This window comes from Bos indicus, chromosome 19 (genome assembly GCF_029378745.1).
Source record: "Bos indicus isolate NIAB-ARS_2022 breed Sahiwal x Tharparkar chromosome 19, NIAB-ARS_B.indTharparkar_mat_pri_1.0, whole genome shotgun sequence".
NCBI classification, from domain to species: domain Eukaryota; kingdom Metazoa; phylum Chordata; class Mammalia; order Artiodactyla; family Bovidae; genus Bos; species Bos indicus.
In genome coordinates this window covers 33,450,895-33,522,983 of record NC_091778.1, presented here as the reverse complement: position 1 = coordinate 33,522,983, position 72,089 = coordinate 33,450,895, and the positions used below count along the sequence as shown (strand labels likewise).

At 47.1% G+C, this 72,089-nt stretch overlaps 1 protein-coding gene across 1 annotated transcript; it reads right to left on the bottom strand.

The window, feature by feature from the left end:
* Window positions 1–28,283: 28,283 nt before the first annotated feature.
* Window positions 28,284–71,797, bottom strand: LOC109574448 (heparan sulfate glucosamine 3-O-sulfotransferase 3B1). The gene is made up of 2 exons (XM_019982471.2): window positions 70,843–71,797; window positions 28,284–32,122 (listed from the first exon to the last, which is right to left on the bottom strand). The coding sequence occupies exons 1-2, from the start codon at window positions 71,388–71,390 to the stop codon at window positions 31,504–31,506; spliced, it is 1,167 nt and encodes a 388-aa protein (XP_019838030.2). The 5' UTR covers window positions 71,391–71,797; the 3' UTR covers window positions 28,284–31,503.
* Between the last annotated feature and the right edge of the window lie 292 nt (window positions 71,798–72,089).

The window sequence follows — 72,089 nt, the reverse complement described above, 5'->3', positions numbered from 1 at the left end:
ACCCACCTACATGCTTTATTGATAGTTAACTCTCAGTTTTCTTACAAGGAGGAAATAATCCTAAAATACAGATTTGATAGGAGTTATTTTTACCCACCTCTTCTCCCTTCCCCCTAAAATTCATAATTTGGCTGGAGAGATAGACTGGAGAGGGTTTTTCTTTCTTTCTTTTCCCAATTTGGTGTGGCTATTTTCTTCCACAATCAAAAAGCATTCCTATGATGTATAACATGCTATTGAATGTTGCTAAGATGAGTTGTTTTTAATAAAAGGCTCTACTTCCAATTGTAGGGTCCCACACAATGAAAAAGCCGACTCTGGCCTGTTTGTCAGATCATCCTGAGATGCTTATTATTGATATCTAACCTCTGCAGGGGGCTCAGTGGTAAAGAATCTGCCTGCCAGTGTAGGAGACACAGGAGATGCAAGTTTGATCTCTGGATCGGGAAGATCCCTTGGAGTAGGAAATGGCAACCCACTCCAGTATTCTTGCCTGGAAAATTCCAGAAGGACAGAAGGAACAGAAGGAGCCTGGTGGGCTACAGTCCATTGGGTTGCAAAGAGTCAGCCACTGAGCACGCACACACTACTACCCCTAACCCCTGTCAAATGGCATGGTTTTGTATTACTCCTGGTAATAGCTTGTGCCTACATTTTAAGGAAATGAACCAAGAGTTTCTTGGGCAATGAGCTTAGGAGCATAGACCCATAAAATAAGGACAACAAACACATACATGACTGTTTTTACAGGGCTGAGTGAAGGCCTCTAGAGAGCCTAGACTCTTTGAAAGACTATGCTGTCCCCCATCTCTTTGTGATTCAAAACACAATAAAAAACAATAATAAACTGCACTTACTGCTATTATTATTGAGGCAGATTGTTTGCATTGCCTGGGCTTTCTTGGGATTAAATGGCACACTTTGGAAGCCCAAGTCATGGCTTTGGCCACCCAGGTGCTAAACCGAGGCCCCTCCAACACAGCATGTACACGGGTCTGTGGTTTCTGCCACCAAGAAGCCTCCTCAAATGGAGCAATTGATCCAGTGTTTCAATCATCTCACGTGACTAATTGGATCGACCATTTTAATGGAATTGTCTCATCCATCCAAACAGTCAGTCAATTAAATCTAGCATCAGTTTAACTGATCTCCCCACCTCCCCGGCCCCTTCCTCCATGGAACAGACCCAATATCTGAACACAGGGAATTCACAGGTTGTTTTCACGTCATGTACACATGGCCTTAATGACGGAACTGGACCCGTGCCACCGCTGAGTTCATCGACTACACAACAATCACTTCCTGATACGTGGCCCCTCCCTGCCACCTTCTTTCAAACAAAATAACATCAGCTCAGTATCTATTGGTACAGCTGTCAAAGAGCTCTTGGCTTGAGCCTTCCAGGTTCTGAAATGTCTTCATACAAGTTCTGCCAAGATATACTTTAGAGGGTAGACACCTACCTACTCCGTGAATTATAGCTCCTACAAGCACTTACATGCATATCTGAGTTTGGCAATGTGACGATACCGTCCAGAAAATTCACAGCACTTTCAAGTAGAAATATGCCAGCCTGTTTCTCCCATAAACATATTTGCCCAAGTCCTCATTTTTTATTCCCAAACTGTGGTCACCTAGGTACAGACAGCATCCAAGTCTTTGGTGCTTTAATTGTCCCTTCCTGGGCACATATGAGGTCCCAAATGCCCATTAAAGGGGATTATAGAGCTGTCATAAAGGGTTGGAGTGTGTAAATTGATACAACTTCTACAGTGGGCAGTAGAGCAAAATCTTTCAGAATCGCAAACACATACATGCTTTGTTCACGAAGTTCACTTCTCAGAATTTGTCCTACAGATACACACACTCTCCGATTTATGGCATCACCTAGTCACTGTAGCTTTGTTCAACCAGCAGAAGATTGGAAATTACCTAAATGTCTGGTAAAATATGTTATTGTAAATGTGTACAATATTCAGTCATAGCAAACATGGAAACTTTTTATGCATAGATATGGAACTGCCTCCCAGATATAACATGAATGTTTCAAAAGTCAAAGTGAGGGACTTTCCTGACGTTCCAGTGAGTAAGAGTCCATGCTTTCAATGAAAGAGGGCACAGGTTTGATCCCTGATCAGGGGACTAGATCCCACATGTTTCAAGGTGCTGCCCCCACAAAAAAATTTTTTTTTCTGCACACACTTTCCCTCTTTCCTTGTTTTTAGGGTCAGTCTGTACACACTGTCAGATCATATAACCATGGAGAGTGCCGTCCTGTGCCCTTTTTAACTCCCCTTTAATCTTAGTTCCACAGTAACTTGATGTTGAAAGCTCTGCACTAGCCCTGATGCCACTGCCTCTGACTGTTTCAGTTCTAAGTGCTCATCTTCTAGAACATTCCTCAGTAAGGGATTGTCTTAAAGATGCTCTGCCTTTCCCTCCAGCATAAAACCTTGTGGTCAAAAGCTGATAATAACTGAATTCTTTTCCTGAGTCCCTGGTTGCTTTTACCTCTCATCCAAAAGCTTTATTTTTTTAATTCAAAGCCTTTGCTCAAATATGTGTCTGTGTTGGTCATTCCGGGTTGATACTCTCAAAGACACGGTGAATTTCAATGTGTAGTTTCTAATCTTGTCGTATTTCAGAAATGTTCTCTTGCTTTATAGTTCCTGCTGCTGCTGCTAAGTCGCTTCAGTCGTGTCCGACTCTGTGCGACCCCGTAGATGGCAGCGCACGAGGCTCCCCCGTCCCTGGGAGCCTCCAGGCAAGAACACTGGAGTGGGTTGCCATTTCCTTCTCCAATGCATGAAAGTGAAAAGTCAAAGTGAAGTTGCTGAGTCTTGTCTGACTCTTAGCAACCCCATGGACTGCGGCCCACCAGGCTCCTCTGTCCATGGGATTTTCCAGGCAAGGGTGCTGGAGTGGGGAGCACATCACATTGCTTGTTTCTCTGGAGACTCACGTTATCCTGAGGTCAGACGCCATGGCTGCACAGCTTGGGTTTCACACCTCCAAACACAGCTCCTTCTCTCTCTCTCCTTCTCTCTCTATTTTTCTCTTTCTCTCTCTCTTCCAGGCGCTTACTGACTACAACCCTCACTTTCCATTTTCCTCCCTCCCTGCTCTGTCTTTACTTGATGGCTTTTTTTTTTCTTTTCCCTAAAAAGACCATACACTCCTTAATAACTAAGCCATCATCTTTTCCATCTTTTCTGTAGCCCCAAAACTGTCTCCACACTGCTCTGAGCTCCCTGCAGATAGCCATCAAATATTCTTGTAATCAAATCAAATAACCTCTTTGCCACCAACTAGCTCTTGGTGGACAGTAATCATCTACTTCTTTCAGTGAAGGAGGGGTTGTGATAGAGATCTGAAAGCAGAAAATGCCTTCAAATTTTCAATAGGTGTTTGGGAGTCATATGACCAGCTGCCCCCTCTTTGTGGGTCTTGCCTAATCTGCTGTCAGAATCCTGGTTGGAAAGCATAGACTTCTCCCGCTGGGTTTGATTGTTTGGTTGAAAAAGTAGTGCATAGCTTCATATATCATTATTAACAAGGAAGAAAGGCCATTAAAATTTTTACTTACACTCGCTGGATTTGTGGTCACTTTTTGCCTCTCTTATACACTTAACTTTGTTTAATAACATTGTTCTCAGAACGGATTCTATTTTTCATAATGTGAGTCATTTTTGTGTACTATATTGAAAAAGGTCCCTTATTTTGTCTTTGACTAATATTGTGTTAGTGTACCCCAGATAATTAAAATAGTATTCAAAGTCTTGTTTTTCATCTATTAGATTTAAACAGTTTTTTTAATCTTTTCTCATTCATAATCAAATTAGATTATTTTTATCATCCTTTTCCAAAATCACTTATAAGCAAAACAGTTTTCAAATGTTTTTGCTGGCAGGGCCCCATCCAAAATATTTTGAAAAAACATTTATTAAAAAAACTTTTATTGCACGTTTACATAATCACAAAAATATCACTTCCAGTTCTTTATATTTTATGAACATTTGTAAATAAAATGGTTATGTCGTTCAAAAAGTTTTTTCTTCAATAGGTCAATCTAACACTCAGCAGTCTAAAGACTCTTGAGAGTCCCTTGAACTGTAAGATCAAACCAGCCCATCCTAAAGGATATCAACGCTGAATATTCATTGGAAGGACTCACGCTGAAGCTGAAGCTCCAATACTTTGGCCACCTGATGCAAAGAGCTGACTCATTGGAAAAGACCCTGATGCTGGGAAAGACTGAGGGCAAAAGGAGAAGGGGGCAGCAGAGGATGAGATGGTTAGATGGCATCACTGACTCAATGGACATGAATCTGAACAAACTCCTAGGAGATAGTGGAGGATGGAGGAGCCTGGAGTGCTGCAGTCCATGGGCGTCACAGAGCGCTGGACACGACTTAGAGACTGAAAAACAGCCACCACAATTTTTTTAGATTGCACATATGTGAATATTTTTCCTTACGTGTCTGACTGACTCCCTTCAGTATGACGATCTCTGGGTCCATCCATGCTGCTGTAGACCTTGCTGATGGCTTAAACTGGCTTGAATGAAGAACTGGAACACCACCGACACAGGGCTTTGGTGCGAGAATGCTTGTACTACACCTGAACTTCCACAAAGATAAGCCAACTCTGCAACATTCCACCGTATACTGCCTCAGAAAAAGATCAGTAGGTCCAGACTAGTCTTCGGAATGAGCCATCGTTCTGGTCTAGAGGACGGATAAAGACAACTAGTTCCCAGTGATCTGGATCTTCCCGGTCCAGGATGGATGTGAAATCTTCCTTGTTTCAGAAATGGCAAGAGAATATGTGCCTGAAAAGCTAGTTTTGTTGCTTGAATCCATAGACATCTGGGGCTTCCCTGGTGGCTCAGTGGTAAAGAATCTGCCTGCCAGTGTGGGAGATGCAGGTTCGATCCCTGATTTGAGAGGATCCCACATTCCATGGAGCAACTAAGTCACAACTATCAAGCCCACAATGACTGAGCCTGTACCCCAGAGCCCGGGAGCCACAAGAACTGAAGCTCATGTGCCCTGCGGCTGTTCTCCCCACAAGAGAAGCCACCGCAATGAGAAGCCTGTGCATCACAGCTAGAGAGTAGCCCCCGCTCGCTGCAACTAGAAAAAAGCCCTGTGCAGCAATGAAGACCCAGCACAGCCAAAAATAAATACATAAATAAATGAATTTCAAAATAAACCAATAGACATTCAAGGAAGCCTCATCAACAGTAACACTGGGCCATTTCTTCTAAAAGTGCATTTAGAGAAATGATTCTTCTCAAGAGCAAGAACTCTGTTTATATTTTCCCTCTTCTGAGCAAATTTACTCAGGAACATGGAAATCCTGATGCTATCCACGTGCAAACACTCTGAAATCCAACCATCCTGATGCTATCAGACAGAGGCTTATAAAAAGAGTTTATCAAAGTCAGGGGGTCAATTAAGGTGAGTGAAAGAAGCCCGGGCCCCAAAAGACAAATACTGATGATTCCACTTGTATAAGGGACATGGTGTAGTCAGATTCATAGACACAGAAGGTAGGACAGTGAGGGCTAGGGGCTGGCGGAGGGGAGTGAGGAATTATTGTTTAACGGTAGAGATTCAGTTGAAGAAGATGGAAAGTTCTGGAGATGGATGGTGAAAGTTGTATGACAGTGTAGACGCTTTTAATATCACTGATTTATATACTTTAAAATGGTTAAAATGGTCCAGTCTATGTTTTATATATATATATATATGTATATATATATATATATATATATATTACCACAAAAACTCGAATTGTGGTGCAAAGACTCTTGAGAGTCCCTTGGACAGCAAGGAGATCAAACCAGTCAATCCTAAAGGAAATCAACCCTAAATATTCATTGGAAGGACTGATACTGAAGCTGAAGTTCCAATGCTTTGGCCACCTGAGGCAAAGAGCTGACTCACTGGAAAAGACCCTGATGCTGGGAAAGATTGAAGGCAAAAGGAGAAGGGGGCAGCAGAGGATGAGATGGTTAGATAGCATCACTGATTCAATAGGCATGAATTTCAGCAAACTCTGGGAGATACCAAAGGACAGAGGAGCTTGGCATGCTATAGTCCGTGGGGTTGCATAGAGCTGGACACAATAGCGATGGAACAACAAGGGACTTTAAAAAAAACAGTGAACCACAAGGAACTCGCAAAGAGCTGGACATGACTGAGCAGCTGAACAACAACAGCACAATGAATTCCATTCTATCTCTGCAAACGCTGAATGCAATCCAATATTCAAGCCTGAAAATGTAGAGGAAGGTGGTTTGGGCTTAATTTTCTTCCATGTGGCTGAACTCAGTTCCTCTGATCCAGAACCTTACTCCTCAACCAGACCCCAGGTATCATGGTGAGTGGAGGCGCAGGACTGTGGCCTGTGTGTGTGAGTGGGTGTGTGAAGGGACTGGGTGAATTTACGCAACTGAGCAGAGTGGAGGTAAACACAGGGCCAAGGAGACTACACTGCAGGTCAGAGGTCATAGAACAGCATTGGGCAACAGAGATTTCTCCTACAGTAGAGACAACTTTTTGGAGCACAATTAGACAAAATGCGTTTTTATTTTTAAAACTTGAAGATCTCATATCTACCACCTCCACTTAGAAGAATTTATAGTCAGGAAGAAAATGTAAGTATATATCCAACACTTTAGGCACAAGAACGGTTTGTTGTCGTTCAGTCATTAAGTCGTGTCTGACCCTTTGCAATCCTATGGACCGCAGCATGCCAGGCTCCTCTGTCCTCCACTATTTCCCAGAATTTGCTCAAACTCATGTCCATTGAGTCAGTGATGCTCTCTATCTCATCCTCTGCCACCCACTTCTCCTCCTGCCCTCAATTTTTCTCAGCATCAGGGTCTTTTCCAATGAGTCAGCTCTTTGCATTATGTGGCCAAAGCATTGGGGCTTCAGCTTCAGCATCAGTCCTTCTAATGAATATTTAGGGTTGATTTCCTTTAGGAAAGGGAAAAGTGAAAGTGAAAGTCACTCAGTTGTGTCTGAGTCTTTGCGACCCCATGGACGATACAGTCCAAGAATTCTCCAGGGCAGAATACTGGAGTGGGTAGCTGTTTCCTTCTCCAGGAGATCTTTCCAACCCAGGGATTGAACGCAGGCCTCCCTCATTGCAAATTCTTTACCAACAGAGCCACCAGGGAAATCTATCCTTTGACAGATTTGACCTCCTGGTCTTTGATAATTTTCAAGAGTGGTTTTGAACCCCAAAGAATCACATAGCAAATGCTCAACAAATACTTGTTGGTGACCCTCCCCTCTTCACCCCTTGTTGAGAACTGAGTAAAAAGCCAGGAATCCTAGGTCTCCACGCTGATGAGCAGAGTACATCTAGTGGGACACCTGCAGGGTGGTTCTCGCAGCCTGGTCCCCTCCCCAGGCACCAGTCAGAAGCCTGCTGTGTCCCGCTGCCCATCAAACACACAGTTTCTCTGCTCATAACAACCATTTGCCAAAAGCGTCATCAAACAACTAACTGCACATTAATTGAGCTTCCGAAAAGAATGTGCCCCGGGGTGCGTTTAACGGAAACCTTACACACTAAGGTAACACGATTCTGTAAAACACAAACCAACACTGTCAGAAGGCTGCTAGCCCACCGATTAACAAACTCACCAAGCAGATACGTGTGATTCCATGGCTGTACACTGAGTCCTTCTCAGATTGCTTTATCCAGATTTTTGCTGTCTTGGTTGTTGTAATGCTTACTGTGTAAGCCATATAATCCCGAATTTGTACAAAGGGGTGATTAATACTAAAAAAATACCCGCATTACTTGAGACACATTTCTGAGGTTTACAAGAAAAACTATCCACATAGATGGGCTGGAGTCAGGGCTGTCTGAGGAAGGGCATTCTTGCCTCTTTGGATCAACGAAATTGATGGAATGATGGTTAGGGGAGTAAGAGATGAGGACATTCTTGGGTGGTTCTCGTCTGCCTCTGTGAGTGGGACGCTGAGTTTTCTCAATGGCTAAGCACACCCACTTGGGTTTTGTAGCATTCACCCTGGGAGCTCCTCCACGTCCCGCGGCATCCACCATGACCATGAGCACTGCCTGGAACAACTCCTACCGCCCTCACCCTGATCTGCCCCTGCCATCGGTCTCTGCCTGGCCTCTGGGAGTGCCCCCAGCCAGAGTGAAGGTGAGGCAGGGATATAATGGCTCCTGCTGGTGCTGCTGCTAAGTCACTTCAGTCGTGTCCGACTCTGTGTGACCCCATAGACGGCAGCCCACCAGGCTCCCCCATCCCTGGGATTCTCCAGGCAAGAACACTGGAGTGGGTTGCCATTTCCTTCTCCAAAGCATGAAAGTGAAAAGTGAAAGGGAAGTTGCTCAGTCATGTCTGACTCTTCGTGACCCCATGGACTTCAGCCTACCAGGCTCCTCCATCCATGGGATTTTCCAGGCAAGAGTACTGGAGTGGGGTGCCAATGGCTCCTGGGAACCACTCAACCCCTGGCTGAGAAGACTTACGGGTAAATAGCTCTGTTCTCCTTCCTCTTGGGTGGGGCAACTCTGGAGTTTCCTCTGTAATGTCTCCTGGGGATCCCCAGAGGCACTGAGCTTAGGTACTCACTGTGAGAATTGCTCAATAATGAATGCATTTTTTAAATTTTACTTTTAACTGAAGGATAATTGCTTTACAATGTAGTGGTAGTGTCTGCTGTACATCAACGTGAATCAATCATAATATCTATCTATCTACTTATCTATCTATCTATCTATACATCCCCTCCCTCCTGAGCTTCCCCCCGAATCCTCATCCCACCCCTCTAGGTCATCACAAAGCTCCGAGCTGAGCTCCCTGTGCTAGACAGCAGGTTCCCACTAGCTGTTTGTTTTACACATGCAGTGGATATATGCCAACTCTACTCTCTCAATTTGTCCCACCCTCTCCTTCCCCGGCTGTGTCGACAAGCCATTTGAGCACTGGTTTCCTTCCACGTCTCTGTCACCCTCCTCCCTGCTGATGTGTCTTAGGATCACCTCCCAAATAAACTACTTACACAAAATCTTCACCTGAGGACAGCTTCTGAGAAACCCAAACTAGGACTCGATTTAAAGAAGCACATGTCATAGAGAACAACTTGTGGTTGCCAAGGGGAGAGGGGTTGTGTTGGAAGTTTGGGATCAGCAGATACAAACTATTATAAATAGAATGGATAAACAATAAGGGCCTACCGTGTTGCACAGTGAACTATATTCAGTATCCTGTGATAAGCCATCATGGAAAAGAACATGAAAAAGAACGTATATATGTGTTTAACTGAATCACTTTGCTGCACAGCAGAAATGGACACAACATTGTAAATCAACTATGTTGCTGTTGTTTAGCTGCTAGGTTGTGTCTGACTCTTTTATGACCCCATGGACTATAGCCGGCCATGCGCCTCTGTCCATGCGATTCTCCAGGCAAGAATACTGGAGTGGATCACCATGCCCTCCCCCAGGGGATCTTCCTGACCCAGGGATCGATCCTGCATCCTCTCCTGCATTGCAGGCGAGTTCTTTACCAGCGCCCCACCTGGGAAGCCTGTAAATCAACCATACTTGACAAATATGTGTTTAAAAGAAGCACATGTCAAAAGTAGAGTCTTAAGTTATTATTTTTTTTTCTCTCCGTGGTTCCCCTTATAACTGGTGGAACATAGCTGAGCATCTCTCCTGCACTGAGACCCCAGGTCCAGGCATCCCACATGATCTCTCAGGGAGACAAGAAGAACAAAGCTCATCCTTTCCCCGACCCACCTCAGCACCCTGCTCTGCCCCACGCTCCCCCCTGCCAGCTGCTTTCAGTTGTCTGCACCTACAGGGTCCCCAGGCAGATGTGGGGGAGAACGGGTTCTCACCAGGGTGGAGCGGGACGAAGCACAGCTGGGACCGCCGGCAGGGGCCTCTGCCAGGAGCCTCCCCCCCGGGGTGACTGTGTGCCCGCCTGCCGGACTCTGCAGCCCTGCTTCTCTGCAGTGACCCCGGGTTTCCATGAGCCTCCCCTCCCAACCCGCTGTGTATCCTTGATCTCAGTTTGCTTTTCTGGCCCCTGACCCCTCTGTCGGCCCAAACTTCAAGTGTTATCAAGCTCTTTTGTCCTCATCTCCGCTCTGTCCTGACCGCCTGAACCGGCCGTCATCACCACACAAGCACAGAAGGAGGGGGCAGTTCATGTGGTCAATTGAGTGGTTAAGAAGAAAAGAGGTTGCTTTTATTTCTTTTTTAAAAAAGCAAGTAACTTGTTTAACTTGCATTGATCAACCATTTGACCTAATCGACTCATCGGTTCTGACGGTCAACCCGATAGAATTGGGTAAACAAATGGGGAAAAGCCAAGAGTTCAAGGCCTCCCATCCTTCCTTCCTTCTGATCTGAGAGTGAGGAAAATCGCTACCAAAGAAGTGGAGACTCCAAGCTCGTGTTGTCAATAGACCTTCTTTATTTCATGAAACAGTCGTGTTTGAGGACACATAGCTTCATCTTCTCTGGGGTTTTAAAAACATTTTGTAAATCTCTTCTAGAAAAATAAAAGCAAATTTCTCCCAAAGGCATCCATGCTTTGGGTGGTATGTTAGGTCTTAAAATGATCTCACTGAGCAGATAAGTAGGTCATCCTGAAACCACCTGGAAAGTCTTGGTTTTAAAAAAATCGTCAAAGGAAAACATAACAACAGTGGAGGGGACAAAGCGGAGGGAAAGTCCAGAATTCCATCAGCCACGCACATACATGCACATAGGTATGCGCTTTCCCTGTAGACTCCCAAATAAGGCTATGCATCAGTCACCTAAAAAAACGGGGACTTATTTCCCCAAACAGAAAAATAGAAATACTTTAAAATATATTTAATATATTAAGAAAACACACATCTTGGTGTTTTATCTGTTGGGCTACAGCTAAGGCAGTGTTTTTCATTCTTTCATTTCCCAGCATCATTTAATAAATTCGTAAATGGCAACCTACTTACTTCAGTATACTTTGCTGGGAAATCCCATGGACAGAGGAGCCTGGCGGGCCACCGTTCATGGGGTCAAAAATGAGTCGGACACAACTTAGTGACTAAAACCAACAATAACATCCCATTTACAGTGAAAATAAAAGCATCTAAAAGCTCTGAATACATAAGCAAATTGATTATTTTGACAAAACAGATTCATCAACATAATTGAAGATGTGAGTAATTTTTTAAAAAAATTATTTCCACGTTTCAATTTTTCTGGAAAGTAATTTGACAAAATTCAAAAAAACTTTAAAAATACTTATTCTGGGGAATTCTCTGGTGGTCCAGTGGTTAGGATTTCCTGATTCCACCTCAGGGGGCAGTGTTGCAGTGTTGACTATAATACAAACCTGGAAGCAACTTACATTCCAACATTAGAATTAGACATAAGAGCAAATTATGATATATTTATGCTATAGAATATCATCAAAATTATCACAGTGAAAAAACAGTAATAATGCTCAACTGCTGCTGCTGCTGCTAAGTCGATTCAGTCTTGTCCGACCCTGTGCAACCCCATAGACGGTAGCCCACCAGGCCTCCCTGTCCCTGGGATTCTCCAGGCAAGAACACTGGAGTGGGTTGCCATTTCCTTCTCCAATGTATGAAAGTGAAAAGTGAAAGTGAAGTCACTCAGTCGTGTCCGACTCTAGCAACCCCATGGACTGCAGCCTACCAGGCTCCTCCGTCCATGGGATTTTCTAGGCAAAAGTACTGGAGTGGGGTGACATTGCCTTCTCCAATAATGCTCAAAAGTAATGTTAAATAAAATAGGATGTAAAACTGCATAGTTGGTGTAATTTCAACTAACTTATGAGCAAGATACACACACACATGTGATGTCATTCACCGCTGACCCACCGATGATGTTCACAGGGACAGAAGTCTGGAAATTTTGTGTTTCCCCAATTTTACAGAGAATAGAACTTTTCTAATAAAATGAGCCCTACCCATGGGTTGGTTGGTGAGACTCATTCACTCAGTACTTGATTCCATTACGCACTTCTGTGGTTTTAGAACTCAACATGCAATGAATTTTCAGGAATATCTGAGGATAAGGGAAACCAAATATTCAATCAATGACTCAATGACTTAGCAAATACATATGAATAAAAAGGACTGGAGGAAAAAAAAAGGATTGGAGGGAAATTACCCTTAAACAACACATTTTTCTTAGGGGTGATATTATGTACATATATATATATAGAGAGAGAACATATATATAATCATTAGTAGCCAAGGAATTAATGCTTTTGAACTGTGGTGTTGGATGAGACTCTTGAGGGTCCCTTGGACTGCAAGGAGATCCAACCAGTCAATTCTAAAGGTAATCAGTCCTGAATATTCATTGATAGGACTGATGCTGAAGCTGAAGCTTCAGTATTTTGGCCACCTGATGGGAAGAACTGACTTACTAAAAAAGACTGATGCTGTGAAAGACGGAAGGCAGGAGGAGAAGGGGATGACAGAGGATGAGATGGTTGGATGGCATCACCAACTTGATGGACATGAGTTTGAGCAAGCTCTGGAAGTTGGTGATGGACAGGGAAGGCTGGCATGCTGCAGTCCATGGGGTCAAAGAGTCAGACACGACTGAGCAACTGAACTGATTATTATGATAATAAATATTATATAAAATCACTACTATTATTTTATGTTCTCCTGCATTGCAGGCAGATTCTTTACTGTCTGAGCCACCAGGGAAGTCCCTTACAGTAAATATATGTACTATATATACATACATACATATATATAGGGCTTCCCTAGTGGCTCAGATGGAGAAGGCAATGGCAACCCATCCCAGTACTCTTGCTTGGAAAATCCCATGGACAGAGGAGCCTGGTAGGCTGCAGTCCATGGGGTCGATGAGGGTCGGACACGACTGAGCGACTTCACTTTCACTTTTCACTTTCATGCATTGGAGAAGGAAATGACAACCCACTCCAGTGTTCTTGCCTGGAGAATTCCAGGGACAGGGGAGCCTGATGAGCTGCCATCTATGGGGTCACACAGAATTGGACACGACTGAAGCGACTTAGCAGCAGCAGCAGCAGCAATGGCTCAGAAGGTAAAGAATCTGCCTGCAATGCAGGACACCCAGTTTTGATCCATGGGTCAGGAAGATCTCCTAGAGAAGGGAAGTGCTACCCACTATTCTTGCCTGGAGAATTCCATGGACAGAGGAGTCTGGTGGGCTACAGTCCACGGGATCACAAGGAGTCAGACACAACTGAGGCACTTTCACTTTCCTCCTATCCTGGACGTGGACAATTCTTTCCGCAGGGCCCACAGTGTGACCGAGTCCCCTTCACTGGCATACCCCTCCATCATCTCTCTCCTTCCCGGTCTCATGTACCCCTCCCTTTCTCCCACTTCCTGGGGTGACCTCGAATGGGAAACACCTGCACCCACATCCTTGCCTCAGGCTCTGCTCTCAAGGGAGCCCAATGGGGACACTTGGCTCACAGTGGCTTTTCAGTAAATGTTTCTGGATTGGATAGACGAGTGAATAAATTCTCACTGTGCCTGGTTTGGGCTTAACAGTGTCTGGCAAATCCTTTTCTCAGAAAGGGTGAGAAATCATTACCATAAACCAGCCTGTGGTAAAAAGAATCAACACAAAGAAATTTCAGGATAAACTTGCATCTCCTTCTTTTCATAGAACAATTTCATGCTATTTAAGTTATTTGTACAACCCACGGACTGAAGAGTCTGGCGGTTGCAAAGAATCAAACATGATGGAGTAACTGAGCACCCATATAAGTTATTTGTTTTAATAAATAAGGCATGTTTCCCCAAAACCCAGGCCACAGTATTGTAGCCATATTTTTCCAGGTAAGGGAAACAATCATTCCAACCAGGAAGAGAGCCACCATTTTCAAAGGACCACTGTGGTCAGTGTATTTTTGATCTCCCTCCTTTCTGAACAAATAAAGGTCATGGGGTAGAAATCACATAGGTCACTTTTGACTAGTTACACATCATTAGGAAGATATTTCAGCTCCCCTATTCATGAGTCTCCTAATTTTCTTGGTGGCTGCTTTCAACATCTGTGAACAGCTGGACAAACCCAAGGAGCTGGGATTGGTTCTTATATGGCCAAATATAAACAATCATTGGGACACTGATTAATTTCTCAAGACTCAAAAATAATTAAGGTAACAGTACTCCCTCACCCACACACTCCTGAATTCTTACAACCATTTAGTGGGGGAGGCGGTGGAGGTCAGCCATGAAATCCTGTTCCCATTACTGCCCTGTAGGTTGTTACATGGTGTACCCTTGAGATTCATTAGGGAAAAAGACCCTTTGGCTGCCTGGACCTACAAGCTGGGAGCCAAACACCCATGCAAACCCCGGGGAGGGGAACACCTCCTTATGTAAACCTACATCAGAGAAGGTGCTGTGGTGTGTGCGCTAAGTCCCTTTAGTCTTTGCAACCTCATGGACTGTAGCCTGCTAGGCTCCTCTGTCCATGGGATTCTCCAGGCAAGAATACTAGAGTGGGTTACCAGGCCCTTCTCTAGACACAAGAGAATATTTAAAGGTAAATACCTGGAAAGAATTGAGAGCAGGGACTGAGATAGTTCACTCATAGCAACCAAAAAGTAGAAGCTACCCCAGGATCTGGCAACAGATGAATGAACAAAAACTGTGGTCCATACACAGAACTAAATAATATTCTGCCAATAAAAGAAGAGGGTTTTCACTTCCTTCAGCATGGATAAACTTGCAGGATAGATGCTAAGAGAAGTAAGCCAGTCACACATACTGTATGACTCCACTTTATAAGGTTCGTAGAGGGGTCAAATCCATAGAGACTGAAGATAGAATGGAGGTTGCTGGGGGCTGGGGGAGTGGAACAGGTGATTCGTGTCTAAGAGGGACAGAGTTTCAGTTTAGGAAGATGAAAAAAGTTCTGGAGATGGACAGTGGTGAAGGTTGTGCAACAAAATGAATGAATTTAATACTCCTGAACATATACTTTAAAATGATCAACGTGGTAAGGTTTATGTATATCTTATAACAATTTAAAAAAAATTAAGCACACACCTCTACACTAGGTCTTAGAAATTCAATGCCTCCAGGGATCAGGCAAGTAGCTCAAACAATGATACTGCAGGCTGTCTTTGTCCATTCAAGCAGCTATAATAAAATACCACAGTTGTTGTTCAGTCACTAAGTCCTGTCTGTCTCTTTGTGACCCCATGGACTGCAGAATGCCAGGCCCCCCTAACCTTCACTGTATCCTGGAATTTGCTCAAATTCATGTCCATTGAGTCAGTGATGATATCTAATCATCTCATCCTCTGTTGTCCCCTTCTTTTGCCTTCAATCTTTCCCAGCATCAGGGTCTTTTCCAGTGAGTTGGCTCATCGAATCAGATGGCCAAAATACTGGATCTTCAGCTTCAGCATCAGTCTTTCTAATGAATATTCAGGGTTGACTTCTTTTAGTATTGACTGGTTTGATCTCCTTTCAGTCCAAGGTACTCTCAAGTCTTCTCCAGCACCACAATTTGAAAGCATCAATTCTCTGGCGTTCAGCCTTCTCTGGGTAGTTTCAGAACAACAGACATTTATTTCTCACAGTTCTGGAGGCTGGAATTTTGAGATCAGGGGGCTAGCCTGGTCCAGAGAGGGTCCTCTTTCAAGTCATGGACTTCTTGCCGTGTCCTTAGCTGGGGGAAGGACCGAGGAGCTCTGTGCAGTCTCCTTTAAATGACACTAATCTCATCCATGCATCCTTTTCCCACTTTTTGCTTTGTGCCTCTCTTCCATCTGGTAGTTCCTTTGGGGAGTGATATCTTTTACAACACAGCAACTCCTCTAGATACGAATGAGTTCCAGCCTGAGAGCACATCTGTAAGTCCTATTTGTTCATAAGTCCAACAAAATTAGCCTAGCTACCCAACCAGCACAGCAGGCTATATCGTTCTGTACCATAATGAACGCTAAGTTGTTTCAGTCGTGTCTGACTCTGTATGATCCTATGGACTGTGGCCCACCAGGCTCCTCTATCCACGGGATTCTTCAGGGAAGAATACTGGAGTGGGTATTCCTACTCCAGGGGATCTTCCCTACCCAGGGATTGAAACTGCATCTTTTACAACTCCTGCACTGGCTGTGCTGTGCTGTGCTTAGTCACTTAGCTGTGTCTGACTCTGCGACCCCAAGGAATGTAGCCTGCCAGGCTCCTCTGTCCATGGGGATTCTCCTGGCAAGAATACTGGAGTGGGTTGCCATGACCTCCTCCAGGGGATCTTCCCAACCCAGGGATTGAACCCAGGTCTCCTGCATTGCAGGCAGATGCTTTACCATCTGAGCCACCAGGGAAGCCCATGAATACTGGAGTGTGTAGTCTATCCCTTCTCCAGGGGGATCTTCCAGACCTAGGAATTGAACAGGGGTCTCCCCCATTGCAGGTGGGTTCGTTTTGTTTTGTTTTTGTTTTCAGGTGGATTCTTTACCAACTAAGCTACCAGGGAAATCATAGGTGGGTTCTTTACCACTACAGCCACCTAGGAAACCCTACTATACTGTAATAGGTTTATAAAACTTTCTACACATATAGTACATTTTTTAAAAAAAGAAGATATTTTGAATCTTACAGTATGGTACTTTGAAAAGTACAGTAGTCCAGTACAACAGCTGGCAAACAGGGGTTGGCATCCATGAACAGGCAGGAAGAGTTACTGACTGGAGGTGGGAGAGGAGGTGGGAGATGGTAGAGCTGAAGGATCATCAGCAATAGGAGACTTGGAGGACAAGCTTCAGTGTCACTCATGCCTGACATGGATGGAACACACGTTCGCACCTTTGAAAGTTCACAACTTGAAGGTTCATGTGTAGGGGACCTACTGAACAGGCAATTTCAGTCAGTTCAGTTCAGTTCAATTGCTTAGTGACCCCATGGACTGCTGCACGCCAGGCTTCCCGGTCCCTCATCAACTCCAAACCCATGACCATTGAGTCGGTGATGCCATCCAACCATCTCATCCTCTGTTGTCTCCTTCTCCTCCCACCTTCAATCATTCCCAGCATCGGGGTCTTTTCCAATGAGTCAGTTCTTTGAATCAGGTGGCCAAAGTATTGGAATTTCAGTTTCAGCATCTGTCCTTCCAATGAATATTCAGGACTGATTTCTTTTAGGATTGACTGGTTGGATGTCCTTGCAGTCCAAAGGACTCTCAAGAGTCTTCTCCAACATCACAGTTCAAAACCATCAATTCTTCGGTGCTCAGCTTTCTTCATAGTCTTAACTCTCACGTCCATACGTGACTACTGGAAAAACCATAGCTTTGACTAGACAGACCTTTGTTGGCAAAGTAATGTCTCTGCTTTTTAATATGCTGTCTAGATTGGTCATAGCTTTTCTTCCAAGGAGCAAGCATCTTTTAATTTCACGGCTGCAATCACCATCTGCAGTGATTTTGGAGTCCAAAAAAATAAAGTCTCTCACTGTTTCCATTGTTTTCCCATCTATTTGCCATGAAGTGATGGGACTGGATGCCATGATATTAGTTTTCTGAATTTTGAGTTTTAAGCCAACTTTTTCACTCTCCTCTTTCACTTTCATCAAGAGGCTCTTTAGTTCTTCTTCGCTTTCTGCCGTAAGGGTGGTATCATCTGTGTATCTGAGGTTATTGATACTTCCCCAGCAATCGTGATTCCAGCTTGTGCTTCATCCAGTCTGGCATTTCACATGAAGTACTCTGCATATAAATTAAATAAGCAGGGTGACAATATACAGCCTTGACATACTTTCCCTATTTGGAACCAGTCTGTTGTTCCATGTCCAGTTCTAGCTTTGCTTCTTGACCTGCACGCAGACTTCTCAGGAGGCAGGTCAGGGGGTCTGGTTTTCCCATCTCTTTCAGAGTTTTCCACAGGTTGTTGTGGTCTTTCCCTTCTCCAGGGGATCTTCCCAACCCAGCAATCGAACCCAGGTCTCCTGAATTGTGGGCAGATTCTTTACTAGCTGAGCCACAAGGGAAGCCCAAGAGTACTGGAGTGGGTAGTTTATCCCTTCTCCAGGGGATCTTCCCAACCCAGCAATCGAACCCAGGTCTCCTGAATTGTGGGCAGATTCTTTACTAGCTGAGCCACAAGGGAAGCCCAAGAGTACTGGAGTGGGTAGTTTATCCCTTCTCCAGGGGATCTTCCCAACCCAGCAATCGAACCCAGGTCTCCTGAATTGTGGGCAGATTCTGTACTAGCTGAGCCACAAGGGAAGCCCAAGAGTACTGGAGTGGGTAGTTTATCCCTTCTCCAGGGGATCTTCCCAACCCAGGAATTGAACCGGGGTCTCCCCACATTGCAGACGGATTCTTTACCAACTGAGCTATCAGGGAAGCCCAAACAGGCAATTCAGTGAGTAAAATTCTCTGGACTGTGTGAGCCACTCCAGCGAATTAATTGAACCCACAGAGGGGATTTGTAAGATCCTCCCACCTATAGCCATGTGGTCAGGAGGCCGATGACAACCTGGACTTGTGATTGGGATCTGGAGCAGGAGGCAGGACAATCTGATCAGACTGAGACCTCACTCATGGATCTGATGCCATCTCCTTGGTGGTGCTGGAAAACCCACATAACCAGATTCAGTACTAGAATTATTTTACCTCTCAACAGAGTCTTACCTGTATGAGGTCAAGGATCACACCCACTGTCAGAATATCATAGGTCATCATTAAATGTATTCTGAATAAGTGTATTGTAATAACTAAGACCTTTTAAAAAGCAGTATGCTTTAAAACTCTTTAGTAATTACATGCAACTTAAGTAATTGCAATTGTACTTACAACTTAATACTTTTCTCTTTAAAATTAAATGGTTCTGAATCATGGATGGATCTAATCCTGGCCATGCACCAAGCTTGAGAAAAGCTCATTTTAATTTACCTTGAACCTTTTTTTGACATGAATTATGGGAAGAAGTGTGTGTCTACTAATAAAATGTGATTTTGGAGTAATCTGGCATAAGAAGGCTTTGAAGGAGACACAGTGTAAAAAAATTCCCAAAACGAGTTGAAACTGAGTGCCTTCTGAGGTGTGGAAAGAGGCAGGTGACTCAGGGAGATGTCATTTAGGTTGGAAGCCTTGAAGAATTCACTGACATGCATAACTTTCATTTATAAAACCAAACATCTTGAAAAAAGAGAAGAAAAATGTGAATAGAGAATTTAAGGCAAACAAAAGCAGAGCATGATTAGAGGTGAACACAGCTTCCTATGGTGGCCCATAAAACTGTGTCATGGGGTGCAGGCCAGAAAGACTGTCCACCAGAAACTTTAAAAGTCTAAAGAAGTGAGTAAAAGAATTCACTACTCAGAGGCAATCACGACAATATTCTTGCATAACACATATTTCAATGTGTTTTAAATCATTGCGATAAACAATGAAGATACAATTTCATATCCTACTCTTTTTCATCTGATACTACAGAAAATCCATTTTTTTCCCAGATAACTATGGCTAAAAAAGACTGGTGGACAGTCTTTCTGGCCTGCACCCCATGACACAGTTTTATGGGCCACCATAGGAAGCTGTGTTCACCTCTAATCATGCTCTGCTTTTGTTTGCCTTAAATTCTCCATTCACATTTTTCTTCTCTTTTTTCAAGATGTTTGGTTTTATAAATGAAAGTTATGCATGTCAGTGAATTCTTCAAGGCTTCCAACCTAAATGACATCTCCCTGAGTCACCTGCCTCTTTCCACACCTCAGAAGGGAAAGTGGGACTTCCTTGGTGGTGCAGTGGTTAAAGAATGTGCCTATCGATGCAGAAGACACAGGTTCAATTCCTGGCCAGGGAACTAAGATGTCACATGGCATGGGGCAACTAAGCCCTCCTGCCTCAACAATAGAAAAAAAGATCCTGCTGCTGCTGCTGCTAAGTCGCTTCAGTCGTGTCCGACTCTGTGGGACCCCATAGACGGCAGCCCACCAGGCTCCCCCGTCCCTGGGATTCTCCAGGCAAGAACACTGGAGTGGGTTGCCATTTCCTCCTCCAATGCATGAAACTGAAAAGTCAAATTGAAGTTGCTCAGTCGTGTCCGACCCTCAGCGACCCCATGGACTGCAGCCCACCAGGCTCCTCCGTCCACCTAGTGCCGCAATTAAGGCCAATAAACAAATATTTTAGGAAAATTAAATTTAAAAAAATTTAAAAGAGGGAAAGCAATTCCATGATGTCTTTATAAAGGTCATAGCCTTTGATTCTGTGTTTGTCTACTAATTCTGCTTATATCTAGACTAAGAAAATAATCCAAAATGGATAAGTATGTCTAGAATTTTCACTGAAGCATTATTTGTAATAGTAAAAAATTTGGAAACAGGTAGATTTTCCAGTAACAGGAAAAAGGCTAAAGAAATTATGATAAATGCATAAGATGGACTACCTTACAGTCATTAAAAATGATGTTTTCTAATAATGTGTATTGTCAAAAGCATGTTTAATGAGTAAACTGCTGCTGCTAAGTCACTTCAGTCGTATCCGACTCTCTGCGACCCCGTAGACGGCAGCCCACCAGGCCCCGCTGTCCCTGGGATTCTCCAGGCAAAAACACTGGAGTGGGTTGCTATTTCCTCCTCCAATGCATGAAACTGAAAAGTGAAAGTGAAGTCGCTCAGTCGTGTCTGACTCTTAGCGACCCCATGGACTGCAGCCTACCAGGCTCCTCCGTCCATGGGATTTTCCAGGCAAGAGTACTGGAGTGGGTTGCTATTGCCTTCTCCAATGAGTAAATAAGTTCTGTTAAATAATTAAAGTAGGATACAAAATTATATATTTTTTATCTAGTCTATATAATATACATGAATAAATTTATATACAACTGAATATTTGACCTATGGGTGTTCAGCATGATTAATTCCAGGTGGTAGGAATCAAATGATTTTTATGTTCCCATTATATTTTTCTATAGTTTTTAAATTTTGCATAATAAGTAGGCACTAATTTCCTTATCCAAAAGGGGAAAGATAATATTTTAAGAAAGTTTCTTGATTGAGTTAATGCAGAAAAGTCATTAGAAATAAAAAAAAAAAAAAAAAAAAGACTTGGATAATTCCACACTATACATGAGTGATAACTGTAGATAAATCATACTTGTATGACAGTCCTTAATTAGGTGGAAATAGTAGTACTTAAAAAAACTTTCTTGGCTTCAGTTTTAAAGCTTTTGCTTCATAAATTCCAAGCTAAGTACTAGAGCTGTCAGACCCTCCAAATCAATCACTGCATTTCCAGACCACATTTTTTTTTTTCTTTACGACACTTTTGAAATGTTATTTCACCATCTTAGGGACTGAAGATGATCGAGACGATAGAGGATTGAATTTTACCAACTCTTCAAGTCAAAATTTATTTTTTCAGGGACATATTTATGTTTCTTGCCTCTGAAATAGGGCAGTCAGTGCACAGAACAGCCTGCCAAAGGGAAAGATGCTAATGTTCCATGAAGAGCTTAAATGGGTTTTCTTATCAGTAGTATAGTTTCCAAGCAGGCCAACCCACAAGGCCATGGGCAAGAGCAGACCCCTGAACAGGGCCTGGTGAGCTGGTCGCAAAGAAGGGAGCAGCTCTCGGCCCCAGGGAGGCACTGTTTCTGTCCACATTTGCTTTAAAAGTTGAGGCTGATTATTCTACTGGAAAAGATACAGACTCAGGGTCAGACAGGAGGGTAAGTCCTGGATGGACCACCTGAAAGGTGAGTAACTATTTCGACACTTGCTTCACCTCTCTTGATAGACTTGAGTTTATCCTTGGTATGGCAATCAGGGGGCTTCCCTGGTGGCTCAGACAGTAAAGAATCTGCCTGCAGTGCAGGAGACCTAGATGTGATCCCTGGATTGGGAAGATCCCCTGGAGAAAGGCATGGCAACCCACTCCAGTATTCTTGCCTGAAGAATTCTCTGGTCAGAGGAGCCTGGCAGGCCACAGTCCATGGGTCACAAAGAGTCAGACAGGATTGAGTGACTAAGTACACATATGGCGATAAAGGTTCTTCCAACAGTGAAAAAAAAAAATCTCCAACTTTTGCAATTTTGGCCATTGATTTTTGTTTTCATTCATTTTTTAATTTGTATTTTTTGGCTGAGAGACATGTGGGATCTTAGTTCCCTAACCAGGGATCTAACCTGCACCCCCTGAATGGGAAGTTCAGAATGGCAACCCACTCCAGTATTCTTGCCTAGGAAATCCCACAGAGAGAGGACCCTGGTAGGCTACAGTCCATGGGGTCTTGAAGAGTCGGACATGACTTAGCAAATAAACAAAAAACTTTAATGATAAATTGCATTAAACCAAGTCATCAATCAGCAATTTGAAACACTTGATGCCTCATGCAATAGATTGTTTATGTATGTGTATGTGTGTGCTGAGTTGTGGCCAACTCTTTGCAACCCCATGGACTGTAACCCACGAGGCTCCTCTTGTCTATGGAATTTCCCAGGCAAGAAGACCGGAGTGGGTTGCCATTTCCTACTCCAGGGGATCTTCCCGACCCAGGGATCAAATCTGCATCTGTTGCATCTCCTGCACAGGCAGGCAGATTCTTTTCCACTAGCACCACCTGGAAAGCCCCAATAGATTGTTTGATGCTATGCAAATGCCTGGATCCCCAAGAGGCCAAGAAGTCTTGAAGAACAAACATTCAAGGTGAGATATTCCACAGCTATTGACCAAGTTATTATTGGACATTTGGTTCCATTCATAGATCACTGAAGAAAAAGAGTTCAATAGTATCAGAACAAAACCCTTTAAAAAAGAAACAATTATTATTTTAAAACTCAGTGGAATAATAACATTTTTCCCCAGGGTCCCCAGTCTGGCTAAGATCTTCTCTGATTTCCAACAGTTCAACCTGTCCTTCCAGGCTCCCAGATACTTAAAGAGCTCATTTGAACTGGTGGTGCCCATAATGTAACATCTGGGTAAGCAGGTCACCTGGAAAGGCAGGGGTTGGTCAGCAAGCCAGGATCTGCCACAGCCACCACCCCAACCAGGCCCTGATTCTGATGCCCCCCTATCACTATGGCAACGGGTGCAGCCTTCTTCTCTTCCCATCTCCACCCGGGTTTCGTTCTATTGGTTAAAGCAGTCACATCAGCAAGTCAGCATGATACCCTAGTACGTGAGTGTCAGGAGGTGTGGCTCACAGGGGTCACCATCCACCACAGGCCGTTAGAAGAGACCCTCCCTGAGGAATTCAAGCAGATGGGGGCTGAGATCTGAAAGGTGAGTGTCTGGTTAGCAGGGCAAGGAGTTAGGAGAATAGTATCCACAGAGAGAAAGAAAACTACTGCAGCTGGAGCGAGGGGACCAAGGAGGGATGTCCAAGACAAATGAGGGGGTCCGGGTTTATGTGAAATGTAACGGGAGGCTGTTTAAGTGCTTTTAGCCAAAGGAGTGCACCGTCCAATCTGAGTTGTGTTAAAAGATGCTGCCAACTTCTGTGAGCAGAAGAGCTTGCAGGGAGCAGCAGGAAACGCGTGGGCGGCCAGGTGCAGGGCGACTGCAGGAGTGCACGGATGCAATGGCAGCTTGTACCAGGTGTCAGAGGACAGGAAGGAGTGGATGGATATGGGAGACTTCTGGAAGTCGTCTTGACAGGACTCATGATGGATTGGACGCGAGGAATGTGCAGGAAAGAGATGCCAAGAAAGCCTCCAAGTTTTCTGGTTTGAGTGCTACAAGCAGGCGAGACAAGGGAAGATTTAGAAAGGAGAACCTATTGAATGGATTTCAACTGGGGGCATGCTTTTATTGGAGATGCTCAGGGAGACGTCCAAATAGGTGGGAGGTGGGGGGTGGGGCGCAACTGGCTGGAGGAGTTTGCAGCTCAAAAATAGTTGGACTGCAGTGAGCTTGCTTGCTTGAACTTGCCTGTGATACCATCTTCTGTTGGCCCCTCTAGAACCCTCTTGCCCCTCCCCCAAGGGGCAAGTCCCCATGGATCCGCCTACAGTTTCCAATTGGCTGGATTCCTGCATATTTGCATTCTTGCAAGGATTGATTCTCTTCCTCTGCCTCCTGACCACCGTCCAGCCAATCACCTGGTGGCATCCTACCGGTCCGAGGGTTTGGCCCTTCCCTTCCCCCACCCCACGTCTGGCTGGACCCCCGCTGTCCTGGCTTCCCACAGTACCTCCTCACCGCCCTTTATCACACTGAGTTGCATCTTTGCCTCCCCCAAGAATTCCTCGAGGCAGGAAATGTGTCTTGTTTAGGTTGTGTCTGGAGCAGCCATAAGCACTCAGTAAATATTTACTGAATGAATGAACTCATCTCTGGCCTCAGCCTCTTCCTGCTCCAAGTCATAGGGAACAGCGCACCCCAAACAGGCATCTCTGAACTTCCCTCCCATCAGACGACTCCCCTTCCTGAGGACTTCCGGAGCCTTCTGTTGTTGACGCTTCCGATGGAGACGTGGTGGCGTCTGGTGCTCCTTCTTCTGCTAAAGATATCGAAAGAGAAAGCACGCAAATTTTGAGGTCAAGATTTGTGGAGAATGGTTACAGCTTCATCTTTATAAAGATGAAAAAGAGCCTCTGACACCTGCACAGATATGTAGGGAGGAGGGACGAGCATCAGTGTGTTCTACTCACCTTTCTCAGGACTCTATGCCCTGGGGTCCTTAAGCCCCTTTTAGTTCCCATAAGACAGACGATCCCAGGCTCTCAACTGGAGAAGGCAGGCTTGAGCCCGCAGATGTATGACTACAGCAAGTCTTGGGCAGTACCGTGAGCACTTGATCAACTTTAACCCCCAGTATAATAAACATGAGTGGGAATGAAAAAAAAAAACAAAAAAACTAGATGCTAGTGATGGGCACTGTCTGTTCAGATAAGCTTCTTGTAATTGAGAAGGTGACCCTGAAGGAATCTTCCACTTTGAATGGCCCATCAGCACCCCTGAGGAAGTCAACTGTGTATTCAGTTGTGAAGGATAAGGAGAAATAACAATAGATCCCATACAAAGTGCCAGAAATATATTGGTGAAGACTGAATTGAGACCGGAAGACGACATAAGGGATTTCAAGGATTTGAGCTCTCTTTTTAAAATCCCTGATGATAAATCTGTCATCCCACTTTTGGGCAGTTTCAGGGACAGGTCAGTCTTTCCAGATGGCGCTAGTAATAAAGAATCCACCTGCCAATGCAGAAGACATAAGAGACCAGGGTTCCATCCCTGGGTTGGGAAGATCCCCTGGAGGATGGCACAGCAACCACACCGGTATTCTTACCTGGAGAATCCCATGGACTGAGGAGCCTGGAGGGCTACAGTCCATGGGGTCACAAAAAGTCGGACACAACTGAGCGCTTGTCAGCAGCAGCAGGAATAGGTTAGTGATGATAGCTTGAGGGCTGCCACATCAAAGAGGACCCAGTGGAGTGAGGGACACCAGGTGGTGATGACCACTGTTTGAAATGCTGCCAGATGGACTTTCCCTTAGAGAAGACCCAGAGTTCCAAGGGGTGACTGCTTAGTGCTGTTCTCAGTAAAGAACACGGAGCAGAGGAAAAGGTACCTGAAGAAGAATCCAAGCTCTCCAGTGTTAAACTGAAGTGAAGTCTAGGCTCTCACACGCTGGTTTTCAGACTTTAGTAGGAATCAGAATCATCTGGAAAGCTCGTGAAACCCAGAGCTTCTGACTCAGTAGGTCTGATACCAGGTCCGAGGATTTGTGTGTCTATCAAGTTCCCAGGGAATGCTGATGTGGTCCAAGAAACACACACAGAGAACCAAGGCTCTCAGCCTCAGCTCCATATTAGAGAGTCAGTTGGGGAGATTTTCATATTATAAAAATTTTTTCAGGTTTACTGAGATATAACTGACACATACCATTGTGTAAGTTGAAAGGGTATGTCTTGATTGAATATGTTTATTAATTGTAACTTAGGGAATTCCCTGGTGGTTCAGTGATTAGGACTCTGCGCTTTCACTGCAGGGGCATGGGTTTGATCCCTGGTCAGGGAACTAAGATCCCACCTGCCAGGTTATGCAGCGTGGCCAAATCAATCAATAAATTAATTAAATTGCAATTTGATGACCACCACTGTATCAGCTGGGCTTCCTTAGTGGCTCAGAAGGTAAAGAATCCGCCTGCCATGTAGGAGACCTGGGTTAGGTCCCTGGGTAGGGAAGATCCCCTGGAGGAGGAAATGGCAACCCACTCCAGTATTCTTGCCTGGAAAACCCCATGGACAGAGGAGCCTGACTGGCTACAGTCTACGAGCTCCTCTGTCCTGTCCCATAACTGCCATTTCTTTTTTTGTTTGTGGAAAGAACCTTTAAGATCTGCTTTCTTAGCAACTTTCAGGTACAGAATACAGTATTATAAGCTATAATCACCATGCTATATGTTAAATACTCAAGCTTTTGTAACTGGAATGTTGTACCCTTTGACCAATACCTCCCCATTTCCTCCACTCCCGGCCCCTGGTAACCACCATTCTGCTCTATTTCCCCAAGTTTGCCGTTTTAGATTCCATACGTAAGTGAGATGACACAGTATTTGTCTTTCTCTGTCTGACTTATTTCACTAAGCATAATGCCCTCCAAGTGCAAGCTCAGGGAGCTTTTGTACCAGCGTTGGGGCCTTGTCCCCTAGAGATTCTAATGTAATTGTTCTGAGGTGTGTTAGAGCGTCAGTAATTTTTAAGACCTCTCTAGGTCATCCGAGTATTTGCCCAAGCTTGAGAAATACTGCTCTAAACTGTGCCATCAGGTTAATGAGTAGATTTTAGGTCCCTTTTATTACCTTTCTGTAGAAAAAGCAAGAAATTGATGGGCTGGGGTGCGAGGTCAGGTCAGCACTCAAGACCCACAAATATATCAACCAGTGGCATACTCCTGGGTTTGAAGGAGTGAGCTCTATAAAATGCAGGCTTTTCAACACCAAATGTTAACTGGAGACCTGTTTCTTAGCTGAGCAGCAGGCATCCCCCCATTTGGAGGGGTGCTCTTCTCACTACCTTTCCAAAATGGTAAGCTGGACTCAACCCCAAAAAGCAAATCGTTCCCTCTTCAATTCTCTTCCCTCCTTCATGGCAAGAATGCACATCTCAGGTTAAGTGCAAGCCTTCAACAGGAGTGACCTTTGCCAGGAGCAGAGGTTAGCTTATGGCAAACATGGTTCGAGTTATACATAACTAGGAATTATTAGCATCAATTAGTTTTTGTTCTATTAATATTTATGCTTTTAATTACGATCGCTTCTTTATGGCATGAGAGAATGGCTATTCACTTGAAACTGTTAAGGTGTCTCCTTTTTAAATTGAATAAAATTTCAGTTCCACAAAATGAATTAAATCCAAGACACCTAATATACACCATAGTGCCTACGGTTAACAATACTATAGTGGATTCTTAAGAGTTTGCTAAGAGGGCGGGTCTTGTGTAAAATGTTCTTACCACAAAAATATAAATAAAAATAGTGGGTGGGGGGGGACTTTGGAGGTGATGGCTATGTTTATGGCGTTGGTTTCACGGGTGTGTTCTTACACTAAACTCATCCAGTGGTATACGTTAAACATGCACATTTTTTGTATACCAATCTCGCCTCAATAAAGAGGCTTATAAAACAAACAAAAATAAGAGGTCAGGATTCTTGAGCCTTAATTTATTAACTTAGTGTCAGCTACTTTAAAATGCAACCAGAGGGACTTCCCTGGTGGTTCAGTGGCTAAGACTCCGTCTCCCAATGTAGGGGGCCAGGTTTAATCCCTGGTCAGGAAACCAGATCCCACATGCTAAAACTAAAGATCCCACATGCTGCAACTAAGACCAAATAAGACCACAGCCAAAGACATAAATATTTTTAGAAAATAACAATAAAATAAAATGCCACCAGAAAGTAAATCTCAATTGAAAATTTTAAAATATCAAGTAGAAGAATGAATTGAATGTTTAAAGTAGTAAATAATAAACCATATAACCATGGAGATGGTATGCTTTGTTAGAAGAAAACAGGTTGTTTGCTAAAGATATGGACCCTGATGCTGGGAAAGACTGAAGGAAAAAGGAAGAAGGTGCCAGAGGATGAGATGGTTAGATAGCATTACGGACTCAACAGATGTGAATTTGAGCAAACTCCAGGAGAAAGTGGAGGACAGGGGAGCCTGGTGGGCAACAGTCCATGGGGTCACAAAGATTTGGACACAACTTAGTGACTGAACAACAACCACCACCTCCCTGTCCATCCACAACACATAATAAAACACAGAAGTACCCATGAGTTGGTAAAATATATTTTATTTGTTCATACAAAGAAATAGTATGAATTACCAGAATTTCATTTTCCTAGAAACATCTTTCTCTGTGTAAAATTAATTTGTGTTATACATAGGACAAAATACTTGATTTAATTTTTTTTTTCCTTTTTGTACATATTGGCTATTCTAACATCCAGGTTATAGAGGAAACAGCTAGGATTTGCACAGTATTTCAGATTACTGGGTTGAACGAAACTCAGTCATAAATTAATGTTATAAAAGTGAAAAAAAAAAATCTAACCACACCTTGAAGTTTTATTGACCATCTTTCTTGATCAACTGAAAAGAAAAAGACATGGACTTCCACCTTGGCCTTTTCGACACTGAGTGTCTCTAGTTGAATGGACTCTTCCATTTTTCCTTTCTTATGAAAATATCCTGGCAGGACCTGACACTCTGTTTCTCCAATGTCTATAATGTACCTGTCACTCAGAGTGACTTCCTAGGAGGAAGGAGACAATTTCTCCTCCTTCATCTTCCAACTAGATGTTCATCATGCAGTCTGTGTACCTAAACACCTTTCCAGGTCCCACGTACCAAGTTCACAGACTCCTGGACAAACACCTCAAAGACAGCGTGGGCTAGATAGGAATAACAGAAACCTCCAATTTTTTTCTCAGCATTTTTGTTTGTTTTTAAACACACTGAGTGGAGTAAAGAGTACCTCATGAATATCAGAGCTTTTCCTGTAACCTGGAAGAAACCCAAAACGTGTGTTAGGACAAAATTTGCCAAGAGGTGATATGGCGTTTGCCTTCTAGCAGCGAAAAAGTTAAGTTGGTGATCTTGCAAATGGCTGGAACAGGAAGAAAGTTAAGGCCTGATTTTATGTGTTGCCTGACTTCTCCAGGAGGAAGGCATGTGGGCCCTGTAATAAGTATCACGCGATGGAGTGTAACCTTGGGAGCTGTCGGGAGCAGTCAGAAACCGCAAGCCCTCAGACCCCTAGGAAGAGATGCACAGGAAATATGATTTATTTGTCTTCCACGGAAAAACTCACTCTAGTCCTTCAATGCTAATTATCAACATCTGTTTGGATTCAAGGATTTGACCTAGAATGGAACCTTGACTCACTTCAGTGTTCATGACTAAATGACCCTCCTTCAAGCTGAGGATTTCCTGTTTCAGTTTTAAGGCAGAGAATAAACAACTTAATCAAAAATGGTCCAGCTTGAAAAGACAAGCAGGGACCCGGAGGGGAAGGAGAAGCTTGTGTGCATTTCCCCCACGGCTTTGTGGCAAGCCCTTCTCTGAACTACTCTGCAACTGGACATCACGTGCCACATCAGGGCACCAAAGCAGCCAGAAAGCAGACGGCGCAGGAGCAGGTGGTGGCTGTGGACTGACTCGGACTTGAAGCCATGTTCTACTGTAACGGAAAAGAGGCGGTGTTCCGGTTTTATTTCTAATTAGCTTTCTGACTGGAGAAATGCATGATCAATCAGCACCCTTATGAGGATGTCTTTGACACCCAAGCAGCAAGAAGGGAGAACCACCCCGTGATTATGGGCATTCCCCTAAGTGCAGGTTCACCTCGGCTTGGTAGAGGCAGTAACAAAGCTATGGAATGATTATAGCATCTCAGGAATGCACAGCTCCCTGCCCCCTCCCCATGTCCATCCTCCTATACCCAACCTACATGATGACAGTTTTGCTGCTAAGCACAGACTAGCTACGTGGGCAAAGACAAATCAGCTTATCCGCAAGACATCCCTTAAAGACCAGTGTTTTGTTTCTCTAGCGAGCGAGTTATCGCATAGAACAGACAAAAGTGTCCTTTGTAACTATTGCAACCCAACCAGGTTGACCACATCTTCCCATATATTCCTTGATGAAAGTATAATGCAAATGACAGTTCTTTGATGGTAGAACCATTCTGGGTTAGAAAACTGAGGATCAAGTGAAGAGATTATTATTATTATGTCATATTGCTATACGGTTACCCAAGAGCCACTAGCTGGTCAGCATCAAATGACTCCCCCAGCCTTCCCACCCCACCCCTCCCTCCAGAGAGAAGCAGAGGAGAGCATTCCACATCAGCAGCTACTAGGCTGGTACTTCTCCTGCCGGGGCCTGGCTAGAACAAGAGATAGCCCAGGCTGGAGTGTCACAGGCAACACGGGGCCAGCGTTCCCAGTCTCTTTTTATAAGAGCCACTCCTGGTTCTGTCTGGCTGTTGGCTACAGACTATGTTGTCTGAGATGAGCTAGAAATTTCAAGGAGAGGAATTCCAGACCCCAAACGGGGGCTGGTCCTGGCATCTTGGTGGAGTCAGGAGGGAAGGCACCTGACCCCTTGAGGTCTTGACACCCAGCACCCCTGGTTTATGCTGGTCATTCTGCTAGCCGGGGGGATTCTTTGGTATGTCAAGGCAAGAACTGTCTGCCTGAGAACAGAGCATGATGCACTCGCATGCAAATTAGAAGGGAGCATCTTTATTTCTAAAGCAGCAGCCAAGCACAGGACCTGGGAAAGGTGCTGTGGGGTGGTGGGCGGGGGCGGAGGGGGTTCTGACATTTACATACACTTCAAGCCAGTTGATGAACTGGGGATGGGGCAGAAGAGGAGGCAAGGCGGCAGCCTTCAAAATCAAAAGCTAAAGTCCATGAACTTGACCCCTCACCAGCAGGCTCTAAGAGGACATGGATGTCCCTGCCAAAGTAGCGATTCTCCCCAGTGCTGAGTGGACTTGAGGGGGTGTGGGGGCGGGGCGGCGGACCTAGCACTGTGGTCTGGAGTCTGCGCCCTTGGACGTGTCAGAAAGTGGCCGAGGAAGCTGCCACGTGGCAGTCTGTCACCTCAGAGCTCCCAGAGGTGGCCAGGCAGCCAGGGAAACTGGAGTTTCAGAACAAGGAGATGACAAATGAATCCAGACAGCGATCGAAGGCTGCATACCCGTAACAACAAAAATCTCAAGTTGTGCTTTTCTTTAAATACAATGGGTAGAAAGGAAACTCAAAGGAGGAAAAAAAAAAATGGAAGCACCATCCATTGCAAGGACAAGAAAATATCAGAAAACACTTTGGAATGTTAACAGATTACGTGACTCTCTAAAAGAGTGTGGCTAGGCAGCTTAGTGAATTAATTGCTTATGAATTAAAAATAAATTATTATAAAATAGATTTCTGTACATTTTACATACATATAATCTCTCTCAATATTTCCTAAGCCCAAGAGGGTGCCATCAGTCCCAGCCGAAGTCGTGGCCCGTCATCTGGTAGAACTTGCGGTTGAAGGGCCGGTAGAAATCCCGCAGCTGCCGCAGCACCTGCGCGTCGATCTCGGGGTGGGGTCTGCCCTTGGTCTTGCCCAGGCAGTGGGGGCGGCCGCTGCCCTCCGCCTTCTTGAGGCAGGGGAAGCCCTTGGTCTGGTTGAAGTAGAAGTGCTTGTCCGAGATGATGCGCTTGAGGCCCAGGAAGTCCTGCACGCGGCCCAGCTCGCCGGCCGGGTCGCGCACCAGGCGCTCACCGCTCACGAAGAGCATCTGGCGGGCGGGGAAGTGGCGCAGCCAGCGCTCCAGGTGCTCGGCGTACAGGCCGATCTGGATGGCGCTCCACGAGCGGTCCACCAGGCCCGCCGAGCGGTTCCGGAAGGCCAGGCTCTCGAAGCTGGGGATGTCGGGCCGCTTGGAGAGCGTCTGCGTGTAGTCCGACACGGCCCGGGTCACCGGGTCCCGCACCACCACCAGGAGCTTGGTGTCCTTGGACATGGCCGAGATGCGCGCGGGCGCCTCGCGCGTCACGAAGTAGCTGGGCGTCTTCTCCATGGTGATCTGGCCGTCCAGGGTCCTCGGCATCAGGTCCCTGCGCGGAGTAAACAGACCAGGGAGGGTGAGAGGTCACAGCTCTTTGGTCACACGTCTCAATAGCAATACTTTTTTTTTTTTTTTTTTTTGCTATTCTTGCTTTTTTTTCTGATTTATTTTTTAATTGGAGGGTAACTGCTTTAAATATGTTAATTTCTGCTGTATAACATCCATGAACCAGCTGTATGTATCCATATATCCCCTCCCTCGAGACTCCTTCCCACCCATCCCGCCATCCCACCCCTCTAGGTCATCACAGAGCACCGAGTGGCAATGTCAGCACTTTTAATCGTGGCCCCATCTAATTTCAATGCAAGTCGAATTTCAGAGCTGAGAGATATAGGTACGTCCCATCTGAAGGTTGGAGGCCAGATGCTCTCCACCTAGGATGGGAAGGCACTTTAATTTAGGGTAGAAGGAGTAAGATTCGACCTTCTCTGAGATCTTACCCCCAGTGTCACCTCTCCCTTATTTTGGGGGGTATTCAGCTTTTAGATGGCCCCGAATATCTGACTTCAGAACACAGAGACCTCTGGCCTCTGGATACGTGCCTTTCAAAATAATATCACCTGGAGCGCCTAGAGATTTTGGTGTCCATGTGTCCTCGCTTTCCTGCCTTGCTGTGCTTATCACATTGGGACAAAAACCCTGTGGACACGGGAAGGAAAATGTCCCCTGGGCCAGTCAGGGTGTACTAGCATCGACACAGTGACCACTGACCAAACGCCTTCACTGTGAAAGACATCCCTGAAGGCCTCGAGGCACACAGCTGCCAAGAAATCGGGAGGATTCAGATGAAGTATAAACTGATGCGAAGAGAGAATTTGCTGAGACACAATTCTAGAAGCCTCCAAAACTACTTCAGATTCCATTTTTTATAGCTAGCTGGTGGAAATCTATTTTTTATAGATCCCTGGTGTATGATGCAGGGAGCTCAAATTCAGTGCTCTGTGATAACCTAGAGGGGTGGGATGGGGTGGCAGGTGGAAGGGAGGTTCAAGAGGGAAGGGACATGTGAATGCCTATAGCTGATTCATGTTGATACATGGCAGAAACCAACACAATATTATAAAGCAATTATCCTCCAATTAAAAATAAAGAATTAAAAAAGAGACAGGGACTTCTTTGGTGGTCCAGTGGCTAAGACTCATTCCTTGCTGCCAATGCAGGGGTCCTAGGCTTGATCCCTGGTGAGGAAATGAAGGGTCCACATGCCACAACCAAGACCCGGTACAGCCAAAATAAATAAGTTAATAAATACATATTTTTAAAGGGAGAGAGAGACTTGTATGATATTTATTTATTGCTGCATAATTTAAATGTAACTATATAGGCAGAACTTGAGCAAATTCCAGGAGATAGTGGAGGACAGGAAAGTCTGGCAGGCTGCAGTCCACGGGATCGCAAAGAGTCCGACGTGACTGAGCACCTAACACTCAGGCTGTTCTAAACGTCCAGCTTCAAGCCATCCCTAATCTGCTGAGACCAAAAGTGCTTTACGGACATGTTTATAGAAATGATGATATAAACTCACACGAGCCAGAAAGGGCAACAGACTCCTCCTTCACAGCGAATTAGAGGAAGCGGGCGTCTCCCTGATGGGGGGTGGCCCCACAACCCTGCAACCAGCCCCAGCTTAAGCTAAAGCTGGATTAACCCACTTTGACCATGTACCACTTAGATGAAGGTAGCCCTGTCATCAGGCTAATTCGATGGAGGATTAAAGAGGGCCTAGCTCTCAACTTATTCTGCATTTCCCTCAAAAGCAGGTCGAGTCTGATTAAGTCCGAATTTTTTCCCTGTGTTCAGCCACCTACATCTAGACCAAGTCTACAAGAAGGGTTCAATAGTCAAAATCCAAGTGCTATCCCTATGACTGAAGAAAACCCCACCCGCCACATTCTCCAGGGCCACGCACGTGGGGCAGGTTTGGAGTCTGTCTGTAGAGGGTCTGAGTGACCGAGCACAGGCGCTGAAGTCCAGCCCCTGGTCTGACTTTCAGCACCCCATGGATTGAGGTGTGTGCCCCTCACCTGTCCATGCCTCCATTTTCTCAATTGGTCTGTGAGAAAAAAGATGATGCCCACCACCCAGGGTTTCTCCTTGGGACCGAGCCTGGGAGTGAATCGGTGCCAAAGAAAGGTTGTCAGTTCCCTACTGTTGACAGCGTCAGGGAAAGGGTGCAAGGAGGCAAGGGTCACACGCAGGGAGTGGTCACTCCCTTGGTTCACCTGTAGAGGAGCCATAGGGATGCCCCTGGGACAAGCAAAGCTTCAGGAAGAGTGGACGTGGCTCTCTGCCCACCTAGGCTCCAGAACCACCTCTGAACCTTTGCTGCATGCATCCCCTCGACGTCCCTAAACAAGGGCCTGGCGATCATGGAACAAAATGGCCAAGTGAGAGAGCCCATATCAGGATGCGCAGAAAAGGAACAGGAAACGGTCACCATCTTATAGTCCAAAGGCACAGCCCACTCAGCCATAATGCATCTTTGGACCAGGGTCAGATTCTTGGGTGACCCCCTGCCACGCTGCAGTATGAGCTCCAAAGGAGCCCGTCTCCCCAGGACAGTCCAGAGGTTGCACACAGATGTCAGCAAGCACTCAGGGTCTTAAGACTTTCCCTGTTTATCAATAACAGCTGGGGAACTGCTGACACGGAGTCTCAGTCCCCGTCCACTGCAGGCTCCACAGCCGCCTTTCCCTGAGTGTGTGTGGTGTGGACACAGAGAGCTGATGGGCGAATGTGCTACGGGGTTCTCCATCATTTCAGCAGGTGCTCCCTGAGTCCTCTCCATGGGTTTCCAGGTGCATTTCTGGGGCAGGGGGAGGGGAGTAGAATAAGCCACACGAAATATGTCTCTTTGGGTTAAGGATTATTTTAGGCTGATTATTTCTAAGAAACAATGGACGTTGAAAGGCTCTGAAAACCAGTTAATGCTAACTTTTAGTAAGAGACATTTATATTTATAAGGGAAATGCTGGGAAAGATTGAAGGCAGGAGGAGAAGAGGGTAACAGAGGATAAGATAGTTGCATGGCATCATAGACTCAGTGGACATGAGTCTGAGCAAACTCCGAGAGATAGTGAAGGACAGGGAAGCCTGGCATGCTGCAGTCCACGGGGTCACAGAGTCGGACACGACTGAATAACAAGAGTGTCTTCCTGTCTGTACCAGGAGGAGAAGACTGGCTATATCTCTAGAATCTCGTATCCATGGAGTTAAGTCTGCCCAACAGCTGTGCCCTTATCTACTGGGCTTTTTCCCGCCACCTCCCAGAACTGGCCTCCCCCTTCCGAAAATCTTTTGTCTCCAGCTGGAGATGGCATTTAAGATGGAGGCTTGGGCTGTTTCCAAGACTTGCTCAGGTTTCCTGGGCATCTCCCTTGTACACAGGAGGGACACATGTTATTAAACTTGTTTGTTTTTCTTCTGTTGACTGTCTTTTATTACAGGGAGCTGGGTTGGGGTGGGAGCATCTCAGCTAAGAACCTTGAAAGGAGGGAAAATTATTTTTCCTCCTCTCTCCTGGTCCCGAGGCCTGGGCTCAGACAGAGTGGGGCATCTCCCCAGCATGGCCCAAGAAGTGTGCTGTTGACCCATCTGGGCAGTTCTTGCCTCTGTCAAACAACTCTTCTGTCACCCTCCACCCTCCCTGCCTCCCAGGACCCCTGGTCCTGGAGCGAAGCCCTTTCCTATTCACTTCCTGGGCCCAGCTTCTTCCCACCCGCATCCTTCACTGGCCAGGCTCTCCTGTCCAGACACTCAGAACCTCTCCGGGCACAGCAGTGGCTCTGAGAAGAAAGGATGGAGACATGGCCGAGGGTGACCCCCCTTACGTGGGCCCTGCAGCTCACCCCAGTGACCCCTCCAGTGGTGGCTCCAGCCGTGGACGGGCCTCCCAAGCCAGCAGGTGGGTTGCAGTTAAATTGAGCAGCTCATTAGGAAAGCCAGTTTCTCAAACTGATAGCCACAGCTAATAATCTAGGCGGCGCTTTGGGGCTGTCAGAGAAATTTTCACATACTGCGCCTCACCTAATCCCTCGCGCACAAACCTTCAAGAGAGCACTGCCAGCCCCAACCTACTGAGGAGGGAGCTGGGGCTGACGGGGAGGGTCACCCGCCACCAGTAGGCCGAGAGCTGAGACCCGGAGTCAGGCCCTCTGATACCATCAACACGCCTCCTCCACCCAGCCTTCTGCGTTTACCCTATTATGATGAAATATACAAAGAGCTACACACCTGTCTTTTCTTTAAAGAGATACCTGTATTTCTTCTTCTCATTTGGAGATTAGCATCTTAATAATAGGTATTCCAGGGCTAGAATCACATGACTATGATCATAATTGTTCAAAGATGAGTCAGATTTCGAAACAATAGATGTCTTAGGCTCACACACGCTTGCTGCTAATTGCATAGGATGAGGCTGGGGGATCAGGACAGGATGGAACAGTAGTTCTTCCTGCCAGACGCTGCCCCCCATCCCCACCCCATCCTCCCCTCTCCACCACGTGGGCAGGAAGGGACACTCTTCCACACCTGGTACACATTCCCCACACTGTTATGAAGCCAGTGGACCTGGATGTCTCTCTGGGGCAAGTCTCAGGAAGATGCATGCTCCCACCCACCCATCCTCAGGACAAGAAGAAGAGATGCTAAGCAGAGGTTTCAGGTGTCACCCACGACATTCAGGCCTGGGGATGACCAGTCTAGGAGCATCAGGGCCCTCAAAGACCTGGACCACGGAGCAGGAACCTGGGAAACTGCAGGATTTGCAGCGGGTATTTCAGGCTTTCAACATGTTTCAGGAAACTCAAAAGAAAGCAATGGGCCCCTTGGCAGTGGCGGGATTCAGCCTTGATGCCGAGGGTGCTGGATGCCCGGGCCCTGCCCTAGACCCACAGAATCAGGCCCCTGTGGGTGGGGTCCTGACAGGGGAATCTCTCTGATGATGCCAACCTGCAGCCAGGCTGGAAGTTGTCACCCTGGGGCATCCATGAGCTGGCAGCTGCTCTGTACTTCAGCCCCTTATTCTGCGGATGCCCTGTGCACCTATGGGTGTAGGGCACGGTGCTGGGTGGTGATAGAGGGCCCCCATGATCAAGAAAACAATATTGTTAACAGAACAAAAGCTGTTCAGCTAATCCAAGGCAGGATTTGAACCAAATTCCTGGAGTGAAGTCTAGAGAACTTGGGGTCGTATCCTCCCTGCCAAAGCAGACCAGGACCCAAAGGGAGGGTGATGCCCACCTGCCAATGCATGAGACACAGGTTCGATCCCTGGGTCAGGAAGATCCCCTGGACAAGGAAATGGCAACCCACTCCAGTATTCTTGCCTGGGAAATCCCATGGACAGAGGAGCCTGGCAGGTTACAGTCCATGGGGGTCACAAAGAGTCAGACACGACTGAGCAACTCAACAACAACAAAGACATGCCTGTGTGCAGATGCAGAGAGATGTGCGCGTGCGCGCGCGCACACACACACACACACACACACACACACACACTACACACACACACACACACACACACACACACACACACACTACACCGAGCTAACTATCAAACACAAATCAGGCTCTGAGTAAAACAAAAGGAGGCACACTGAAAGAACTAGAAGGAACTCGCGTGATGAGACTAAAAGATGCATCGAACTCTTTCATCATCTAAAGTTAGATAATATCAACACAAACAGAAGAAAGAGAAAAACAACCAGGTGAAGAAGAGTACAAGCCCCGAATTATCTAATTTACGCTTTTGCCAAACTCATGGCTTAAAATGAAACTAAGGTCTCTTCATTTTTGAAAAGCTCATGACACTAAGATGCATTGAGGTCAAAATGACCACTGGGCCGTTTCCTCTTTCACAGGCTTGTGGCAGGTGAACCAGGAGGATGTCTAGAGTCCAGTTTGAGGATACAGAATCTCAGCCCCGGGTCTGGGCGCTCACCTGCACCTGTGCCTTCGCCAGACTCAGGAGTAGCTGGGAGCCCACCTGTGGACTCAGCCTCCCGAGGGGCGTGGCCGTCACGGGCTTTGGAGAAGCCCAGTGTTTACAATGAACAGCCCATGTCTCGACGGGGCTCTTATGCGTTACCTCGGAAAGCAGACTCTTAAAAACAAACCTTCAAGCCAACAGGCAGAGGAAATTTGAATGAACCAGACAAGTTCTAAAAGCCTTGTAATTCTGATGTTCTTCAGCAGCCAGTGTTGCCCTAATTTTCTTTTTCTGCTTCTTTTCTCTCTTTGGATGGCATGTCGGCTCCCAGAGTCCAGCAATTGAACTTATTGTTGGAACTGGCAAGTTACACAAGAAAAAAGAGGAAGATTATTGAGATGGGTGTAACCCATCGCACTACAGCCAAACAGATGCTGAAACACTGACACAAAACAGATGATGGAAGTGAATGAACTTGAACTTCAGAGAGCAGACAAAGCTGCAAGCCGCAATGGGGTGGGGTGGGCCCAGCTCCCTCTGGGACTGAGGAAAACTAGAAAGAGGGGAGGATGGGAGGATGACCTCTTTGTTTGGTTCCAGAAACACCATATATATATATATATATATATATAGACAGTAGTATAGATAAAATAGATAAACAAGTACCTGCTAGATAGCACAAGGAATGCTACTCGATATTCTATAATGATATATATGAGAAAAGAATCTGAAGAAAGATATAGTTAAATAGATGCTAAGTCGCTTCATTCGTGTCCGACTCTGTGCGACCCCATAGACGGCAGCCCACCAGGCTCCCCCGTCCCTGGGATTCTCCAGGCAAGAACACTGGAGTGCGTTGCCATTTCCTTCTCCAATGCATGAAAGTGAAAAGTGAAAGTGAGTCGCTCAGGTTGTCTACTTGAAAGTTACACAGTCTTCTAGTGACCCCATGGACTGCAGCCTACCAGGCTCCTCCGTCCATGGGATTTTCCAGGCAAGAGTACTGGAGTGGGGTGCCATGGCCTTCTCCAATAGTTAAATAGGTAGAGACGGGTATATGTATAACTAAATCCCTTTGCTGCACACCTGAAACTAACATAAATTAGTTGTAAATCAACTCTACTCCAATTAAAAAAAATAAAAGAAATAGTCTCATGTTTCCTGACCTCCAATAAAGATCTTTTTTCTTCCTTTTTAGAACCTACTTTTTAACCTACTTACATAAATCATCATCCTGTCCAGTTCTATGATTTTGGACAAATGCACAGAATTGTCTAACAGCCAGCATCACAGTCATAATCCAGCTCAGTTCCCTCACTCCCCACTCTTTCTCTTGCACTGCTCCTTTCCATCAAAATCTAAAATCGAACTCTGTGCACAAGGCAAATCCCCTTACAAATGGCCCTAGGCTGCCCAAATCCTTGTGTTGATACCATCGGGACGGAAATATTGACTGAGAAGAGAAAATGGTCAATAGACTTAGACGTTTTGACATCACAAATCTATTTACCATTGCTTTAAAATAAGAAGAAGCTACAAGTTGTTTCCAGGTCTCTGTCTTCCAGTTCTGGCTCCTAACTAGCTTGGCCCCCATCCCCCACCTCACCCCCATATCCCTGCGTCCTTGGCTTCCTGGTCTGTAAATCAGTACCACAGAGAAGGTCAAATTCTGATAAACTGCCCTGAGGACAAACTCAGGGTGGGGAGGACAGGCCAGGGAGCAACGATGCCACATCATCTTTAGACTTCCCAAAGCCCACATCCTGGTGGCTCAGATGGTAAAGAATCCACCTGCATTGCGGGGGATGTGGGTTCGATCCCTGAATTGGGAAGACCCCCTGGAGAAGGAAATGGCTACCCACTCCAGTATTTTTGCCTGGAGAATTCATGGACAGAGGAACCTGGCAGGCTACAGTCCATGGGGTCACTGAAGAGTCAGAAATGACTGACTAACACTTTCACTTTCAAAGCCCACATCCAGCCTCTGAGAGCTCAAAAGCCCATGGTGCGGCCAGGAGAAACCTTTACAAACAGAATAATCAGCCTCTCTAGGAAGGTTACATCTCTCCTCCCACCCTGCAAACAGATAGTAAACAGTCAAACCTCCTCTCACAGTCCCAAATCGGTGTGGGAAGTAAGGATACCCCCCTTAGAAGGGCTAAACAAATAAGGTGCCATTTTAAAAAAATAGCTGTTAAGTCACAAGTTTCAGCTGCAAAACTCAAAAGCCCTGGGATCCCAGGGATGAGGGGAGTGGGACGCTGAACAGAGCAGAGAAGGGTGAAAACACCTTGAATGATACATCGTGATGGACACGTGGCAACATGTCACACAGTCAAGCCCACAGAACACAGCTCAGCTAGGGTGGACCCTGCTGTGAACCGTGGACTTGGCGTGACGCCTGATGTGTCGGTGTGAGCTCGTTGTGACCAGTGGACCGCTCTGACGGGGGGTATCAGTGGTGGGGGAGGCTGTGCTTGAGGGGGAGCAGGAAGTGCCTGGGAATGTTCTTGAACCCTCATTTGAATGCCCATGCTTGGTTTCCAGAACTCTGCCCTTTCTGCTTGATTTTGCAATGAACCTAAAACTGCTTAAAAAAAGAAGAAAAAGAAGAAGAAGGTTGAGATCCTGTCTGTCCTCGTCCTGTCTGTGGACTACGGCTTCCTCCTTGGGAAGGCCGGGGTCACGCACCCTCGTGTCCTCAGCCTGGGCCACCAGCACTGGTGGGCCGTGCTCATGTGAGTCTTTTCCGTACCCTCGCCTTCCCCTGCCGAGGGCTCCTCCTGGGATGCTGGGGCCACGGCACCTTTGCATTCTCTATGCTGCCTCCTTCACCCCCAACCACTCAGGAAGAAAGAAAACCCTTTCCTCCTGCGGTTTGTCCCTGATATCTTGACCTGTGAACACAGGTAGGACATCTTAACCTGTAAGCAGCATAAGGGACTAACTCTCCAACTTCCTGCCTTGAAAATATATGACAAAAAATAAACTCAGAAAACAAACAAAAAATAACAAGCCTTCTTTTACGAAAGGATGCCCTTGGGTTCTTGGGATCTGACTGCTCTCCCTTAGCCTTTCCTCCTGGGCTCAGAGGCCCACTGCCCTGCCGGTCCGCAGGGGAGGGAGTTAGGCTGAGGTTGGCTGAGTGCCTCAACCTCCCATCACTGAGGCCAGGGAAGCACTCAAGTGGCCAACTTGAAAAGGGTAGAAAGGGCTGCTGGGGGCGTGGAGGTGGGGGATGCTGCCTGGAGGAAAAGTGCAAAGCTGCTGACAGTCCAGGAGGTGACAGATGCTGACAGGTTGGGGGGATAGGCAGGGGGACATGTCCCCAGGCTTCAGCGGGCACTGGGTGCTCTGGAGTTAAATCATTTTAAAAGAAAAACCGGGGAGAGGGGCTTCCTTGTTTGTCCAGTGATTAGGAATCCGCCTGCCAGTGCAGGGGACGTGGGTTCAATCCCTGGTCTGGAAACTAGGACCCCCTGTGCAACGGAGCAGCTGAGCCTGTGAGCCACAACTGCTGAAGCCCACGCGCCCTGCAGAGCCCCTGCTCAAGAGAAGCCACCGCAAGGAGAAGCCCACACACCGCAACTAGACAGCAGCCCCCGCTCGCCACAACTAGAGAAAGTCCACACAGCAATGAAGACCCAGCAGAACCAAAAGTAAGTAAAAAAAAAACAAACCTAGGGGGAAGAAAAAGAGCAGTCTCCAGGGTCATTACCATCCTAATCGAAGAGGTTTCTGCTGTGACAAGTGTGGGCAGCTGGGGTCCTGTTTCCCGAAGGCCTGTCTACCAGCCCTGAACCTCCATCCCAGGTGAGTACCCCAAACTGTCCCCAGGGCAGCGTCCTTCTCCCTTGGGAGTTTGTAAGTCACAGTGGACTTCAGGTGGATGGGGGACAGAGACAAAGGTCTAGGCTTGTGGCTTCTCTTCCCTTGCAGAAGATGAGAGCTGCAGAGACGAGAAAGGAACTCTTCCTGCAACCTCGACTGTGGACGAGGAGACACGGTTGCTCCTGAGACTTGTAACTCGAGCTGTAAGTGGTAACCCTGGGAAGTTTCATCTTTAAAGCAGTTTTCTTCCCTGGGGAGGAGGGAGGAGGGCTGGGAGGAAGGTGGGGATCAGCCCTCGGCCCCTTCTTATCTGGAAACTTCTTCCTTTGTAGGAAGTCTCTGAGCCCAAGGATTGGAAAGCTCCCTTTCAAAGGGCCACACATCTCCATAAATAATTATCTCCGTTTGGGCGAGATGTTTGCATATCAAAGAACTCCTTCGGGAGTGTTTAAAATAATTTAAAATGAAATTATAAATAGTCTGTTGTTCTCCTCGTTTCTCTGGTCCCTGGAGCAGTTGGGCTCCCGGAAGTGATGTCATTATTCATTATGAAGTGTACTGGGTCTTTTTACTTACTTTTTTAAAAAAAGGTAATGGGTAGGAAAGAAGAGACATAACAAAGGATGGACTCCCCCAGGCCCCCTCCTCTGCCAGCCCTCGCCCCTTTCGCCCCTCCCACCCCTCAACCCCCACCGCAAGGATTTGGCCTCCATTGTATGAGAATTTCAATACTGCTCAGAAAATGAAAAGCCTTTGAGTGCCATAAGGGGGTGGTGCTCAAAAGAGCATCTCGCAGCTCTGGGTCAACCCAAGATTCCTTTCATTTTGGCAGAATCCTCCACTATAGACCCTGCTTCACAAAGGCCTGAGTTCCTGTTCCTGGAAGGGACTGGGGGGGCTGGGGGGCAGAGGGAGGGTTTCAATTAAAAGCTAATAGCCTTTTGTGTCTGGGCGCTCTGGGGCACTGCTCGTGTTTATTAGACCTCACTGTGTGCGGGCACAAACCATGTGAAATCAGAGTAATCTGTGCCCCCCGTTTCCTGGAAAAAAAAATTGTTTTTGATCAATAGAAAGAGAGGAAAAAAAAGTTTTCTGGGAAGCGCAGTCTTTAGAAAGTAAAATCAGCCTGTCTGTGGGCAGGGGGGTGAGGGCAGAGCTCAGGACCCAGAGGGAGAGGAGACCTCGGCAGCACAGACAGATGTGGGAAGGCTGTCCCTCCCTGGACAGATTCTTCTCTGTGTAGACCCGACCCGCCCTCACTTCTGATCCGTGTGGGCTTCCCCTCTGGAATCCGCTTCTTCTCCCCGGGGTGCTGGGAGCCTGGCTCTGCCTGGGTGACTCCCCAGCAACAAAGGGCCAGCCCTCAGGCGGCTGCACTGGCTGGTATGTTTCACAGGCTCCTGAAATCCTCTCCCAGCTCAGGCTTCACCCCAAGAAAGGCTTCCCCCATCCCACCCCACCCCTGTGCTCTTGGCAACCAGGTACAAATGTTAGTAAACAGACCCTCACTCAAGAACCACTCAGCACCACCAGTCAACACAGAGTGGATGGAAATCACTTCCCCACACAGGGAAGCACCCCTCTCCTCCACCGCCCGCACCCAGGATAAGGGGAGGGGGCTTCCTGACATAGCGAAGTCTACCCGGTGCTGGACGCTTGAAGCCTGGGCCTCTGGTTCCTGCGCAGCCGCTGACAAGACTTGACACTCAAAGCTTCGGGCTCAGTGTAGAAAAATTAATGGGTGACTTCCTTAACTCAGAACGACAACCTCCAGGTCCATCCGTGATGCTGCAAATGGCATGATTTCATTCTGTCTGACAGCTGAGTGGTATTCCATTGTAAACAAACGTGATACAAAGGAACTTATTTACAAAACAGAAACGGACTCACAGACTTAGAGAACGAACTTATGGTGGCCAGGAGGAAGGACAGGGAGAGCGGATAGTTGGGGAGTTTGGGATGGACATGTACACGCTGCTACATTTAAAATGGATAACCAACCAGGACCTACTGTGTAGCACAGGGAACTCTGCTCAGTGTTACCTGGAAGACTGGATGGGAGGGGAGTTTGGGGGAGAATGGATACATGTATATGTATGGCTGAGTCTCTGCTGTCTGAAACTATCTCAACATTGTTGACTGGCTATACTCCAATTCAAAATAAAAAGTTTAACCATAAAAAAAGTTGATTTTGACACTAATAAAAAAAAAGTTAATGGGAATTTTCCTGGCGGTCCAGTGGTTAAGAGTCTATCTTCCAGTACAAGGGGTGTAGGTTTGATCCCTGGTCAGGGAGCCAAGATCCCACATGCGTCGTGGCCAAAAACCTCAAACATAAAACAGAAGCAATGCTGTAAAAAAAAAAGTCAATAAAGACTTAAAATGGTCTACATCAAAAAATCTTTTAAAAAGTGAATGGACTGGTTTAAAAGGGTTGTTGGCTTTAAAATTCTATAAGGGGACCCTTACAATCTCCATCTCTCCCACCACACCCTCATGCCACCTCCCTCCCCAGCCAGTTGTAGGTTGGCACAAGTCGGTACAGGAGAATCTATACAAATATTTTATAATGGAATAGGTGCAAAGGGTACTTTAGGCACCTTGAGGATACAGGTCAACCCCACGAATGTAATTCAGACAGAGGTTACTGTCAAGGGCACCCCCAAACTATGCAACCTAGTGCCTGAGGAAACAGAAAGGGAAGTAGAGCTCAAGGTCAGGCTGTGGGTCCTTAGGCAAGTTGTCTAACATCTCTGAGCTGTCTCTCCTCATTTGTGAAATGGAGATACTTTAAAAAAAAAAAAAAAAAACAAGAATGAGACTCAGTCGTAGTTCATACGTGAACAAGCTCCTAACACAGCGAAACCCTACCTAAGGGTAAGGTGGGATGACCTCCACTCATGTCCCCACTTTATCTCCTTTGACTTACGGCTGTAGGTGCTAGGGAGATTTCTAGGGAAATATTGCTAAGGAAAAAGAAATTCCACGTTGGTTCTCACATTCAAAGTCTCTTGTAAAACAAGTATTTGAAAGTGTCTCCATTTCCTGGAATTCTCACTTGTGCCAGGAAGGATCCCATGGGTGGACCTTCTTTCTTAATCCCCTGGTAGGACCTTGGCAACCAAGGAAAACCAAGCTCCCCCTCTTGCATTGATGTTACTGAACGGACGTGATGATCCAAGCCAAAAAGGAGCAGGAAATGAGGCAGTCTTTCATACGAACGCATCCTGCCTCAGAAGGTTCTTTCTTTCTTTCCTTCCTTCCTTCTCTCTCTCTTTCCTCCCTCCCTCCTCTCTCCCACTCTCTCTTTCATCCCTTCTTTCTCTTTCTTTCCTCCTTCTTTCCCTCCCTCTTTCTTTTCCTTTCTTCCTTTCTTGCTCTCCTTCCTCACCTCTTTCTTTCCTTGGCAGAGAATGAGGTTTACATGAAGTAAAACAGTCCGTTTAGGGGCAGGAGCCATCTGAGACTGATGAAAAGAAACAACCCAACTGCTGAAACCAGATCCACAGAGTGAAGACTTGACATAATCCGTTACCTTCCTGCCCCCTGACTGCGGGGCCAGCGGGAGTTGGGGATGAGAGAAACCCCAGTCAACTCTTAAGTCCAAGACAATGGCTCCATCCTGCTCCCCACTCCCCTTCCACTTGACAAACAGAACCCCATTTTATGGTTATCAGCTGAAAACAGTATAAAGTAAATTAGGTCAATAAAAACCCCAGACATAAGTTTGAGTAAAGCTCAACGGATGGGAAATGAGAACAAATAAACTCCCCTTATCACAGGCTCTAAATAGCTAAGAACATTTTAGAGAAGAAAAGAGGTGCTTTCTGCCCATAGAGAACATCCCTGGGAGTGTATTAAGCTGGAGACAGACGCTGCAGACAAAGAAGACCCGCGGTTTCGCGGTTTCTTATCTCACACACCTAGCAGCAGCAGCACTTTCTTCCCAGTGGGTCTAGGTGCTTGAAGGTGTCTTGAGACAGGAAGTGGCACGCAAGGCTGATGGAAAGTCTAAAGACACCCATCAAAGTCCACCCTCTCCTATGCTTATGGAGACTCTCAGTTTGGAAAGGATGGAGGCTTCTAAGAGCCAATTTTCAGGAGGAGAAAGGTAAGTGCAACCTCCTCAGAGTCTCATCCACTTATTGTCACAGACACCATTTTTTATAAAACCTCAATACATCTGTAACAGATTGCTAAGCAGAGCCCAACTTGCCTGTATATTTCATGTCCGAGGAGAGGAGAAATGCAAAGTCTTGGAGGCTTGAAGTTTTGCTTAAGTGTTCTGGATTATTTGAGCATATTCCCTCATGACGGTTCATATTCTGTGAGAACCTTTTGGTAGATGGTGAGTCTTACAACTTCCAGCCTTGCTTCTGTTCTTGACACAAAGCATTCCCTCCCCCTCCCCCACAACTCCCGCAAGGGAACAAGACTGCGAGCACCAGGGGGATCAAATAACCAGATGGTTAGTGAGAGGGCTGCTAAGAATTACAAGTGAGATTAGCCTTTTACCCTGCATTAGCCCCCGTGAAAAACTAACCCTGTAACTACTTTTGAGCCTAATGATGATTTCTAAGAACAAGATGTTTGGTTCAATCTTATGGCCTGCCATATTTTGTTTTGTATTTCTTTGGACGGTACCTCGTAAGACGGTACATCTTCAAAAGAAATACAAGAAAAAGGGCAAAAAACCTGGGATAGGAAGCACTGGAAAATAATCTGCTGAATGAACACATGAAGGAATGAAAGGAAATTAACTTGCAGTGCTTAAAGCTAATGACTGGGGGTCACAGGGCAAATATGTAAAGAGAATTGGGGGCAACCTGGGATGATAAATTACCATTTGGGGAAGGTTTGAAAATGGTGACCATATCAGGATCTGAATGCCCAAAGTAATTAATCCTAGAGCAACATTTATGTACCATCACACCCATTACATTAAGTGACACTATTCCATCAGGAGGCCATCCACATAAAGAAGGTCTTGACCTTGCATGCTAAGCTACAGCAAAGAACAAGTCCCTTATTTCACCTGAGGGACAGACGCCAGCCATGAGCTCCTCTCACTTTTGAACTTTGGATGCCCCGGAGTTTTGGGGGGGGCAGTAATAAACCACCAATGGATATGAATCTGAGCAAACTCTGGGAGATGGTGAAGGACAAGGGAGCGTGGCATGCTGCAGGCCATGGGGTGGCAAAGAATCATACATGACTTAGCGACTGAACAACAACAGTAAGAAAAAGACTAGGAATGTGGGCAGGATCTCTCATGGATGGTTAAAGAATCAGGGAATAGACTAGAATCAGGGAAGGACTAGGAATGTGGGTGGGATGGCGGGTGGGATGGCTCGTGGACGGTTAAGGAATCGGTGACATGGCGTGCAGGGATCATTCACAGGGACATTTCTTGCCCTCAGGGGGCTTACTGTGTATTTGGAGAGAAATTCCACATCCAGGAAGTTCCCCAATAGACACTGCATTGAAATGTGCAAAACAAGCATCCATAAGTCATGTCCTTCGGGACATCTGCAGCTTCCTTGAGCTGGTGCCAAGGCCGAGGGGAACAACAATGTCAAGAAGAAAAGATACCCAAGTGTAGGAGCATAAGGCAGTGGTTGAGACACTGGGCTGGGACTCAAGTTTATTTGTTTGAGGAATGGTGAGAAATAAGACTACAACGATTAGGAAGTGGCTGGAGTGGCCCCCTTTCCACTCTGCCCAGCCCTTCCCCCACTGCTTCCCCAACATCTTTTCCAGAAGCCAAACCTAGAAAACTTCACAGCTTCTCATGATGTTGAACAAGATGTTCAAGTTTCCTGGCCGGGAATCTCCCTACCTTTCCAAAAGGACATGCTTGTCCCATTCCTCCATTCTTACCCTTCACCCCAGCCACGGGCAAGCAGAGTCCCCCTCCTTCTCGTACGTTCCTACAGCACTCATTCCCACGCTAGGCTGGGTTAGCAATTCTTGCTCCCTTCTTATGATCCTACCCTGCCAACAGCCTCCCTGCAAATATACACATGTGCGTGCACCCCCACACACACACACACATACATGTTAGCATACCCTTTCTCTAGCTGCTATTATCTACTTCCAGGGGGTTTAAGCCTGGACTTTGCCTTATTTGCACTGTGGCCCAAATCAATGGCTCTTAGATGAATGAAGGTGCATAAATAAACAATCGCTAGAAAGAACTTGGATTTGATCTCAGACAATGAGAAGCCACATCAAACATGGGAGTGAGCAACCTGAAGGTGTATCAGGAGTCGGGGAGACAGATCTGGGCTGTTAGCTGATGATAAACTCCGTGAGGCTACTGAAGCTCAATATAAGAAGGTGTAAAGAACACTGGAATAAGCAGAAAAGATTACTGGGCGTCTCCAGTGGAAAACTGAACAACACGTTATCTGGAGATAGCTTTCTTATTGCTTTTGAGATATTTGGCAACTCTGTAAATTATAGATAACAACATGGCAAGGCAACATGATTCTTGACCATAGGCATGCAAATAAGTGCCTTCTGGTAGAACTTCTGTGGGTTTCCCTCTCCACTGCCCACTACATGGGAAAAGTCAAGTTCGCCCGCTTGTAATGTCATCTCAACGTTCCTTTATTCCAAGGAAACTGAGGTTCTTTTGACTTCTTTGGACCAATGGTAACAGCTGCCATGTTCTCTCATTAATAATAAGTAAAATAAAATCCTTAACATGGTCATTAAGGAAATATAATCCTTAACATTGTAAGTGGATGAATCATGATTTTACCTTTTGCCTTTAGAAAACTATCCTTTACCAAAAGCCTGGATTAGCCATGTGCTTTTCATAAGAGTGCTATCCAAACGAAGATGTGGTTCGTATGTGTACGTGTGTGTATACACATATGGATTTCCCTGGTGGCTCAGATGATAAAGAATCCGCCCGCAACGCAGGAGACCAGAGTTCAATCCCTGCATCAGGAAGATCTCCTGGAGAAGGGAATGGCTACCCACTCCAGTATTCTCGCCTGGAGAATTCCATGCAGTGGAGCCTGGCAGGCTACAGTCTACGGGGTTATAAAGAGTCAGATATGAGTGAGTGAATAACACTTTCAGTTTCATACATGTACATACATACAATGGAATCCTACTCAGCCATAAAGAGAATGAAATAATGCCATTTGCAGCAACATGGATGGACCCAGAGATTATCACACTGAGTGAAGTAATTCAGACAAAGGAAGCCAAATGCCACATGACATCAATTATATGTGGAATCTGAAATAGGACACAAATGACCTTATCTATGAAACGGAAATAGACTCACAGACATAGAGAACAAACCTGTGGTTGCTAAGGAGGCGGGGAGGGATGGAGTGGGAGGCTGAGGTTAGCAGATGCGAACTACTACATAGAGAATGGATAAACAAGGTCTGACTATGTAGCATAGGGAACTATATTCAATATCCTGCAATAAGCCATAATGGAAAGGAAAATGAAAAAGAATGTGTGTATATATATATATATATACACACATATATATATACTTTTCTGTACAGCAGAAATTAACACAGCATTGTAAATCAACTATACTTCAATAAAATAAATATAAAAAGAGTGCTATCCACACCAGTGGCTTTTACCCCATAGCATCCTCTTGATACCAACCACCTTCCCATCTTAGTACCAAGAACAGTCATGCTTTCTGTTGCGCAAACAGCTCGTTTGAATGACTTCTGTAACTGAGGCCTGTCTGTCTGTGAAGGCTGCCATGAAGCTGAAGGTCATGTCCGCTATGTGGCCCCCACTATGGATTCTCCTTTCTTACTCTCACATTTTATGTGTTTGTGGCCCTTTAAGTATCCTTCAAAAACCACCTGAAGTATGTGTTCAAGAAGGCAGACACAGAATAAATGCAATTCCGTAGATCTGAATGGGAAGGGGATATGGGGGCGAAAACAACGGGACAGCTGATTGGAAAACACACTGAAGGGAGGAAAAAAGGAAAGCAGGTTAGAGATGAGGAAAGACCTTCAGTTTTTTAAGCAAGATGGATCAAGATGGACGCTTATGGGTTCTGAGTTCACCCACAGAAACTGTGGCTTCCAACCCACTATTCAGGATGCAAGTCAGGACACAATGAAGGTGCTCAGCCCAGAAATGATATAAACACAAGAGGGTTTAGGATTCAATGTCTATGTAAAAAGCAGAAACGGAGATAAGGTGAACATGACCCCAGATTCTAAGCTAGCTTTATGTCCAGACAGATTAGCCCAGGTGGGGTGCGAGGATCCCTGGCAGGCCAGCCTGGAGGCCGGGGTCGTGAACAACGACTGCCTCTCCCTGCAATGCTCAGCACTGCCCTCCATTCACTGACAAAGCCAAATAAAGACCTTTAAGATGCTACTTTCCCAAATGAATCCACTTCCAAATCCAGGGCTGGGAACACACAGCACTAAGCCTGTGAGCAAACACTCCTAAAGAGGAGAACAAGAGACTCCTCTCTGCTGCCCCATTAGCACATTCGGGAAGTTAACATACCTCCCTTCCCCCTGCTACTCCCCCCAAGGACACTGTTTCCCTGGGTTGGCTGAACGCACATCAATTAACTTGTCACATGGAGGCAGGCAGGACCGCCAGGTACCAAAACGAGGCATGGAATCAACTGACTGTAAGGATCCCAAGAACTGGAGTCCTGACCATCTTTTTTCTCTTCCCTTTTTTTTTTTTAATTGAAGTATTGGGCTTCCCAGGTGGTGCTAGTGGTAAAGAACTCGCCTGCCAATGCAGGAGACAGAGAAATGGGGATTCGATCCCTGGGCTGGAAGATCCCCTGGAGAAGGTCATAGCAACCCACTCCAGTATTCTTAGCTGGAGAATCATTTGGACAGAGGAGCCTGGTGGCCTACAGTCCATAGGGTGGCAACGAATCAGACACGACTGACGTGACTTAGCATGCATAGTTGATATATATCATGTAAGTTATAGGTAAACAATATAGTGATTCTGTATTTTCATACATATACTCCATTTAAAGTTATAATAAACTATTGGCTAGATTTCCTGTGCTGTTTAATATATCCCTGTAGATTATTTATCTTACATATAGTAGTTTGTACCTTTTAATCCCCTCTTTCTATCTTGCCCCTCCCTCCATCCTCTCCCCAGTAGTAACCACTGGTTTGTTCTCTGTGAGTCTGTTTCTGTTTTCTAAATTTCATTTGTTTGTTTTATTTTTTAGATTCCACATAAAAGTGGTATCATACAGTATTTGTCTTTCTCTGATTGACTGATTTCACTCAGCATAATACCCTCCAGGGTCATCCAAGTTGTTGCAAATGGCAGAATTTCATTCTTCTTTACAGCTGAGTAATATTCCATTGTATACGTACATACCACATCTCCTTAAGCTGTCTCCATGAATGTGTAATTCTGAGAGATTTCTTTATGAGATAAATACAGTGTCTCTCCAGAAAAGGACCCCTTTTCCTGGGGCCCCTCTTCCTCTGAAGAGAGAGGGTTCTCCTCTCACTCGGGTCAGAAATGGGGCTTATTAATTATCATTACAGAATGTTACCCTTGCTGCCTGCAAAACAGGCATGCGAATCTCAGAGTCATGCCCTCAGAGCAGAGTGCTCCCACTTTTAGGGGTTGCAGAGAATCTGGGGAAAGGGCTGTGTTCTCTGGAATCTCTAAGATCTCACATGCTGCGCAGTGAGGCCAAGAAAGAAAAAAATCTCTCAAAATTCCAGCGTTCTGCAGGGGAAAAAACACTTGCCCCAAATCCTAAGACCAACCTCAAAGACCAAAATGGTTCTATACGGCTCGCCCAGAAGGCTCTGCTCCCCACTCTGCTGGGGACAAGGAAAGAACCAGGATTGCGCACAAGGTGTTTTCAGGTACCACAGACAGAGGCTGCATCCACTCTGCTCTCCTTCTTCTCTTTAAACATACCAGGTGCAGAAGGCAAAGCGAGCTGGTTCTAAATGTCCAGAGGCCAGAAGTCATGGCTCAATCCATCTTTAGAAGCGGGGAGATACACAAAGCTGTGCCAGGCTGAACAAGTCTCTCCAACCAAGAAAAACAGGCTGATAAATTAGTTCTGTGAAGCCACAGAGCAGAGCCCCCAAGAATCAACTCAATAGGCTGCCTCCTCTTCTAGCTCATTAACTATTTGAGATTACCATCATGTGGGGAGTCGCTTCTCGGCTGGAAATTAAATTAGCCTGGCTATAAACCAGGAATGTCGAGTGGAAAGTATCTGATGAGCCATCCTGGGGAAAAAAAACTCCACCACCCAACACCATCCCCCAAGCAGCTTACTCCCACCCTCCAAGCTGGGCCCCTCAGTGCAGCGTCTCTTCTGAACGATGAGGAAAACAACACAGCCAAAGGGGCAAGACTACTTTCTTGGTTTTGATTTTCAGAGAAAAGCACAGTTCACCAGGGCCGCTCCTAGTGAAATAACCAAAGAGGTGGCTTCATGAGACGAAATGGTCAGGAATGTGGCATTCAGAAAGAGACAGAGTAACAAGTGTTCAGATTAGAAAGAAAGATTAGAAAGAAAGGAGAGGGTGAGGAGGGAGAGGATAAACACATAACACACAACTAGCATCCTTGGGGATGCTCCATGCACAGTCGTCTGCCCAGTGAGGGGGCAGCAGGTCCTGCCTGCACCTTCACGACAGGTGTGTGCTTGCAAAGCCACCTCATAATTACCAGGTTTGGCATTTTGGCGCTGGCAGCCGGGTCCGCGCAGATCCTAAGATTTCAGGAACCAGCCTCTGCAGGGCTGTTCCTGCCGCGGGTCCGTGAGCCGAGAAGTAGAATTTCTAATTACACGGCTTTGGGCTTTACCCTAATGACAGGATCCATCCAGGCAGGCAAAAAGCACGCAGCTAAGAGGATATAGGTCTTCGAGCTCATCCTGAGAGGCTCCTAACGCTTGCCTTTTTTTTTTCTGGATGGCATCTTCTCTGATCACCAGCAAAACAATTCCTGTTTCATACTATTCAGTGGCACCTTGTAAATACCTCTTCCAAGCTGAAATACTTGACAGAGAGGAAAAGAAAGATGCATGATAAACTGCATTAGTTGCCCCCTGATTGTTAAAGGCTCGCTCACCCAAGACCTCAGTCCCCTTGATGCTATTTTCCTCGCCTTCCTTTCTTTTCTGCTGGTCCTTCCCTCATCCACGATGCTTTTTCACACAAACCTCATTGCCTTTTCATGTGTGTTCCTTCTGCCAAGAAGACCTCCTTCCTTACTTGGTCTGCACACGAACTCCTATTCATCCATCAAACCCCCCACCAAAATCCTCCTCTCTGAAGCCTTTCCAGGGACGCTCCTTCCCCACTTAGATTTAATCAGTCCTCCTTCTGCAATATTTCTTTGCCTTGAGCATCCTTCTCTTTTTGCCTGCATTACACATGACTGTATTTAGCCACCTCACCCCCTGCCTTTGCTCGCACACTCTATACCCAATATCCACATCATAGGCTAAGCCCTGTCCCCGCCCTCATTTACAGAGACCCCAATGGGCACCACTTCACACTAAGAACAAGGCTAAGAACACAGACAGCTTCCTCTCTGCCCCTAACCTGCCCTCTTTCTTTGATCTCTGATCACAGTGGCTGCTCACAGGGGCCTGCTCTTGTGGGCAGGGACCTTAGATCCTTTCTCTTCCTTCAGGTCTCTTCCCACCATCACCCCTTTAAAAAGGCCTAAAATAGCCCTTTTCTCCCATCATCCTCTCCCCCACAACTCTCCATCCCCTCTCTCTGTTTTATGTCTCTTCATGGCTCCTAATCACCGCAGGGGATCTTCTATTTCTGGTAGTTTGCTTGCGTATCGGTCTCTCGCCCATCTCCCTAGTAAATAAAATGTAAGCGACAGGAGGGCAGGATCAATGCTGACAAAATAGGCAATCAATAATATTTGTGAGATCAATAAGTGGCTGCATCCACAGAGCCTGGCACAGAATAGCTGCTCAGTAAATTAATAAAATCAATCTGCAACTAAAAGGAAAAAAGCTTACATCTGTGGCCATTCTAACCCAGGGACACCACAAGCTAAGTGAAACCAACTGGATTTGTCCGCAATTCTCCGTCCCCATAGCTGGTTTTCAAACGACACAGGCCACAGGGTTTGTGCTGTTGTTCTTCGGTCGCCAAGTCATGTCTGACTCTCTGCAACCACGTCGACTGCAGCACTGCTGGCTCCCCTGTCCTTCACTATCTCCCGAAGCCTGCGCAAATTCATGTCCATCAACTCAGTGATGCCATCCAACCATCTCAGCCTCTGTTGCCCCTTCTCTTCCTGTCCTCAATCTTCCCCAGCATCAGGGTCTTTTCCAGTGAGTCAGTTCTTTGCATCAGTGGGCCAAAGTATTGGAGCTTCAGCTTCAGCATCAGATTTGTGGAGATACCCCTAATGCCTACCACCCCTAGGTGGTCCTCTCGAGAGATTTCACTGAGGAGAAAGAAGCCAAAGGATTTTAGAGTCGAGACAGAACAGCCCCAAATCTAAATTAGAATGCAATCGACAAGCAACCAGCAGTCGGCAGATCCTTCAGGGAGGTCACGTGCTATAGATGAGTGGGGCTGAACCCGAATGGTGCTGTCACCCGAGAATTATCTTTACCTGCTGCCCAGACCACAGCTGCCCACTAGCGCCGGGTCCACAGCTCCAGCATTTGGGACCTGCCTCCCATCTGCCACAACTAGGGGGTGAGCAACCATGGAGGATACACGCCTTAGGTGCCAAGCCCTGGCACTTCCCATCCCCAAATGCAGAGTCCCCCAAAGACACCATCTGGGGTAGGTCCTCAAAACAAATGCAAGCTTGAGTCTCGAGGAAACTGGGACTCATTCTCCCTCCTGCACAAATGCTCCTTTAACAGAACACACACACACAAAAGCCACAGGCCTGTTCCCTACTTCTGTTTCCAGCTGGGACTGTAAGAAAACAACCCTAAAAATAACCACGAGTGACAGAACATCCCCCTGGAGGGGACGGATGGAGAGAGACGGGGCCGGTGCACAGGGTCCGACACTGGTCACATGTGCAGCCCCCTTACCCAGAGCCCCTGGCCAGACTCTCCTGGATCCACCCCTTGACCTCTGGCTCTGGTTCTTCTAAACTGAAATAGTCTCTGGATCAGGGAAATGCAATTCTAAGCCAGGCTTGACCAATAACTCCCATCACTTTTATAAGCCAACATGGGCCACTCCCAAGCTTAACTGAGTTCCTTCATGGTAAGTGGTGGGAATAGGACTGTATCACTCTGGGAACTCTGGAAACCAGGAGCCCAGAGTGCTCCTCTCGGATCTGCCCAGGTTCTGAGGCAATGGCCAGGGTTAGCCCTACCCAGCAGGGCCAGGGAGCAGGGGCAACGTGGCATTCTCCCCTGGCTTTCTCTGCTTGCTCAGAATCTCACCCCAGAGGGATGACGGGGCTGCCCCCGCTGCAGAACCGGGGACCAGAGGAGGGGGCGGGCGGTCCTGCCTGTGGGCTGCCATCTGTTCCTTCCCCACATCTGCAGCCCAGTTGGGACTTGGGAAGAAGGGCTGTCTTTCCCCCACAGCCCTTTGGGACAGTCACCCAAGTCCCCAGAGACGAATGCTGGGTTCTGTCCCTGCTCCTGACCACCACGGAGACACAGACTCCTCCTGGAATTCCAAGAGCCTCGCACAAACCATCCAGTGGGGTTGCGTGTTGTCCACCCAGAAAACCATCCATATACATTTCTTGCTTTCTCTGCCTTGGAAAGACCACATCATTTCATTTTCCTTAAAAATACATTCATATGATTCATGCATAATTTGTAAAAAGTCTGAATTTCTTCAGTATGGGAGGCTCTGCTCACCCCAAAATCTCCCAGTGAGTTGAAGGCCTAGCTTCAAGATAACATTCTGCCTCTGAGCCGGCTTCCTGCACCCTCTCCCCATCCCCAACATGTCCATATCACTCAACCAGGCCTTGCTCTGGGCCTCTGGGCCTTTTCCACAGAGCGGCTCTACCCTGAATGCTTTCTGGGATAATCAGCCAGCAAACTCCTATGCATACATCAAAGCTCAACTCAACGGTGACCTCTCCTTTGGGCCCCCTTCTCTCCGCTCCTCTGGCATTTCTCATTTTGTCCTATATTATCTATCACTATGGCCCATTGCATAAGACTGTGAGCTCCCCGAAGTGACTGACAACAGTTTAACATCTAATTTTTCCAAGTACTTTCACACCACTTGGCCCATCGTTGTTCCAAACCGTCTGGAGGATGCAATCAAATCACGAGGGAAGTCCCATTAGGATGGCCACCCAGACACTCCGATCATGACTTGGCAGGAAGGCTGTGTCGTTACTGCCTGATGCTCACAGTCCCATGGAAAGAGAAGGTGGGTATTAAGTGTCCCGGTAAAAGATACGTAACTTTATAGGAAAGGAAGTGTGATAAGAGTGAAAAGCTAGTCAAGAATACACCATTGAGGACCCCACTATGGTGTGAAACTGTTCACCTCCAGACCGTGGGAAATGCCCTAGCCAGACTCCTCCCCCACCTCCAGGCGGGGTGGGGGGGCCATGCACACAGGCACTCGGATTTCACCCAAGACGAGGAGGGGTCCTTGCTAAGTGCATCAGGAGATAACAAGGTCATTGGAGCAAGCAGAGTGCATGAAGGGAAATGCAGATCCACCCTCCTGTAACTCAAGGTTTGCACCAACAGGGAAACGAATCCCCATCTCACTCCATAAAAGGTCCCACTCATCTCCCTTGCCAGCGACACCCAATCTGAAAGTTTCCTTCGTTTCCAGTGCTGGGACACCAAAGAAGACTTCTAAGTGTCCCCCCCTTGGCCCTGACACAAAGAAGGGAAAATGCATGTTAAGAAAAAAAGGCTATTGGCTTTGTTTGCGGCTCAAGGCTGCCAGTGTTTCCACCTGGCCCTGCGGTTACTTCTCAGGCTTCTGTGCGGGGAGAGCAGTCAGCCTGGGGTGATGACAACACAGATGGAGACCATGGGGGCGACCCTGGACCAGGCAGGGTGCAAAACAGCCTCGCCCCTTTGCCCAGAATCATCAGACATCCTGCTCTGTATAAATAGCACAGAGACGAGCCCTTACCTTTGAAAACAGACATCATAAGCTTCTTGGAAAGCTGAGCCGGCAATTAGCCCGCCGAGGGCACAGCGATGGAAGCTGGCGAAAGAAGCTGGTGGCCAGATCCGACTGTGAGACAATAAGGAACAGTGTGGACTGTGTTCAAGGGAGAGACAGATGCATGCCCCACCCCAGTTCACAGACCCAGCTGTTCTCCAGCTCCAGCCAGCTGCTGCCGTGAGGATGGCAAGCCCAAAACTGTCAGATCCCTCATCAAAAACAGAAAACTGGGGGTGGGAGGATAGACTGGGAGTTTGGAATTGATATGTACACACTGCTATATTTATTTTTCTAAAGGGAAGGGGTTTTGGGGGGGGCGTTGTTTTGGCTGTGCTGGGTCTTCATTGCTGTGCGTGGGCTTTCTCTAGTTGTGGCGAGCGGGGGCTACTCTATAATTGGGGTGCATGGGCTTCTCACTGCAGTGCCTTCTCTTGTTGCAGAGAATCAGTTCTAAGCACATGGGCTTAACCACCCTGCAGCATGTGGGATCTTCCTGGACCAGGGATTGAACCCATGTTCCCTGCATTAGCAGGTGGATTCTTAACCACTGGACCACCAGGGAAGTCCCACATTGCTATATTTAAAATAGATAACCAAAAGACCTAGTGTATATCACAGGGAACTCTGTTCAATACTGTGTAATAACCTAAATGGGAAAAGAATTTGGAAAAGAATAGATACATGTATAACTGAATCACTGTGTATACCTGAAACTAACACAGCATTGTTAATCAACTATGCTCCAATATAAAGTAAAAATTAAAAGAACAGAAAATCTGCATTTGTATGTGCAATCTCCAAATCTGTCAATATCGGCAATAAATTTGCATGTTTTTAAAACACTATAAATATTGCTGACAAAGGTCTGTATAGTCAAAGTTACGCTTTTTCCGGTAGTCATGTATGGATGTGAGAGTTGGACTATAAAGAAGGCTGAGTGCTGAAGAATTGATGCTTTTGAACTGCAGTTTAGAGAAGACTCTTGAGAGTTCCTTGGACAGCAAGGAGATCAAACCAGTCAATCCTAAAGGAAATCAGTCCTGAATACTCATTGGAAGGACTGATGCTGAAGCTGAAACTCCAATACTTTGGCCACCTGATGTGAAGAACTGACTCAATGGAAAAGACCTGATGCTGTGAAAGATTGACGACAAGAGGAGAAGGGGATGACAGAGGATGAGATGGTTGGATGGCATCACCGACTCAACAGGCATGAGTTTGAGTAAGTTCCAGGAGTTCGTGATGGACAGGGAAGCCCGGCGTACTGCAGTCCATGGGGTCAGAAAGAGCTGGACATGACTGAGCAACTGAACTGAACTGATAAATATTCATTCAAGCATTTCATTTAAGTCCATCAACAGGTGAACCAATCAGTAGTGGTAAGAGGTAGGACAGTGGTCATCCCTGGTACAGGAACAGTGTCCAGAAGGGAGTATGGATATGGCCCTGGGGACTCTGGAACCACTATTACACAGGGATGTGGCTTGTGAAAATTCATCAGGGTGCACACTTAACAATCGGTACACTTTTTCGTAGGCATATGAATAAAAGTTACCAAAGAAATACATATATATGTATATATGCGTGTGCTAAGTTGCTTCAGTCATGTCCAATTCTTTGAGATCCCAGAGACTATAGCCCCCCAGCCTCCTCTCTCCATGGGGATCCTCCAGACAAGAATACTTGAGTGGGTGGTCATGCCCTCCTCCAGGGGATCTTCCCGACCCAGGGATCAATCCCATGTCTACTGTGGCTCCTGCATTGGCAGGTGGATTCTTTACTACTAAAGCCACCTGGCAAGCCTAAGTATATATATGTATATATACACATATATATAGGTCAGATATACAGATAAAATTTATTTTCTTTAAATATTATTTTCTTCAAATAATACGGAAAAGAGTACACTTCCTGGAAACAATGGAGGGCCGTTTTGGATAAAGTATACAGGAATCAAGGCCACGCAGAGAGGTAGCTGAAACAGCAGAATTCCTTCAGGTGCTTCAATTTCTATACAGTTTCTCCCAGTGTTGGGGTCGGGGTGAGATGTGTTGACAGGTGCTCGCAGGCAGAGGATGTCATTCAGAAGGATCGATGCACATGGTGGTTCTGGCATGGGTCAGGGGTGGTGACAGCAGGGCTAATGACCTGAAGAGTAAGGTCCGAGTTCTTGGTGGAGGGTAGGAACTCCATGGGCCAGGGCTGCTCAGGGGGAAGACCTTCTCCTGCCAGCTACTGGGGATGATACACAACAGGGAGTGTACAGAGCGGGGGCAAGGGCGGTTAGGTGTCAGATGATGAGGTAGCAGAAGATCGCAGAGGGTTTCAGTGTCATGAGAACTAAGAACCTGAGTGTCCTGCTCGTGGTGGGCAGCTTCCGGGAACAGGTGAGAGAAAGAGATGGGCTGGCGAATGGGGATATGGAGGGGGGCTGAGGTCAGAAAAGGAGCATCAGAGATACAGATCTTATCTCGGAAGGGCATGGGGGATGACGCCAGAGGCTGGGGTCAGTGTAGGGGTGACATGCATGAAAACCACCAGCACCCATGCTGAGACTGAGCATAAATTGGGGCAGAAAAAGAGGAAAAAAATATAATCCTGGGGACACTTTAATATAGAAAAGCCTGTGTTTGGGGTGGGGTGGGTAGAAAGAAACAACAAAGGACAGGGCTTAATCTGCTCCAGAAGGAATGTCCTGTTGCATTTCAGCCCGGGAGAGAAGCTCCTAGTTGTGGAGTTTGAAGGGCCCTCAGGAAGGCCTTGAGTTCAAGGGGCTGAGCCACCTACAGACACAGGTGGATGGCAGTGGTCATCTCTGTGAGTGCCCCTTTCCTCCTCTGCAGACTAGGGGAACTCACACAAGAAACAGGCTGCTAAGATGAAACAGGCTCCAGCCGCTGGCTGGCACACAGCATGCCTGGCTTGCTAAAGAGGAGCTGTTTTCTATCCCTACTGTGTCACCTAGTAACTGACATCCCCTCTCCTTCCTTCTTCTCAGCTTTCTCTGGAACATCCCCAGAAAAGTGAAATACAAAATCACATTTCTTAATTTTCACTATTTTATTGCACACTCCTTTGTCTCCTTCCAATGGTTTTTAGATGTATTAATGGTTTTTGTCCTGAACTTGCTCTGACACCTCTTTGAATCTGTAGATTTTAGTTCACTGATGAACACAGGCCCCTCAAGGACAAGCTCATGTCTCTTGATCTTCCCTGGGACTTCAAGTGCTGCCTAGGAGAACCCTTGATAAAAGGAAGTGCTCAAACAGGGCATTTTAAGGGCACTGATACAGTTCTGCTGTTGTTCAGTCACTAAGTCCTGTCCGACTCTTTGCGACCCCATGGATTGCACCACACCAGGGCTTCCCTGTCCTTCACTATCTCCCGGAGTTTGCTCAAACTCATGTCCATTGATGCTGTTGTGTATGACACACTAAAGATGGATAATTGTCATTATATACTTGTCAAAACCCATAAAATCATCTGTGTAACATCAGATGTGAATCCTGATGCAAACTAAGGATTTTGGACGATGGTGGTTCATCAGTGGGAAAAAAAGTGCAACTCTGGGGCTGCAGGTTGATGGTGGGTGGAGTGTGTGGTACTTGTGAGAGGCAGGGTGTATACAGTGTTTTCACTCAATTTCGCTGTGAATATAAAACTGCTCTAAAAAATAAAGACTATGTATATGTTTTTAAAAGGAAATACTCAATCAGGACTTCCCTGGTGGTCCAACAGTTAAGTCCACACTTGCACAGCAGGGGGCATGGGTTCAATCCCTAGTCAGGGAACTAAGATCTCACATGCCACACAGTATGGCAAATAAACAAATAAATAAATGCAAGCTCTCTCTATATATATATAAAGTAAGCACAGTGGCTCAGTGGTAAAGAATCCGTCTGCTAATGCAGGAAATGAGGCTGGAGCCGCAGGTTCAATCTGGAATATCATCTGGAATAGGAAATAGCAACCCACTCCAGGATTCTTGCCTAAGAAATGCCTTGGGCAGAGGAGCCTAGTTGGCTACAGTCTATGGGGTCGAAAAGAGTCAGACACAAGTTAGCAACTAAACAACAACAACGAAGTAAGTGTTTGCTGGGTAAGCTTTTTTTTAAGGTACACATAATTTATAAGAATGTATTATTCATTGACTAGCAATGTAGTGCATGCTCATTCATGTCCGACTCTTTTCGACCCTGTGGACTGTAAGCCCACCTGGCTCCTCTGTCCATGTAATTTTCCAGGCAAGAATACTGGAGTGGATTGCCATTTCCTTTTCCAGGGAAATGAGCTTCTCTAGTGGCTCAGGGAGTAAAGCGTCTGCCTGCAGTGCAGGTAGACCTGGGTTCAATCCCTGGGTCAGGAAGACCCTCTGGAGGAGGAAATGGCAGCCCACTCCAGTACCTTTGCCCGGAAAATCCCATGGACCAAGAGCCGGGTAGGCTATAGTCCATGGGGTTGCAAAGAGTCAGACACAACTGAGTGACTTCACTTTTTACTTTCCCTTTCCAGGGGATCTTTCCAACCCAGGGATCAAACCCGCATCTCTTGTGTCTCCTGCATTAGCAGGCAGATTCTTTACCACAAGTTCCACCTGGGAAGCCCTCATTGACGATAGAAAAAGACTTAAAAGGGTCACCTTTCCCTTCTTCCAATCAGCATTTCAAGTCCATGACAATGTGAGGAGAGTTCCTTCCCTTGCTCTCCTACCCCAGATCACACACACATACTTGGGCATCTATAAATGCTCTTTGCTGGGACAGGATGTTTATTTCTTTGTGGATCTGTGTTAACTGCAGCACCAGCACACGCTAAGTGCCTGGAGAATGAAACAGTCAGAGGAAGGACCAGCATTCGAGTGGAATGGCTGGGCATGCTGAGCCAGGGTGCATTTCCAGTCAGAAGGGGAGGGTTTCCAGCCAGAAGGAGGAGGACTAGTAGGGAGAGACCTTTTAGCTGGGGATGAGGGAGATGCACCTGGAGTGATCTGGAGGTTACCTTTCTCTGTCAGCTGGGTGTGTGGTCTCCCTCAGGGAGATTACTTTAATGTGCACGTGGGCGAAGTCCTGTGTTCCTTCAGCATCTCCTGTGGCAGTAAGCAATGTCCTAAATGAGTCCCTGCACTTTTAGGACAGGTCATCTCCTGCACCGCTGAATAAACTTTCAGGACAAAGCTGTGTGTGCTCAGTGTCTGTGTCTGACTCTTTGCGACCTCATGGGGTGTAGCCCACTAGCTCCTCTGTCCATGAAATCTTCCAGGCAAGAATACTGGAGTAGGTTGTCATTTCCTTTTCCAAGGGAACTTCCTGACCCGTATCTCTTACATCTCCTGCATTGGCAGACGGATTTTTTACCAACTGCATGCCACGTGAGAAAGCCAAGGCTGCCCTCATCCAAACCCACAGCAGAATTCTCAGCGCCACCGTGTAAAGCTCATCCCGAGAGAAGCTCAGATTCTGCCTGAAAAAGGTCAGCTTATTAGTGCGGGCCCCCTGGCCCCCGCTCTCCAGATGCCCGCCAGTGTGGCTGGAGGAGCAGAAAGGCAGCTTCCAGGCTGCCGGTGAAGACATTCCTTCCCCTTAGAGGCAGGGGCAGCTGCAGGCTGAGGGTAAGGGGCAAAGAGACCAAGGGCGCCCGGGACAGCGTGTCCCTGAGGACCCCAAGAGCGCCGTGGGGATGGGCTGGGGAGGACGGGCCCTGACCTCAGGCCAGCAGAGACCCACGATTGGTAAGGGGGCTGAGAATTACTGGGTTTTCCTTGCCCTCCTCTCCTGTCCTTTGGAGTCTTCTCCATCTCTTCATCCTGTCACTTAAAGGGTCACATTATAGGAATGAACCTATTTTTGGTTTTCTATTTGCTGAACTGCATTTTAAATATCCCTTATAGAAGTCAATGAACTGAGAATTACATATTTCATCCCCAGTGCACCCCATCCCACCCCCAAAAGAGAAAGGTGAGGAGTGGTGGTGAGAAGAAAGCAAAGAACCATGCAGGTTGAAAATGGTCCCACTCTCTTCCCCACCCACAGTAAGGCCCGAAAAAGACAAAGCTTCCACACCCAGATCTACAGAATTCATTCATTCAGACGCACGTCCGACACCGCGGACAATGGAAAGGCAGACTCAGACTCCGGCGTCCTCACTGCTCCACCCAACAGAGGCAAACGTTCAAAGAGACACAGATCAGCAGAAAAGCCCAGTTGGTAAAGCGGCTCACAGCATCCGCGAAGCTCGCGGGAAGGATGCGCAGCAGCTAGAAGCCCGGCCCCGCCGCGGGCGGGCCCGCCCCACTCTGGGCGGGGCCACCCCTAAGACGGGCTACCATTGGCCTCCCGGCTCCTGCTCGGGCCAATCAGCGTGGGGCCAGGCCCGCCGGCACCACCCACTGCGAGCGCGGGATGCTTGACCCAGCTGCGCCCAACAGGTGAAGCCCGAGCGCGGCGTGTCGGCTGGTCACGTGGCCGCGGCAGGCGACCCGCTGGGCCGAGGGGCAGCCGGGCCGCGGGCCCCGCCCCCGACACGAGGCGGCGCCGCCATCTGCTTCCTCCGACCAGATGCGGGGGTCCCACGCGACCCAGGGGCCGTGCGCTCTAGTACCCGAGGCCAGCCGGCCAAGGAGCCGCGTTTCGCGCCCTTGACTGCACCTCGCCCACCCCCTCTAGATCCGGGGGCTCCGCGCAAACACCCCTATGGCTGCCAGAGAGCACACACGTGGCCTGTCGGGCCTGCTGGGACTTGTTGGCCACTTCTGTCACCGGACCCTCCCTCCCGCCCCCATTCCTTAAGTCGAGTGTGCGTGAAAAATCTTATCTTCCCAATGTATATGTACCTTTTTTCCTTCCACTCTCCATTTGTTGCCCCAAGCTTCATGTTGCCTAGAACTATCTTTCCAAGTTTTGTGAGTTTCTAAGCGACTATAATCTTGTTAAGTATTGTGTGGCAAAGATCTGGGGGGGGGGGGGGGGGGGGCGGGGAGAACAACAGGAATTCTGGATCATGTGCCCCTAAGTTGCTTGATGAACGCATATGGCATCATTCATATCTACTCAAAGGGTAGTTTAAAAGAAGTGACCCCTTGGCAATAAATAGTCTAGCTTGGGCTGAAATGCAGTGTACAAAAATTAGAGCCTTAACACATTTGCCATAGTTAGGACAAAAATATTTTTGTGCCAAGAGTTTATCTGTTCTGTTAACAACTTAAAGTCACAGCAAATTCTTGTCCACACACACACACACATACACACAGACACACTTTTAAAATGCAACAGAAGATATAAATGCCTTGCTGGCAGTACTCTTTATGCAAGTTCTCTCTCCAGACCTGGACTCATAATTTTTAAAAGCAGCTCTCTTTGGGAGGCAATAAAGTGCACTTCAGCTTTGCGATTTAAATATGCTTCATACTTGACACAGTGAAGCACAATTTTTTAATACCCCAGTAAACTTAGGCTACTTTTAGTATTTTTCAAGTCACAAAACAGGTATTTAAGGGAAGAATTTCAGATATAAAGGAAACCAGTATCACTCTTATCGCCATACTGAGAAAATTAATGGGGGATTTTATTAGCATTAGATGTATTTTCACAGTCTTTTGGCTGGAATGAAAATTATTTATTAACATATCAGTAAGCTGGTAATTGCTCCTCACATCCTAAACTTTTCCCCAAATCTAAAATCTGAAAGAAAAAGCAACATACGCTAATATTAGTTTTATTTGATGTTAGTTTTATTTTGGTATAGTTTGAGGAGAATAGGCGAGTTCTAACAAGGTCATCTTTTAAATATATATATATATATATATATATATATATATATATTTTAAAGTTTTAAGTTCTATTCCCAAAGAGTTTTCAAAGATATCAGTATCTTATTTCTTTTTGGTCATGGTAATGTTTTCATTTGAGGTAGGCAGCATATTGTATTCATTACCCTTGAAAATATGCCACATACTTGGGGAATTCATTTTGCTGGGATGCCTGACTATCCCAACAGCTTAGCACTGAAATTTCCCTTACTCTCTGGAATCACTGATTGTTAAAAGAGAGAAGTAAGTAGCACCCTATTTGGGAACTAAGTCTATTCACAGCAAAAGAAGTGCTCATTATGCTGTGCCTTGAGACTGGACATTTTGTGTTTCTGTCAATCAACTTAATTTCCATGTTCATAGAATTGAGAGCATAAAGTATTCAAAAACTACTGATATAGAAAGCCATGGGCAGGCAGCCCTGGTCATGTATTTCAGTCGTGAAGCTTCAAATAAATGCTTTTTTTTTTTTTAATTCTTGGTGTGCTTTTAATTCTAAATAATTTTGGTGATTCAAAGAGTCATCTCATATAATCAGAAAACCTTATGTCCTACAACATTTTCAACAAAACAGTATATCAGCATATATATCTGGAGTGAGGTTTTTGTGACATATTGATTTTTCAAACTATCAAAAGTTTTTCGTCAGACAAAACATAACAACAGCAAAGCAGGAAAAAAAAACCCAGAAGCTTGTGATGGGTTACTTTAAAAAATATCTAGCAATAAATATAACTTTAGCTGGGAAAAATATCTTTTATAATATAAAATATATTTATATTATAAAAGATAAATATTTATAAATAGTAGTCTACATTAAGTTGAAAAATTTCAATAATCTGGCTCCATTAAAAAAGCAAAATCTAGTTTAGTAGCTTAGTCAAATTGCAGTATTCTATTTTGATACATATTTTTAATAATGTGGGTTGCAACCTGATTTTTTAGAGACGAGTTCAATAATAGCGTATCATTTGGAAAATAATAAGTGTAATTTAATTCATGAACTTCAGCATTTTATTTACCTAAAACAAATAGGTTGCTATTTAATATTGACTATTTTATTAACTCAGAGCATCTGGGAAAACACTTATGATTAGGTTAATTTATGTTATATTTTCCCCTCAACTTGTAAAAGATTAATCAACCATTTTATGGTCTAATTTAGGTGCCTAATTGAAAACAGAATCCAACACATGCTACACTGTCTTGCTAATAAATCTTGACAGCTTTGTAACAAGATGGTTTGTATTTCAAATTGTTGCATATAAATGTAGATTTTTGATCTTCACTCAGCAGCTTGAAGTGAGCTGCATATTTGATTTAAATTGGAATGAAAAAACACAGTTACTTCAAAAAGATTATCCCCAATCAGGTCTTATCTTAAAGTTCGCTTAGGGAAGACAGAAACAGTCTTTGCCACCAAGTTTCTGAAAACAGACTAGATAAAGAGGGGAGAAATTAGTTTTCTCAGCATTTGTTAAATTTAAAATGTAGGGAAAGTTGCTATTTTCAGGTATAAGCTTTCCAGACAGAGATTTCTGAAGTTACTGGGTTTTAGATTCTAATACTAAAGCACTCTACTCAAAATGGTAATGGTCTTCTGGCTAAGAAGTCCACATTTTCAGTCTTGATTTGAAGCACTGCACATTTTTAAATGAATAAATTCATTCCAGGAGTTTCTGGAACATCTCCTTTAACCCTGTGTTCTCCCACGTCTCCCAGCCTTAAAAGAGGACAAATGGAGGAGAATAAACTTTCTCTCAGTGGGGACACTTGCCATGTTTACTCCGTCTTTATGTTTGGGGATATTTGTGTCATGTTAGTGACTCCATTGATTCTCACTGTCTGGTGCAGGCAGAGAAAGGAAACTGCCCCGGTGATGTAATTACCCTCACTTGGTTATAAACCAACTTTGGATGTCCTTACTGTTACTATCCTGTTCTGGAGCTGGTCTTCTTTTACGCTGAATGACAAAGTGAGCAACCCTCGTTGAGGTCACTGGAGGTACAAAAGAAAACTCAAACCCTTTAAAAAAAAAACAACTCAGCAACTCAGTTATGAATTCATCATATATGACCAATATCACGTTTTGTCACTTAAGCAAGGGAGAATGGCACAGTGACCTCTGGAGCAGGACTCCCTGGGTTGGTGTTATCAGCTTTGCCACTTTCTAGCTGTGAGACCTCAGGCCAGTGTCTTAACCTCTCTGTGCCTGTGTTTCCTCATCTGCAAAAGTACAGGCTTCCCAAGATCATGATGAGGATTAAATTTGCTAATCCTGTAAAACCTGAAACAGTTCCTGGCACATAGGGAAAACATTCAGTAAGTGTTAGCTGCCAACCTTACTAAACTACACACACTGCACTTTTTTTTTTGTGGCCACAGCATTAAAATGTCAGTTTAGTTTTTATAGCCAAACATGGAAAGAACAGTCAAGGTGGAAAGTCTAAGGAATATTTCCATATATTCAAAAAAAAAAAAAATAGTTACACCATATTTGGCTAACTTAAATCCCAAACTGAGGTCATTCAAATTTGTGACAATCTACGAAACCTAAACCAAATCAAAAAGAGAAACTTATTAAATAATATATACTTAATTTTGGGCTTCCCTGGTGGCTCAGATGATAAAGAATCTGCCTGCAATACAGGAGACCTGGGTTCCATCTCTGGATCAGGAAGATTCCCTGGAGAAGGAAATAGCTACCGACTCCAGTATTCTTGCCTGGGAAAACCCATGGACAGAGGAGCCTGGAGGGTTACAGTGCATGGGGTTGCAAAGAGCCAGACAGGACTGACTGACTGTTCACAGTTTAAATCAATGTTGAAAGCCTAAATGTACTGGGTGGGTGTTTCTCCATCTTGGCAAGTGTGAGGTTCTCTTGAACCACCTGTCTCTGTTTTTCAAACACTATCACCCCCTGCAACAGAAGGTAAGGGCCAGTTTCAAGAGAAGTCCTGATAAGCCCCTCCCGTGGGATCCTCATAAGTACCTGCTAAATTTGGGAGGCCAGATTCAAGAGTAAGCTGAGTGATGAACTGGAAAAGTAAACCCAGAAGAGTTTGCATCCCCGACTAAAACAGACTCTTAGGTTGAAGGGCAGCAGTGAAGAAAGCGGTGACTGAGCACGCAGGCAGGAAAGAGGAGGCAAACTTCCCAACTTCTGGCGGAAGGCAGGTCAGCACTGCATCGCCACCACTGTGGGCTCCATCCCACCAGGATGCCGCCCGATGGTGTCTCGTTTTGCCACGTCAAAGGAACTACTATCAACTTGGGAGCCTTCAAGCAAATCTGCCCAGGCCTTGGGTTACCGGTTAGGCCCGCACCCGGGCTGTGTAGCAGTCCCTGAAACATAAGTTTCCCTCAGCCGCTCCCTCAGACACAGGCAGAATCTCCTTCTCCAACCCATGACCAATGCTGACCCTTGGATTCAACCATCCATTCTTGCCTTTGGAATGTCTTCCCTGTTTCCTATTTTCCAGCTTTGAGGATTTGTTTTAACTACTTGCTTCTGAACTGCAACGCCGGCTAATTATTATTTATACTCTTCTCCAATCCAGTGTCTGATGGCACAGACGGAGCCGAGCAGAGCTCCTCTAGCGAGCAGCAGACTGGGGCCCGCGGACAGAACTCCGCGGGGCGGGGGAAGAAGGGAGCTTGCTTCCTGGACACAGGATTTTAGGAAAAGCCTTCTGGGTTAGGCTTCTTCTCCCGGTGTGGTCTGTTTTTCAAGTTAAAACGGCCGCTTTCAAAATAATTAAGTCCACACATTTGCCCAGACATTCAGAATATTCCAAGTTAATTTAAAAGTTGTAAGTAAGCAGATGGCATTGAAAAGATTCCTTAATCCACTAACCCTGCGGCCACGCACCGCGCGGATCGAGGCAGCCCCGGAACCCAGCTTTGGGGGAGAGCTGCGACGTTTACAGTTCGCTCCTCCCGCCGCGCTCCGCGGGGTCATCGCCGCGGGCGCTGGGCCTCCGGGCCGGACAGTCCGGCCCATCAGTGTAGCCAGGTGACTGCCGGGGGATAAGGCACTTCCCGCCCTCCCCCTCTACCCCCTCCAGCCCCGAGGCCCGGCCAAGCCCCCGCGCCCCCCAAGCCCAGCCGCCCCGGGGGCCACGATGAGAGCGGCTGCAGGCGCGCGGCCAGCCTTTCCAGGGCGACTTCGTTCTTTATTCAGCATTTTGAGTCAATCAAAAGGAACGTGGCAGGTGGAGGGCGGCCGCCCAGGAGCCTGCGCGAGTCTTCCTGTGGGGATTTCCACTGCCTGCCCAGGTGCTGCTGGAACCGCCCGACATTAAGGATTCAGTTCTTTTCCTGTCAGTTCCTCCCAGTCCGGCCCCCCGGCGCGTCTCATCTCCGAAAACGCCGGACTGCCTCCGGCCTACGAAGGGTTCTACCTGGAGGGCGCTAGTAACCAGCCTGCCTGTCCCAGCCCCCGGAATCGTTATCCCCCGAGGAGGAGGCGCGGTGGTGGCTGGAATAATGACAACAATACAGTCGATGACAATAGCCGGCAATTAGCGCGGCCCCCATCTGCCAGCCAGGCACCGCACGCGCCGGCGCAGTCGCTCCTTCGCGCGCCGCCCGGAGCGCAGGTGAGGGCGCCGAGAACCCCCGCTAGCTGCCGGGGTCGGGACGAGCATCCAGGCGCCGGGCTCCAGAGCCACCATTCGCAACAACCAGTGTCCAGGGCCTGAGGACGGTGGGAAGGGTGACTGTCACGCCTGGCTAAACCTCGAGACTTGGGCAACTCCTGACAATAATAAACGTTAGGACAAAAGGGAGGGGGAGGGCGAGGCCGGGGAGAGAGCGTTTTAATCCGCTCGGCCAGCCCCCTTTTATCTTTCGAGCTCTCCCGGTCCCCAAAGAGGGGATGGGGGCAGGGATGGGGTTTGGTTTGACTCTCTTTTGTTTTCCGAAATCCCCAGCCTCTTGCAGGCTGATTGGACCTGGAGGGGTGCTGGCGAGTCGAGGGAGTTATGTTTGTGGGGGTCGGAGGCAGTGACCGGGGAGAAGGGCCGGACCCCTGGTTGGCGACGAGACTTCCCGAGACCGGAGTCTGGATCCCTTGCTCACCCCCGCCTCACCGGAAACTCAACCAACCCAACATCTCACCCCCAAAGGCTGCGGGAGGCCTTGGTAAAGAGGTCGCGATTATGACCCCCGTGGGGTGGGTGGCAATGTCCCTTTGGAGCCGCACCCATAACCCGACCCGAGAACCGAGTTTACGGAAGCCCACGCAACCCGCATTTCTCAAATCCATGCACCCATAATATTCTTTGCACCCCGGCGCTTCAAGGGCCCGCGGAGACACGCGTCCCTGCCCCGGGTCTCTCAGCGTCCGGGCCTGGGAGGCGGAAACCGGTGGGCCGTGCTCCGGGCGCCTGGAAGCCTTCAAAGCTGCGCGCCTCCCGCCGGCTGCAGTGCGCGCCTTTGCCCGACAGGGACCAGCACCGCTCCACGCGCCGCGCGCCTGCCCGCTCGCCCTCCGGAGCCCAGGCTGCCGGGCCGCGAGCGGCCTGACCCCCTTCGGAAAGTGAACGGACTCCCTGCGGCCTCCGCAGCACGGTGTAGCTCCCACCCTATCCCCATCCGGACAGCAGAAGCTGCTCTAGAAGTTGGTTTGGGTCAGAGACCGTCCCGGATCCGAGAGGAAAAATAAAACACGAGATTCGTTTGAGAGGCGGCCGCAGTTAGAGGGTTGCGCGCTTTTCTGAGCACCTTCCCAGTCGCTGGCCTCCTTCCTTGAGGAAAGATCGCAGGGCTAATCCCTACGCACCGTGGGCCGCTGAGCCTGGAGAAGTGTCTCCAGACTGGGGCGAGAGCGGAGCCCAGCGCACCCCGTAAGGCGCTGCGGGCCAGCACCGCGCGGTCGTCGCTCGGTTCCCCTTCCCGCCCGGGTGGTCCGAAGTTGTACCCCTGTCAGCTCTCCGGTGTACATGCCACGCCTGCGTCCTCTCCCCGTCAGGATCGCGGCTGGAGCCCCTGGCCCTGCCCGGGACACTCACCGGTACCAGGCGAGGCCCTTGTCGTAGCTGCGGTCGAAGAAGTGGGGCTCCGCGCCCACGGCGCGCACGTCGGGGTGCACGCGCAGGAACTCCAGCAGCGCCCGCGTGCCGCCCTTCTTCACGCCGATGATGATGGCCTGCGGCAGCTGCTTGCTCCCGGACCCGCTGAAGAAGCTAGAGATGGGGCTGGGGGAGTCCGGCGTCTCGGGGCTCTGCTCCTCCTGGCTCGCGGCGCCTTCGGCCATCTCTTCGCCCGCAGCCGACTGGGTGGCTGGCGAAGCCGGGAACGGCAGCCTCGGGGGAGACCCGTCGGGACCCGGGGCCGGCGGGGCGTGGGCGGCGCGGGACCCGGAGCCCAGAAGCAGCAGCCCGGGCGCGGCGGCGCAGGAGCCGGCGCACGAGTAGACGAGCAAGTAGAGCCAGACGCAGAGCATGGCGAACAGCAGCGCGAGCCTCCTCCTCACCGGTGGCAGGGGCGGCGGCGGCTGCGGCAGGAGCCGGCCGGGGACATCGAGGCAGGACCGGCCGCCGCTCAGGCGCTGCCCCATGCGCTGCCCGCGCGCGCGGCGAGAGGCATGGCTCAGCACATGGCGCAGGGCCCGCCGGAGCAGGGAGCGCGGCGAGAGTTCCCTGGACGCCGGGCGGTTCGGCTTATTGGCCCCGCGCGTCCGCGGTCGCCGCTGTTGCTCTGCCCCAGGTGGCTGCGGCAGCTGCACTGCCGGCGGCTTTTGACATGTTGCCGGGAGGAGCCACAACTGGAACGAAGGTCGGGTGGTGGCAACTGCCGGCCTGGGACTGCGACGCCGCGCTCGGGGCCGGCAGAGCTCCGCACTCCGGCGTTTCGACCCCTCTGGACTGTGTGCGCCGCACAGCGGCTCGCCGGGGCTGCCTCCTCACAGTCGCGTGAACCGAGCTCTGAGCGCAGCCCCGGCGCTTCCCCCGCGGAGGCTGCGAAGGAGGACTGCGCAGGAAGAGCGCCGGAGACCGAGGCAGAGTGGGCGGGCCCGGCCACCGGGAGTGATGGGTCACTCCACCTACCAGAAACCCGGAGCGCCATGCAAATCCCGCCGCTTCGCTGAGGGTTCGGCAGCCAACCAGCTCCCGGAACATGGGGGTGTGGAAAGGCTCTGGGGGCGGTGGAGAGCAATCGGGGGCTGCTGTTGGCTGAGAGACAAGGGGCGGGCCTGGAGGGGCGGAACCAGGGGCTGGTGACAGGCGCAGCTGGGAGTAAGGATGCTGGAGAGACC

Bases quoted from the DNA above. Each gene is read 5' to 3' on its own strand.
- LOC109574448 (XM_019982471.2), bottom strand. From the start codon at position 71,390: ATGGGGCAGCGCCTGAGCGGCGGCCGGTCCTGCCTCGATGTCCCCGGC. The intron at 32,123-70,842 runs GTGAGTGTCCCG...TACTCCGCGCAG, and splicing joins AAGGGCCTCGCCTGGTACCG to GGACCTGATGCCGAGGACCC.